General features: G+C 47.6%; 1 protein-coding gene across 2 annotated transcripts; it reads right to left on the bottom strand.

The window, feature by feature from the left end:
• Positions 1 to 10,853: 10,853 nt before the first annotated feature.
• On the bottom strand, positions 10,854 to 69,377 carry LOC115636997 (alpha-2-macroglobulin-like). Of its 2 annotated transcripts, none has more exons than XM_030537800.1 (36): positions 69,245 to 69,377; positions 65,245 to 65,428; positions 63,185 to 63,341; positions 62,830 to 62,882; positions 57,731 to 57,751; positions 56,436 to 56,604; positions 54,677 to 54,761; positions 53,519 to 53,642; positions 52,453 to 52,567; positions 52,163 to 52,272; positions 51,538 to 51,699; positions 50,931 to 51,158; positions 50,487 to 50,550; positions 49,370 to 49,512; positions 48,762 to 48,911; positions 48,106 to 48,276; positions 47,046 to 47,154; positions 45,351 to 45,486; positions 44,368 to 44,596; positions 43,100 to 43,226; positions 42,362 to 42,483; positions 36,930 to 36,981; positions 36,241 to 36,324; positions 35,583 to 35,759; positions 33,538 to 33,622; positions 32,151 to 32,307; positions 31,733 to 31,807; positions 29,698 to 29,863; positions 25,942 to 26,165; positions 24,712 to 24,930; positions 24,282 to 24,409; positions 16,243 to 16,333; positions 12,957 to 13,025; positions 12,405 to 12,507; positions 11,425 to 11,466; positions 10,854 to 10,963 (listed from the first exon to the last, which is right to left on the bottom strand). In XM_030537800.1, the coding sequence occupies exons 1-36, from the start codon at positions 69,331 to 69,333 to the stop codon at positions 10,938 to 10,940; spliced, it is 4,446 nt and encodes a 1,481-aa protein (XP_030393660.1). In that variant the 5' UTR covers positions 69,334 to 69,377; the 3' UTR covers positions 10,854 to 10,937. The 2 variants fall into 2 exon arrangements, with proteins under 2 accessions (XP_030393660.1, XP_030393667.1); XM_030537807.1 differs by having other exon boundaries at positions 47,052 to 47,154.
• Between the last annotated feature and the right edge of the window lie 1,765 nt (positions 69,378 to 71,142).

The raw sequence follows: 71,142 nt of genomic DNA, 5'->3' as shown, positions 1-71,142 counted from the left end.
GAGAATGCAAAGTCAGACTAGTAAATCTAATGCACACAGATCTCCGCCTGACTTCTTCCTCCCACCAATTCCCTGGTGAGTACAGACTCAATTTCCCTGAAGTTCCCCACTAAAGAAAAACTCCAACAGGTCTTAAAAGAAAGCTTTATATAAAAAAGAAAGAAAAATACATACAAATGGTCTCTCTGTATTAAGGTGACAAATACAGGGTCAATTGCTTAACAGAAATATGAATAAACAGCCTTGTTCAAAAAGAATACAATTTAAAGCACTCCAGCAACTATAGACATGTAAATACGAAAGAAAAAAAAACATATAACTCACTGTTTGATCTCTTTGTACTTACAACTTGGAAACATAAGATTAGAAAGCAGGACATAGAAAAATCCTCCTCATAGCTGAGAGAGATTCAGGCAGATGACAAAGAACTCAGACACAAACTTTCCTCCACCCAGACTTGAAAAAATCCGGTTTCCTGATTGGTCCTCTGGTCAGGTGCTTCAGGTTACTTTTTTTTCAGGTGAAAGAGACATTACCCTTAGCTATCTGTTTATGACACCCTCTTTCCAAATCCTTTTGTTGCTCTGCGCATCCTTCTAACACTTCCTATAACAGTTGCCAGTGGAGAACGCAGCTTCTCCAAGCTGAAGTTAATAAAAACATATCTATGCTCCACAGTGACACAGGAAAGGCCGGTCACCCTTGCAGCCATCTCAATAGAGCATGAGCTGGCCCAGACTGTGGACCTACAGGAAGCAGTTCAAATCTTTGCAACCAAGAAGGCACCGAAACAGGGCTCTGGCTTTTTTGCTGCCCCAAGCAAAAAAACAAACAAACAAAAAAAAACCTGCGGGACTGCTGGAGCGGCAAAGCGCACACACACACACACACACACACACACACACACACACACACACACACACACACACACACACACACACACACACACAAAACCTGTGGGGCGGCCGGAGTGGCAAAGCAGGAAAAAAACCAACAACCTGCCGGGTGGCAGGAGCCAGGGAGCAGGGGGACTCCCTGTGCTGCAGACGTGCAGCAGAGTGTGCACCCAGTCTAGTTGGGGGCAGGGAAGGAATGGGGAGGAGAGAGAGAGAGAAGGGGGACGGCCAGGGCTTCAGTGGGGCACTCGCCACGCAGCCCCGATTGCTGTGCTGCCTGCTGGGAGGACTCCGCTGCACTCTGATTGACGGGGAGGGAAGGACAAGGGCTGCCATGCCTAGTTTGCTGCAGGGCGCTCCCCTCCTCCACACCGCCACCCTCTACAGGGCCGCCAGAGCAGGGAACCAAAAAAAAAAAAAAAAAAAAAGGACCGCCGGAATGCCACCCCTTGGAATCTGCTGCCCCAAGCACGAGCTTCCTCAGCTGGTGCCTGGAGCTAGCCCTGCACAGAAAGCACAATTTTGATTATTCAAACAGATAAAAATGTCAGTGTTTACTGCGCAGACAAGAAAAGTTACATTTGCCCTTCAGGTGCTTGAAAGTTAAGTGTTACTTAAAATTTTTTAACAAGTCATTTTAAGTTGTTGGTTCTTCTTTATTGGAGTAGGTAGCAGAACAGTATCATGAGAGGAATAGAACAGGAAGAAGGCAGAATTGAAACCTTTCAAAGTTTTGGCCCAAGTGAGGAGGCATGGAGGTGTCATTTGAGCTCCCCGCCTCAGGTGCCAAAATATTGTGGCCCGGCCCTGACTGGTAATCCCAAAAGGTAATCTTCAAAAGCAAAAATCTCCCAAAAGGTGTGATAAATGTAGCTCCTTTCACTTTGGGGAAGAAGTCATTCAGTGTTGGTTCAGCATTATCTCCTAAGACTATTTATAACAGATCTTTCAAAGTCCATAGACTTCTTCCACCTTTCTCACTAGGCCCATCATGGCTGCCATGCTGTGGCTGAGAAGGCTTTTGGTCCTTTGATTACATACACTCTGAATGCATAGCTTTTGTCTTTGTAAATTGTTCCTGTGGTGAACTGCCCTATGCAGCTCAAAATACCTTCAGGACTGTGTTAGGTGACTTCAGCACTGGGAGGGGTTGAAGGTGAGTGTAAATCCCTCCTGAGACAACTCTGACATTAGTTCCTGAGTCAATCTGAAAGTCAATAGTCTTGCCATGACCGTTCAGTTTCACTCTATCAGCAGGCTTTGGATAGATCCCAGAAACAATGACTCTTCATTGTCTAATTTGGTGCAGCAAACAGCTACAAAAAGGCCATATTTCATGCATTATTAAACCATGTTCCTCTGACTGGACATGTATTTTGAGATATGACTTTTTCCACATCTTGTGCATGTATTCTGGAATTTGCCCCTGTTAGCCTAAGAGTTCTTTCTCCTTGTTTCAGGGATCTTATGATGATAATGACTTTTGACATTCAGCTGTCTGTTTACAGTTTGTAAGCTAGTTCCAGGTTTGTCAAGTTTTTCAAGTTTCGCTAGATTTTGCTGTTTCACCAGTTAAGACTGTTTTGCTATTTGAATAGCTGTGGCTAAAGTTAAATCTTGTTTCAATTGTAGATGCTGTGGAAGGTGTATATCTGTTATCCTAATAACTAGCCTGATATTTTCATGTTTTGCATTCCCCAAAATCACAGTTTTCAGCCAATGTATGTAGCGCTCTTATAAAACATTCAGCATTTCCCCTGATTCTTGAATTCTCTGGTGAAAACATGATATGTCATAAACCAGGTTTCTCTGAGGTATAAAGAGTGCATCAGAGATAGCCAGAACCCTTTTATAGTCATCTTTGTGAGTGTCTTCAGTAAAATCAAAGGATTTAGAAATATGCTCTGCCTTCTTCCCCAAAGCACTAATTAAAAAAAGATACCTGTATTTCGCCAGTTTCTTTGTGGAGCTTGGTGGCAATGTGAAATCTTGCATAATATTGTTTCCAGTCTATCCATTTTAAGGTTTGCCAGAGCTGAATTTCTCTGGGGCATTGAAGAGTGACATGTTGATGAGTTCCTGCAATTGCTCTTGATTTGTTCCTTCTGTTTGCACTCTTTGTTGTTTTCCTTTTGTCTGTTAGTTTACTCCTGACATCATGTCAGGTACTTCTGTATTAGGCCTGGTCTACGCTATGAGTTTATTTCGAATTCAGCAGCGTTAAACCGAATTAACGCTGCACCCGTCCACACAACGAAGCCCTTTATTTTGATATAAAGGGTTCACAATATCGATATCAGTACTCCTCCCTGATGAGGGGAGTAGTGCTGAAATCGGTATTGCCATTTCGGATTAGGGTTAGTGTGGCCGCAATTTGATGGTATTGGCCTCTGGGACCTATCCTACTGTGCACCATTGTGACCACTCTGCACAGCAATCTGAACTCAGATGCACTGGCCAGGTAGACTGGAAAAGCCCTGCAAACTTTTGAATTTCATTTCCTGTTTGCCAAGCATGGAGAGCTCACCAGCACAGGTGACCATGCAGTGCCAGAATCAAAGAAGAGCTCCAGCATGGACCATACGGGAGTTACTGAATCTGATCTCTGTATGGGGAGATGAATCTGTTCTATCAGAACTCCATTCCAATAGACAAAAAACCAAAACATTTGAAAAAATCTCCAAGGCTATGATGGACAGAGGCTACAACAGGGACTCAACACAGTGCTGCATGAAACTTAAGGAGCTGAGACAAGCGTACCAGAAAGCCAAAGAATGAAATGGACACTCATGGAGGGAGGGGCGACTGACAACTGTAGCTATCTCACAGTTCCCACACTCTCTGAAAACCATTTGAATTCTTGGCTGAGCTCCCAAAGCCTGAAGGGTCAAAAACATTGTCGCGGGTGGTTCAGGGTATATGTCGTCGCCCCACCCCCATCCTCCCTGTGAAAGCAAATGGAAAAAAATCCTTTCTCACCTTTTTTCAATGTCACTGTATGTCTACTGGATGCTGCTGGCAGATGTGGTGCTGCAGCGCTACACAGCAACATCCTCTTCCCTTCCCTTCCCTTCCCTTCCGGACAGTAGATGATGCAGTATGACTGATACCCGTCATCATTGTCCTGTGAATGCTCCTGGCTGGCCTCAGTGAGGTCGGCAGGGGGAGCCTGGGAAAAAATGGGAATGACTTCCGGTCATTCTCTCCTTTAAGTTTTGTCTCCTGGAGATTCACTCCTGCCTGGAATATCATAGCAACTGGAGGCTGCCCTCCCCTCCCCCCTTTGATCTCTGCTTGCAGAGGCAATAAAGTCACTGTTGTTTCAAATTCATGCATTCTTTATTACTTCATCACACAAATGCCGGGATAACTGCCATTGTAGCCCAGGAGGGGTAGAGGAGGAGGGAAGCAACAGGTGGCATTGTTGCAGGGGCATCCCCTAGAATGGCATGCAGCTCATCATTTCTGCGGGATGTCTGGGGCTCTGACCCAGAGCGGCCGTTTGCCTCTCTGGTTCTTTAGTAGGCTTGCCTGATATTCTGGGCAGGACTGACTCTCCCTTTAGACAAAACGTAAAGAAGGGAATGATGTGGGAAGTTATTTCCATTTTTGTCCATGTGCCCCCGGCCGACATCACTGAGGCTGGCCAGGAGCACCCATGACAGCAGCAGATGGTACAGTATAACTGGCAACTGTCATTGTCAACTTGCAAAGCAGCAGACAGTACAGTAGGGCTGGTAACTGTCTCTACTAACTTGCAAAAGCAAGGGGATACTGCTCTGTAGCGCTGCAGTACTGCATCTGTTAGCAACATCCAGTAGACATACGGTAACAGTGAAAAAAGGCTGAATGGGCTTCATGGTTGCCGAGCTATGGCGTCCGCCCGGGCCATCTAGGGAAATGGGTGCAAAATGATTGTCTGCTGTTGCTTTCATGGAGGGAGGATTGAGTGACGACATTTACCCAGAATCACCTGCGATACTGTTTTTGCCCCAGCATGCATTGGGATCTCAACCCAGAATTCCAGTGGGTGGGGGAGACTGCGGGAACTATGGGATAGCTACCCATAGTGCAACGCTCCAGAAATCGATGCCAGCCTAGGCACATGGATGCACACCGCTGAATTAATGTGTTTAGTGTGGCCGCATGCACTCGACTTTATACAATCTGTTTCCAAAAACTGGAATAACTGTAAAATCAGAATAATCCTGTATTGTAGACATACCCTCAGATATGGACTGGCTACAGAGCTTGCTTATACACACCAGATGTGTTCTACATAAGATCCTTTAAAGCTCTGCCGGGTATGGATGAGGTTCATTGAAATAAGCTATGTTACACACAGTGCAACTTAGTGGCTGAACAGTATAATATAGTTTAACCTTCCATTACAAGACCCTACCTAGTCCAGGACCTAGAACAGGACCTGGCCCAAGGATAGGCAGAAGAACTCGTGACCATCTTGCTTGGCAGGCTTTGCACTCCTTGTGTGTCCAGCAGCCCAATATTGACTTTGAAGACTTTAAGGAAAAGGTTCTGGCTGCAGTTGGGTCACAAACACCTGAGAACCAGGGCCAGACTGTCTCTACGGTGACCAGACGTCTCAATTTTATCCGGACTGTCCCGATATTTGCTTCTTTGTCCCGCGTCCTGACCGGACAAACAAGCAATTTTGCCCTCCGCTCCAGCGCACAGGCGGAGCCCAGACAGGCTCTCGCCCCCCTCAACCCCAGCCCCTCCTCTCCCCATTGGATCCCTCCCCAAATCCCTGCCCTGGCCTCGCCTCTTTCCCAAGAATGCTGCATTCCTTCTCCCTCCTAGGCTTGCGTTAATTAGCTGTATGGTGCTGCAAGCCTGGAGGAAGGGGGTGACCCCCGGCACTCACCCTGCGAACTGCTCCAGTCCAGCTTCTCCAGGAAGGTGAGCATGTCTCGGCAGAGATCCTGCAGCGGCTCCCTCCGCCTGAGTCCCCGGTAGAAGGCGAGGCAGGCCTGGGAGTCCTGCGCCATGCCCATGGCTCACAGAGCGGCCCAGCCCAGGCAGGGAGGGCAGCTGGAAAGTGAGCCAGGCTGCCCCGGGGATCTAGCGCAGCGCGTGGGCTTGGCAGCTCCGGGCCGGGGCGCTCTCAGCTGTTGTGGCCACCATAGAGTCGGGTGGAGATGGGGCTGTGCTGCCTGGTGGTGGCAGCAGGGGAGTGGGGGGCTCTAGCTTTTTTATTTTTTCTCCGCCACCGGCTTTCCCCTCCCCTCCTCCACCCTGATATTTCATCTTTGTCATCTGCTCACCCTGTCATCCACATTCTGAGCCAGGGTTACCCATACCTGGCACTCAGGCCCAGCCAAGGGTGGACTGAAGATTCCCAGCCAGCATAGAGAGACCCACAATATCATTTCTCAAGACACAGGCTGGCAGCAAATGACCCATCTTTCCTGAGTGTGACCAAGCATCCTGGCCTCCACACACCATTCTATTAAAATGGTTGGTTTAGTTGCCATCACCTTAGCTTGGGGGTTGCATGAAATTCAAACTCTAAGGGTTGGAGCCTTTTGTACAGTATTGCATAAAGATCGTCAACATCTGTGGCTTGTGTAAGAGACGTCCCTATTTCCAAAATCTAGAGCAACTATCTGGAGTTAAGTTCACATTCACCAATTGTTACTCCATTGTCCCAGCTTCTAGCTCAGTTGCCCCATTTGGCAGCGCTGTACTACAGTCATTTTCTATATAGGGACTCCAATCACCCATCTTCTTAGGGGGCAATGGCTAACTGCTCACCTGCAGGGGCTCTGTGTGGCCAAATGAAGAAGAGAAGGCAGTTACTAACCTTTCTGTAACTGTTATACTTCAAGATGTGTTGCACGTGTCAATTCCATTTTAATTATGTGCATGCCCATGCACAGTCACTGGAAATTTTTCCCTCAGTGGTACCCATTGAGTAGAATCTAATGCCCTCTGGTGAGATGCAGTCATGGCGTGTATAAGGGAACCAGCTGACCCCTCACCCTCTAAGTTCTTTCTTGCTGGCTAACTCCGACAGATGGGCAAGAGGATGAATCGTGGAATGGATATGTGCAACAAATCTTGAAGAACAACAGTTACAGAAAGGTTAGTAATAATTTTTTCTTCTTCAAGTGCTTGCACAAGTCCATTCCATGTTAGGTGACCCCCAAGCAGTACTCTAGGAGGTGGGCTCAGAGTTCATGGACAAGAAGATTCCAACACTGCTCTACCAAACCTGGCATCACCCCTAGCTTGCTGGGTGATGGCATAATGGGAAGAAAAATATGCACTAATGACCAGGTTGGCGCTCTGCAAATGTCCTGGATTGGGATGTGGGTTAGGAACATTGCTGAGGAAACTTGTGTTTTCATAGAATGGGTGGTCAGGATGGCAGGTGACAAGGGCAATGAGTTGCATGGGCCTGTGGTGCCTGGGCTCCAGCAACATTCAGGGCCTGGGGACCTGGCTCCATCAATGTTTGGGGCCAGATCTCTTCCCCGGCCCCGCACGCCTCCCCCAAGTGTCCCATGGGCCCCACTTGTTGCCTCCACTTGCCTCCCCTAGGCCCAGAGCATGTCCCTGCCTCTCCCCCTCAGCTCCACACTGACTCTAACTCCACTCTGCTAGCTCCGGGCATCAACTGCTGCCGCAGGGTCCTAGTGCCCTCCATTCACTGGTGCCAGGGCAGGCTGCCCTTACCCTGCCCTTCTACCTCAGACCCTTCCCTTTTCCAGTGGGACCTTCCACCAGTACAGGGACCCCCCCTGCCCATAGTCACTGCTCCTGCCCCATGTGGGGCAAAAGGCAGCCTCATCCCTCACCCTAGTGAGGCTACAGTGAGGGGCAGCAGCAGGGGAGGAGGTGCACATGTGATGGCAGCCCCCCTCCAGCACCCACCACAAGGGAGGTGAGAGGGCTTCCTGGACCTGCAAGGGGCTCTAGGAGCATGTGCAGTGACAGTGGTGGGGGTGAGTGCTGCCAGGGGAAGGAGGGAGCCCTCCCCCAGAACTCACTTCTGCCAGCTGGAAGAGGGCTGAGGTGTGTCCTCCTCTCTGGCCTCAGCCCCGAGGCAGCCTGCCTGCACCCCAAACTCATTCCCAGCCCTGCCCCACCCCAGAGCCCACACCCCCAGCCAAAGCCTTCATCCCCCCTCACCTCAACCCTCTGCCCTAATCCTGAGTCTCTCCAACACCCCAAACTCCTCATCCCCAGCCCCAGACGGAGCCCTCATCTCTCGGCACCCTAACCCTCTTCCCCAGCCCTAAGCCCCCTCCTGCAACATGACCCCCCCAGCCCCACACCCCAGCCCTCATCCCAGTCCTCTGCCCTAGCCCTGAACTCCCTCTCAAACTCCTCATCCTTAACCACCACACAGCCCTCACCCTGCACCCCTTCCCTCCGCACCTGCCTCCAACCCCCAAACTCCTTTCCAGAGCCTGCACCCCTCACCTGCTTCTACACCACCATTCCCATCCCAGAGCCTGCACTCCTTATCCCCTCCTGCACACACCTCCCCAGCCCAGAGCCTGCACCCCAACTCCCTCCCAGAGACTGCCACCAGCCCTCCGCATTCCCTCCTAGAGCCTGCATCCAAACTCCCCCTCAGAGCCTGCACCCCTCACCTCCTCTTGCACCCCCACTCCCTGTCGCAGCCCGGAGTCTGCACCCAGCATCCAAATGCCATCCCAGAGCCCGCACCCCAGATCCCCTTCCCCACCCAAACTTCCTCCCAGAGCCCAACTTCTCACCCCTTTTGCACCCAGACTCCCTCCCAGAGCCTGCACCTCTCCTGCACCCCAATCCCCTGCCCCAGCCCAGGGCCTGCACCCCAGATCTCCTCCCCCACTCAAACTCCCTCCTAGAGCCTTAGGCATGTGGGTGGGGGCGGAGTTTGGGTAGGTGGTGTTTGGGTGGGGACGGGTGGGATCTAGCCGCCACCAAAATTTCTACAAACCTGCCACCCCTGACAGGTGATGGGATGGCCACTTGCTCATAGTACATGCCAATGCAGGAAGTGATCCAAGATGAAATTATCTGAGCCGAAATGGGTGGACCTTTCATCCTGTCTACTACTGCCACAAGAGAGGCATGGATTTACAGAATGGTTTGATCATTTCTACATAGAAAGCTAGTGCACACCTAAAATCCAGTGTATGGAGACACTGCTCTTCCCTATTCTTGTGTGGCTTCAGGAAGAAAACTGGCAGGAAAATAACCTGGTTACTATGAAACTGTGAAATCACCTTCGGGAGAATGCAGTGTGGGGGCAAAGTTGTACCTTGTCCTTAAACAGCATTGTATGTGGTGGTTCTGAAGTAAGGGGCTTGATCTCTTGATCTCTGAGACCCTCCTCTCCAAGGTAGGCTACCAAAAAGATGACCTTCCAGGAAAGGCATGACAGAAGGCATGATGCAAGTGGCTCAAAAGGAGGGCCAGTAAGTCTTGTCAGGACCAGGTTTAAGTCCCATGGGGGGAATGGCTTCCCGGATCTGTGGGTATAGCTTTTCTAAGCCCTTGAGGAAGCAAATGGACATTTTGTGCAAAAATACTGACCGACCAGCTACCAGATGGTGAAAAGTTGAGATGGCTGCTAGGTGTACTTTAGTAGATGAAATAGCTAGGCCTTGCTCTTTTAGATGAAGTAGATACATTTGTGGTTCCCAGCCAATGGGAGCTTCAGAGTCAGCGCTCAGGGTAGGGGCAAGATGCACAGCCCCCATGGCTGCCCCGTGCCTAGGAGCCAGTGGGATGTGCCAGTCACTTCTGGAAGCCACGGGGAGCCAGGGCCAGTAGGAGCCTGCCTTCGCCCCACGGCACCACTGACCGGAGTTTTAGCGGCCTATTAAAATCTCTGGGATTAGTTTCAGAAGCCACCGGGAGATCGATTCCAATTCCAGGAGACTCACGGCCAATTCGGGAGGGTTGGCAACCCTAGCCTGTGGGGGAACCTCCCTATGGCCAGGGCCCATAGGCACAGGTCCCACAGACCATAGGTGATCCACCACTGTAGTGCAGACAGGCCCGTTAGGGCATGAATAATGGGGCCCCCACAGCAGGAGACAAAGACATAAAATAAGGTGAAAAGCTGGAGAACTAGATGCAAGGATTTCTTTGTGCAGAGAAAGGGCTGAATAAAGTGACCTATGAAGGTATTTTGAAATACCTAAATACACATAGTTTGGCTAAATAATGAATAACTAGAAGGCACAATAATTCACTACATGCATTTAAAGGGAAATTCTTTAGGGGACTTGGACAGGTAAAATTATTAGTAAATGGGCTGAAACCGAGAAAAGGGAGTGTTTCAGGAAACATTTTCTAACTGTGAAGGGACTCTCAGACTGTGGAGTAGCTTCCCGAAGGGAAGGAGGTTGGAAGTCCCATTAGCTGAGGCACTTACAACTAGTATTATATAAATCCCTGGAACATGCCATTCAATTCTAGGACAAAGCACTTGTCACAATGTTACACGCTGTGGCCAGTTGGCACTGCATGGAAGCAGCAGGGATGCTTACAGACTGGTATTCCAAATCCCCAAGTCTCGATCACTTCATCCAAAGGAGACCCTATTACATGTTAGCTGTATCAGGCCCCAGCACACAACTGAGTATTTCTGTTTCCAATCTGTAGCAGGCAGGGAGCATCTACAGTCCCACAGTTCATGTTCACAAGTAAGGAACAATCCCGCACTAGTTGCTAGCTGGAAAAGGTGAGGGCTATTGGACACAATGGTGCTTAGCAGATCCTCTCCCACAGACCCTTTCCCCTATTCTGGCTGTGCAGGGCAGAGCCCTAGCTGGATGGGACACACTTTGGCCTGAGAAGTCCTGGGTGAAGCTGTGATCTGGGGCTGAACGGGGATAAGGGGATTGGGAACAGAGAGGCCAGGAGCCACTGGTCAGGTTGGTGAATTCATTTATTTGTAATGTTTATTTCCCAATTCTTGCTGCTGTTTTCTCTCTGTTGCTCCATCCATCTACCTCAGCCTGCGCAGGGGCTAAGCAGGTGGGACGCGGGAGGCTTGGAACACGACTCCATCCCTCACACATTGCTCTGCTCAGCTCCCACTGTGAGGGGGAAAGGAGCGGGAATGGGAGGGGTTTAGAAAAGAAAATTGCCACTCCTCCCCTAAGCCTGGGCACACATCCAGGGCTGGGCACGGCTCCTCCTTTAGGGAGCACAGCCCTGCCAGGGCCCCAGGCAGGAGATTCCATGGCCCTGACTTCTTCCCACTAGGGACAGGACCTTGCCACATCTGCCTCCACACAGAGCATCTCATAACACTGGGGAATCGCAGCCCAGTTGGGATTCACCTGGGGTCACAGGATACTCGGTGCCATAGACATGCTGAGGCTCAGCTCGGACATTTGCTTTGGGAGTGAGGTGCTGATCTGAGGAGCATGTTCTCTCCCTGGCCCTTTGTTCCAATGGGACCCAGCACAGAATGGAGTTGAGTTCTCGCAGTGGGGAGTAGGTATGGGGGTGCTGTGAGCAGGACGAGGGGAGGAAATGGCTCTTCATACGCTACCTTTGATGCAGGGGGCGCTGTACTCAGCGATGGCAAATTCATCTGGAAGACACAAAGGAAGGGAGATGTGATCAGGGCTGTGTAAGACCCAATGAGGACTCCTCACACTTTCACCAGGCCCTATGGCAGAGAGCTGGCACTGCATCAGAGATCTCAAGCAGGAGAGGAGGGAGCCCTGTCTCCAAGGGCACTGGGGGAAGCTCAGCCAGGATCCATGGGAGGAAGGCAAAGGTTACCTCAAGGCTACAGCACAACAGGTATCTCCAGCAGGTCTGTGCCAGGTGCCCTATGTCCGTTTGCACCTCGTCTGACACACGACCGCTAGGGTTGCCATTGGGCTCTGGTTTTGTCACCCGATGTCCTGGCTGGGAAAGTGGAGGAGCAAATGTGCCTCCCCCAGGTCACACCCAGAGCTGAGATCTCAGGGTAGGATCTGAACCCAGGACCCTCCCAGGTCCTTTTGGCCTCTAACCCACCTGGGTTGGCACCTTCCCTCTACCGTGTGGGAGGGGTCTGGGGCTCATGGTGTGAGCATGAGGCCAGTGGAATATGATCCCTCGCCCATAATTCCAGTGTGCCCCACATTCTCATCTGGGAAAAGGGTGACACTGCTGAGATGGGCCTGTTGTGTCCAGGGATGAGATGAGGATGCTGTCTGCATGGGGCAAATCAGTGTCAGGGATGGTGTGGCAGGGCCGTTCGGGTTGGAAGCAGGAGGAGAAGGGAATGGGGTTTGCCCTTGAACCTCCATAGGCAGTCGCTGAGCAGGCAGCGCTGGCGTGAGGTTCCCAGCTCAGCCCGAGGCCTGTCCCTACCCTCAGGAGGCAGCACGAAGGTGGGGAGGTGGATCATCGAGAGAACGAGGCCAAACACAATCCTGAGCCCAGCGAGTCCCCCTGTGGCTCTGATTGTGGCCTCTCCCCTCCCTGTGACAGGCCCACGGGAGCTAACGTTCCCCTCAGCCCTGCCCCCACACACACCTGTCTCGTAGTAATCATAGACTTTCACCAGTGCCGGCTTCAGGCTCTGTATGGGGAAGTCCTGCTCCACCGCGAAGGAGAAGCTCTGAGTCACATTGCTTACCTGGAGTCGGAGGGAAAACAGATGAGACTCAGGAGGCAACTCTGAGGCACCTCACCGTCTCCTTCCCCATCTACCCCGTGTCCCTCCATTGTTCCCCCATCATGATCCTGCAGGCCCAGCATCTGCCCCCCTTGGTTGCAGGGCCTGGCAGGGATTCAGGCTCTGAGGTAGAAGAGAGAAGCCCTGCCATCCCAATCCCCCTCCCCCAGGTACAAGCTGCTCTCTCTGGTTCCCATAGGCTGTGGGGAGAACAGTGTCCCAGCTCTATATGTTGGGAGGAGCAGGAAAAGCTGCACAGAAATGCTGGGGAGCAGCAGCAGCAGCTGCGCAGGAATACATGGGTTTGTTTTCCCTGGCCAACGCCTGAGAGATCCCCACTCAGTGCCTCTATCAAAGGTATGTCAGGGGGTGACTCTCCCTGGCCCATCCCATCCCCTGTGAGTGCTCACCTGCTCCATGTACAGCAGCACGTGATTGGTGCTCAGTTCTGTGTGATGGATGTGGTGATGTCCTTCCAGCTGCCAGCGGCCAAGGGAGAGAAGCAGGATGTCACTGAACCCCCTTCGAATCACCCCAGAACCCTAAGGAATGGGATGCTGAAGCAATCCCAGAGCTGTTAGCAATTATCTTTGAGATCTCCTGAGGACGGGTGATTTCCCAGGGGATTGGAGGCAGGGAAACAGAGTATCTATCTTTAAAAATGGGAACAAAGCAGACCCAGGAATTCATAGACCAGTCAGACTAACATTCATACCAGGAAAGATAGCCAAAGAAATTATTAAACAGTCAACTTGTAAAGCCCTAAAATGGAACAGGATTACAAGATAAATCCAGCATGGATTTGTCAAGAACAAATCATGCCAAACCAACCTCACTTTCTTCTCTGAGAGGGTTACTGGACTAGTGGATAGTGGGGGCAGGGAGGGATAGGAAAGCAGTAGTCACCAAATATCTTGATTTTAATAAGGCTTCTGACACAGTCCCACCTGACATTCTCATAAGGAAATCAGAGAAACGTGTCCTAAAAGAAATTATTATAAGCTGGATGCGCAAGTGGTTGAAAGACTGTACTCAAAGGGCAGTCATCCACGGTTTGCTGTTAGACTGCTAAGATGCATCTAGTAGGGTCCTGCAGTGGTCAGTCCTGGGTCTGGTACTACTCAACATGATCGTTAATCACTTGGATAATAGAGTGGAGAGCATGCCTCTAAAATCTGTGCATGATACTAGCTGAGAGGGGCTGTAAGCACTTTGGACAGGATTAGAATTTAAAACCATCTTGCCAAATTAGAGAATTGGTCCAAAAACAAGAAGATGAAATTCAGTGAAGACAAGTACAACATACTACACTTGAGAAGGAAAAATGAAATGCACAACTACAAAATGAGGAATAAATGGCTGGGGGTAGTTCTGCTGAAAAGTGTTTGTGGGTTAGAGAGGATCTCAAATTTAATATAAGTCAGCAATGTGATGCAGTTGTGAAAAAGGCTAATATCATTCTGGGGTACATTAACAGTCATGTCATATGTAAGAGATGGTATGTAATTATACCACCCTACTTGGCATTGGTAAGGCCTCAGCTGGAATACTGTGTCCACTTCTGGGCACAACACTTCAGCAAAGGTGTGGATAAATTAGAGGGAGAACAGCAACAAAAATGATAAAAAATGTAGAAGACCTGACCTATGTGGAAAGAGAAAAACTCTGGGCATGTCTAGTCTTGAGAGAAGAAGGCCGAAGAAGGACCTGATAACATATTTGAATACTTTAAAGGGTTGTTATAAAGAGGATGGTGATCAATTGCTCTCCATGTCCACTGAAGGTATGACAAGAAATAATGGGCTTAATCTGCAGCAACGGAGAGTTAGAAAATTTGTCCTAAATCTAACCTAACTGTAATGACAATTAAGCTCTGGCACAGGCTTCTAGGGGAGGCTGTGATTTCCCATTACTGGACATTTTTAAGGACAGGTTAGACAGACACCTATCAGGGTTGAGCTAGGTTTACATGGTCCTGCTTCCTCACAGGCAGCTGAAACTTCCTCATAGGATGACCTCTTGTGCTCCCTCCCATTCCTACAATAGAGTCCTGCATGGGACTATTTTTTAATCCTGCTCCCACCCGCTCCGGCTATTATGGCAACGGGTCCTGCGGGATCCCAATCCCACTGCAGAGCTCTACACTAGTCCCACACAGGGCTCTAGCCTATAGCTCTGTGGTTCTTTGCTGGTGCCATAGGCACTGACTGTGGGTGCTCTGGGGCTGGAGAACCCATGGAAAAAAAAGTGGGTGCTCAGCACCCAATGGTGGCCCACTGATCAGCTCCTCTCCCTCCCCCTCAGCATCTCCTGCCCATCAGTGGTCAGCTGTTCAGTGGTGTGCAGGAGGCTCTGGGAGGGAGTGAGAGAAACAGGGGCAGGAAGAGGCAGAGCAAGGGCAGGGTGTGCTTGGGGAAGGAGGTGGAATGGGGATGGAAGAGGCAGTGTGGGGGCAGTCCTCGGGGGAAAGGGGCAAGTATAGGCAGGGCCTGGGGCACAGCAGGGGTCAAGTGCCCTCAGGGAAGCCAGCAAGTTGGTGCCTCTGACTGCTGCTTTAAAGGAAGAGGCAAAATCTGTACTATGGCCCCAGGGGCAGTGCGTAATGCAGCTGGGAGAGGCTGAGCCTCCCCAAACCTCTGCTAATGTGCCCAGCCGCAGCCCAGGGGCTGGGCCACAGCAGGGCTCAGAGCTCCTCCAGAGCCAGGGATTGGGGCTGCTTGGCCAGGCCAGCTGGGGTTCCTCGGTCTGTGGTGAGGGGCTCAGGGCTCTTCTGGCCCCAGTGGGTGAGAGTGTGGGGGCATGAGGGTGGGGCCTCAGGCAGAAGGAGCAGGGCAGGGATAGAGCCTTGAGTGGGGGGGGGGGTCCTCGAATGGGGGAGTTCGTGCACCACCTATGTATGGCCCTACCCACCTAGTGGACTGAGATGTGAAGTACCACGGTTTGAGACCTGTGGGGCTAGGCCACAATCAAGGGCAGCATCAGTGCAGTGTCTGACTCATCCCCTGAGGGAAGGGCTGAGGCTGTGGGCACTGCTTCCCCTGTGCTGCTCACAGGCATCATTAGTTTGATGCCATCACACCTCAGGGCCCCTCAAGGGACACCTCCCAATGTCTGAGTCTCCCTGAGGAGATGCAGGGCCAGGGTGGGCTCAGGAGTTGCAGTGTGTGGGGGGTGGGGAGGTGTTAAAGCTGTGGGAGAAGAGAGGGATGCAGGGAGGTGGGGGCTCATCACTCTCTCTCCCAAGCACCCCACAAGCAGAGCCTGACTTCCCCTTACAGGAGCACTGCCCCCTCCAGGGGAGACTGTGAGGTGCCTCCAGACAGGCCTGCTCCCCTCATGTGTAACAATTTATCAGGGAGTTTCTGAGTGGGCGCTCAGGGGAATGGGATGGGATGGGATGGGGAGGGCGTGGGGAATTAAGGGAGGGTCAGAAAGAAGAGATGGGATCAGAGAGACGGAGACAAAGGGGGTGGCCTGATACTGGAGAAGGGACTAAGGAGGGGTCAGGTTGCACCAGTAAAGTGAGGGGTTGGGGTTTGGAACTGACTGGGGCCAGATATCCCTGAAGTGGGGTTGGAATCAAGGGGTCCTAGATGCCCACTGGGTGAGGCTGGGGTTGTGGGGAACTAGACTCCATTGGGTTATGGGGCAGATAACCCTGGGGGGCTGCAACCCATACACAGAACAGACCGTTACCTTCCTCACTGATGACTTCATAGGGATGAATCCTGAAAGCATCTTAACATCAACGATGACCATGTTGGAGACGGGGCGTTTCCCTGTGTAACTGGGAGACCAAGCGGGAAACAAAACAAGGTTTAATACATCTCAGCACGGAGCTGATGCACCTCAATCCTGACCTGCAGCACCTTCCACCCTGCCTGGCTCCTGCTAGTCCAGTCCTGGTCCCTGGCTCCCTGCTCTGCCACTACCTGTCATTCTTGTTCCGCAGTCCAGTGCCGCTGCTATCCCAGTCCTGGGCTCCCACAGAGCTCTGCCAGTGCCCCTCAGTCCTGCCCTTGGAGCAGTGGAAGTTTGTTGAAAGTCCCTGAAACAAGACGGCATCCTTTCCAATAAGGGGTTTAGTTAAATTACTCCCATCATTGGTGGCAGGAGGAGGAGGGAACAATTTAAATCAGGATTTAAAACACTTGTTTCTTTTTAAATTATTGATTTAAAATAGGGTTGAGGGATTGTAGAACCAATGTAAATATTGGTGTTATTGCTACTTTAGATTGCAGTTTGTGATGAACTAAGTTATAAAGACTCATGTTTCTAAATGCCACTACGGCTAGGGGATCCTATTTGAATTTGACAGAACTTTTAGACAGAAAAACAAAATCCTGGAAGTGAAGGTGCTGTTTCTGCAAACTGTTTAGTAGGAACTGTAAGGGACATATAGAACAGGCCTGGTTTGAATGATTAATAAGTAATGATTACTTCCGGCTCTCAAAAATGAGAGAAGCTTTTCACCTCCATTTATCCCAAAATAGGATGCTCTTAGGAATAGTTCACATCAGGTGAGACCCTTTGTCTATGGATTCACACTTCAGCCAAGGTCAGGAGTTGCTCTCCCCAAGAAGAGAAACTAAAATGGCTAATGAGAGTATTGTTAATCGCCTAGAAAAGAATCTCTCATTATTTGCATATGGACAAAACCTCTTTCTCCCTCCTAATCTAGCTAAAAAGAACTCCAAGTTATCAAGAAAGGGTCATTCCCTGCTTTCCTATGCAAAGTGGCCCACTGCACATTGAGTGGATCAAGAGATGGGTGGGGAAGCTGTAAGTTAAACGAACCAGAAGTGTGGCTGTAAGACTGAAGGTCAAACTACCCATTTCCCCAAGAAATCCAAACCACAATCTTTCACCCCAAATTAGAAGCTGAACATTCTTCTTGCTAGTAAATATTAACCTTTTATGATTTTTGTATGTTAAACTCTCGTAATAGTTTTATATACTAACCAAAAGCCTTTTCATTTTGTGTATCTATATAATTATTGCCAAATACATATTGAAACTAACCTAATGGTGAAGGGAAGATGATGGAATTAGGGCAATTGTTTACCCTGTTTTTTACCCCGATTTCACTAATATAGCCCAGACAGCCAGGGAAGGGAACTCCTCAAAACTACTGAAAGTTATCTACAGAAGTATGTTCTCATAAACAAACCTGAGCAATTAATAAGGGATGCTTATGATCCCGTTATGTTCTGTGATTGATAAGAGGTATTTGTTGTTACAGATGGGTTCTCTAATGGATGGAATAATGGCCCATTGAACATGTTTTTAATTCATTAAGAACTTTCAGTTGTTACAGCTGTTAGTAATAATGGCTGGATAAGAAATTCCTTTTTACTCAGTCAGGTAAATGGAGGCCCATAAATGAAATTCCATCAGTAACTAGGAAAACAGAACATATGGCAAAAATAATCATGGGAAAGTACTTTTCCCTCCAAAAAGAAGTTTCTTTATCTCATATTGTATAAAAGAAAAGAGGGTTGGAAAGTTAATTTGGGAATGAACACTCTCAGCATTTCACAAGGTACAGAAGAAGGGAATATATGTGAAAGAAAACAGTCAAATATAGTAAAAATCTTTAATGAAACAAACTGTACCATAGAATCCCTGTGGATATAAATTCCATGTTTGAATAATAAGAGTATAGCAGTAGGAATATGCTACTGACCACCTGACTTGAATAGAGACCGTGAGTTACAAGAGTGAAATGCCTGCAATTTTTTAAAAACACCATAATAGAGGCTCAAATTATATGTATATCCCAAATAAAAAAAAGTAAGAGGACCAAAAAAGTGCCATTGTGGCTAAACAACAGAGTGAAAGAGGTTGTTAGAGAATAAAAGAACATCTTTTAAAAACTGGAAATCAAATTGACAGAGGAAAATAGAAAAGAACAAACTATGGCAAATCAAACGTAGAAGTAAAATTGGGGAGGCCAAAAAAGAATCTGAAGAGCAACTAGCAAAAGGCCTAAAAACTAAGAGCAATTTTTTAAAGTACATCAGAAGCAGGAAACCTGACAAACATCAGTGGGGCCACTGGACAATCAAGGTAAAGGAGCATTCAAGGAAAAAAAGGATTCATAGATTCATAGACTCTAGGACTGGAAGGGACCTTGAGAGGTCATCGAGTCCAGTCCCCTGCTCTCATGGCAGGACCAAATACTGTCTAGATCATCCCCGATGGACATTTATCTAACCTACGCTTAAATAGCTCCAGAGATGGAGATTCCACAACCTCCATAGGCAATTTATTCCAATGTTTAACCACACTGACAGTTAGGAACTTTTTCCTAATGTCCAACCTAAACCGCCCTTGCTGCAGTTTAAGCACATTGCTTCTTGTTTTATCCTTAGAGGCTAAGGTGAACAAGTTTTCTCCCTCCTCCTGATGACACTCTTTTAGATACCCGACAACTGCTATCATGTCCCCCTCTCAGTCTTCTCTTTTCCAAACTAAACAAACCCAATTCTTTCAGCCTTCTTTCATAGGTCATGTCCTCAAGACCTTTAATCATTCTTGTTGCTCTTCTCTGGACCCTCTCCAATTTCTCCACATCTTTCTTGAAATGCGGTACCCAGAACTGGACACAATATTCTAGCTGAGGCCTAACCAATGAAGAGTAGAGCAGAAGAATGACTTCTCGTGTCTTGCTCACAACACCCCTGTTAATGCATCCCAGAATCATGTTTGCTTTTTTTGCAACAGCATCACACTGATGACTCATATTTAGCTTGTGGTCCACTATAACCCCTAGATCCCTTTCTGCCGTACTCCTTCCTAGACAGTCTCTTCCCATTCTGTATGTGTGAAACTGATTGTTCCTTTCTAAGTGGAGCACTTTGCATTTGTCTTTATTAAACTTCTTCCGGTTTACCTCAGACCATTTCTCCAATTTGTCCAGATCATTTTGAATTATGACCCTGTCCTCCAAAGCAGTTGCAATCCCTCCCAGTTTGGTATCATTTGCAAACTTAATAACATGCATCCGACGAAGTGGGTTTTCACTCACAAAAGCTCATGCTGCAAAACGTCTGTTAGTCTATAAGGTGCCACAGGACTCTTTGCTGCTTTTACAAACTTAATAAGCGTACTTTCTATGCCAACATGAGTTGTTGATGAAGATATTGAACAGAGCTGGTCCCAAAACAGACCCCTGTGGAATCCCACTTGTTATACCTTTCCAGCAGGATTGAAAGCCTTTAATAACTACTCTGAGTACGGTTATCCAGCCAGTTACGCACCCATCTTATAGTAGCCCCATCTAAATTGTATTTGCCTAGTTTATCAATAAGAATATCATGTGAGACCGTATCAAATGCCTTACTAAAGTCTAGGTATACCACATCCACCGCTTCTCCCTTATCCACAAGACTTGTTATCCTATCAAAGAAAGCTATCAGATTGGTTTGACATGATTTATTCTTTACAAATCCATGCTGGCTATTCCCTATCACCTTACCACCTTCCAAGTGTTTGCGGATGATTTCCTTAATTACTTGCTCTATTATCTTCCCTGGCACAGAAGTTAAACTAACTACTCTATAGTTTCCTGGGTTGTTTTTATTTCCCTTTTTAAAGATGGGCACTATATTTGCCCTTTTCCAGTCTTCTGGAATCTCTCCTGTCTCCCATTATTTTCCAAAGATAATAGCTAGAGGCTCAGATACCGCCTCTATTAGCTCCTTGAGTATTCTAGGATGCGTTTCATCAGGCCCGGGTGACTTGCAGGCATCTAACTTTTCTAAGTGATTTTTTACTTGTTCTTTTTTTATTTTATCTTCTAAACCTACCCCCTTCCCATAAGCATTCACTATGTTAGGCATTCCTTCAGACTTCTCAGTGAAGACTGAAACAAAGAAGTCATTAAGCATCTCTGCCATTTCCAAGTTTCCTGTTACTGCTTCTCCCTCCTCTCCAGGAGCAGCGCCAGGGTTTTTGGCACCCTAGGCGCAGGGCTGGCTCTAGCCATTTTGCCGCCCCAAGCACGGCGGCATGCCGCAGGGGGTGCTCTGCCGCTCGCCAGTCCTGCAGCTCCGGTGGACCTCCCGCAGGCGTTCCTGCGGAGGGTCTGCTGGTCCTGTGGCTTCAGTGGACCGGCTGCAGGCGTCCCTCCGGAGGGTCCGCTGGTCCCGCGGCTTCGGTAGACCTGCCACAGGCATGCCTGCGGATGCTTCACTGGAGCCACGGGACCAGCGGACCTTCTGCAGGCAAGCTTGTAGGAGGTCCACCGAAGCAGCCTGCTGCCCTCCCGGCAAAATGCCATCCCCCCAAATCCTGGCGCCCTAGGCGACCACCTAGGTTGCCTAAATGGAAGCGCTGGCCCTGCTCCTCACTGAGCAGTCAACCTTCCCTGTCCTTGGTCTTCCTCTTGCTTCTAATGTATTAATAAAAAGTTTTCTTGTTTCCCTTTATTCCCAAAGACATTGTGGAGAAGCTGAATGAATTATTTGCATTGGTCTTGACTGCAGAGGATGTGAGGGAGATTCTTACACTTGTGCAATTCTTCCTGGGTGACAAATCTGAGGAACTGTCTCAGTCTGAGAATTTAATGGAGGAGGCTTTGGAATAAATAGGTAGATTAAGCAGTAAATAATCACCAGAACCAGATGGTATTCACTGAAGAGTTCTGAAGGAACTCAAATAGGACATTGCAGAACTACTAACTGTGATATGTAATCTATTGTTTAAACCAGCCTCTGTACCAGATGACTGGCGGATAGCTAAAGTAATGCCAATTTTTAAAAAAGGCTCCATTGGCGATCCTGGCAATTATAGACTGGTAAAATTAATTTCAGTATCAGGTAAACTATAGTAAAGAACAGACTTATCAAAAATAGATGAACATGATTTGTTGGGGAAGAGTCAATGTGGCTTTTGTAAAGGGAAATCATGCCTCACCAATCCATTAGAATTCTTTGAGAGGGGTCAACAAGCACATGGACAAGGGTGATTCAGTGGATATAGTGTTCTTGGACTTTCAGAAAGCCTTTGACAAGGTCCCTCACCAAAAGCTCTTAAGCAACTTAAGGTGTCATGGGATAAGACTGAGGCTCTCTCATGGATCAGTAACTGGTTAAAGGACAAGAAACAAAAGGCAGGAATAAATGATCAGTTTTCAGAATGGAGAGAGGTAAATAGCAGTGTCCCACAGGGATTTGTCCTGGGACCTGTGCTGTTCAATATATTCACGAATGATTTGGAAAAAAGGGGTAAACAGTGAGGTGGCAAGCTTTTCAGATAATACAAAATTATTCAGGATAGTTAAGTCCAAGGCTGACTGCCAGGAGTTACAAAGGGATCTCACAAAACTGGGAGACTGGGCAAAAAAAATGGCAGATAGAAATTCAGTGTTGATAAATGCAAAGTAATGCACATTGGAAGACATGATCCCAACTAACATATAAAATGATGGAGTCTAAATTAGCAGTTACCACTCATGAAAAAGATCTTGGAGACACTGAAAAAAAATCTGTTCAGTGTGTAGCAGCCTTCAGAAAAGCTAACAGAATGTTAGGGAACAGAATGTTAGGAATGGGATAGATATTAAGACAGAAAACATAATGCCACTGTATAAATCCATTTTATGCCACATCTTAAATACTGCATGCAGTTCTGGTTGCCCAATCTCAAAGAAGATATATTAGAAAAAATACAGAGAAAGGCCACAAAAATGATTTAAGTGTATGGAACGGCTTCCGTATGAGAAAAGATTAGAAAGACTGGAAGTGTTCAGCTTAGAAAAGAGATGACTAATGGGGAGATATAACTGAGGTCTATAAAATCATAAATGATGTGGGGAAAGTGAATAAGGAAGTGTTATTTAGCCCTTCACATAACAAAAGAACCAGGAATTACCCAATGAATTGAATGGGCAGCAAACTTTAAACAAACAAAAGGAAGTACTTCTTCAAACAATGCGCAGTCAATCTGTGGAACTCGTTACCAGGTGATGTTGAGAAGACCAAAATATAACAGGGTTCAAAAAAGAATTAGGTAAGTTCATGGAGGATAGGGCCATCAGTGGCTATTAGCCAAGATGGTCAATGACACAACCTCATGCTCTTGGGTGTTCCTAAATCTGACCACCAGAAGTTGGGCCTGGACAAAAGGGGTGGATCATTCAAAAATTGCCCTGTTCTGTTCATTCCCTCTGAAGCATCTGGTACCAGCCAGTGTTGTAAAACAGGATATGGGGCAAGATGGACCTTCTTTCTGTATTCTGTACACAGCTGTATTAATCTTTGGTTAAATAATCTCATTTGAGCTTGTTATTTGACAATCTTGAATCATTATTAAATTCAAACTTGCAACATTCTATACATTGAAAATGTCTCTTGTTCTAATACATAATGTGAAATGCTTATGTACAATACAAGAATGTGTGGAGCATGTCCTCCAAATTGGGAAGCTTATAAGGGATTTTTTGTTGGTTTTCATTGTAAATAATTGCTGTGGTCTAACAGTAATAGGAATTATCTGGCACAAGGAAGAAGAAATGTTAGAAGATATAAAGTAGGGTATAACCTGGGAAAGTGACAGAAATTGCTTAAAAGCAGGGATCCTAATTGACAGTAGGGGCTAAAAATGAAATACAGTCCTTGAAATGAATCAAACTTAAACGGCCTCCAATAAGAAAAGAATTGAAGAAATTTGTTATACACAAATGCCATGTACTGGATACTAATGGAAGCAGCAAGCAAACTGAAAGAACAGGAATAAGAGGATGCCCCTTACCCTCTTAGGAGCCCTGAAAATAGGATATATAAACTGTATTTTTTGTAAAAAATTCTCCCTTAGTGGCATAAAATCTCTGTCAGTTCAGATCCAAACTGGTTCCGTGTTAGCACTAGGAAGTTATTATTTCAATACACTAGCTAAGTCATTGTGAGCTTTTTGATACTCACTTTCAAAAATAGGAGCTTAAAGTTAGGTCTGGTCTACACTACAGACCTACACCTATGTCACTCTAGGGTGTGAAAAATCACAACCCAAGTGATGTAGTTATACGGATCTAACCCCCCCCCCCATGTGGACAAAGCCAGTTAGTGAGAAAGTTTCCCGTCAACATAGCTAGTGCCTCTCGGGGAGGTGGAATAACTACGCCGATGGGAGAGCTCTCTGCTGTCAGTGTAGAGTGAGTTCATTCAAGTGCTACAGCGGTGTTTTAAGTGTAGACTTGTCCTTAGGCTCCGAAGCCCATCTTTTAGTGTCTAAGGGTGGGTATTGTAAAACCACTGAAATGATTTAGGAGCACAAGTCTGATTGAACTCGGCCTGTAAATCCTGGTGAAGGAGAATGGCCGGGTCAAAGCATTCAGCTCCTGTGACTGGGGTAGTTCACTCTGTAGGAAGGTGGTGGTCGTTGCAGGTACAGGACGGGTTACTGTCTGGGCAGTTTTATGTCTGAGTTTGTGTTGCTCTCACACTAAGGATGTTACTAAGATGCTGACTTGTCTTTTTCAGCCTCAGGGAAACAAGCTCAGAACAATCACTCTAACAATTTAGCAGGAGAAAGTAAAGAGCCAGCAACACAGAAATACAAAATCTGATTGACATTGAAAAGAGCAATTGCAATTAAGAAAATATCATGGGATTTAATTTTTGGAAAAATATTGATTTGTATCAACTTTTCTGGGGGCTCCTCTCACCACTGAAATGACTTGTCCCCTGCCCTAGGGCTGCTCTGGGAGGTCTGGCCCTGTGAGGGGGAGTTACCTGATGTTTATGGCGATGTTAAAGGTCCTTTGAGCCTTGGCGCTGTCACATATCTCAGGGACTGTGTGCACCTCCAGCGCGAATGGTGCATCGTCCAGCTTGGGGAACACATTGTACCTCAGGCTGGTCTGAAAGAGAATACACGGTTCTCTGTGTGTCTTCATCCGTCCATCTCCTCAATCTCCTTCTCTCTGCTCAGTTTCATTCTTTCCTTTATCTCTTCTCTCTCTCTCCCCGTTCCCCAAATCTCTCTGTCAACTCTCTCTCCTCCTCACACCTCTTTCCTATTTTCTCCTCCTCTCTCCCATCTCTTCTTCTCTTTTCCTTCCCTCCCTCCCCAATCCACCCCATCTTCCCATCTCCAGTGGGAATGAGACGGGCTCCCCTCAGCGGCAGCCTCTCCCTCTCAACCTTCCCCAGAATCCCTCACCTGCACGTAGACACATCCTTCTCCTGTCACCCCTATGCTGTAGTCCCCTGGCACCTCTGGCAGTGCCATACGCTGGAGCAGCAGACGGTTCGTGTGATCCACCTGGAATTGGGACTGGAAGTTCCCTGTGGATTGCAGAGTCACTGTGGATGCTCCTCCGCTCTTGGCATAGGCGGAGACTCCATATTGGGACAGCGCCTGGAGTGCCACCACTGTGTCCTGCCAGACAAGAGAAGGGCCCAGGTGCCCAAGGGGATGAATGAGCTATTTGTATGGACCCAGAGCCTTCACTCCACCTGCTCTTCCTACACAGCAGTGCCTTGATTTTCCCATTTCCACTCCTCACTCCCACAAGCCATTCACTCTATTCCCTTGGGTCCAGATCATCATACATATTTAAGCACCTTTCTCCCACTGAAAGCAGCCAAGTGTCTAAGTACCTTAGGGAACCTAGGCCTCGGTATCTCTGACACTTCACCACAGGCATCTGAGGGAAGATGCCACCACCCTTCCCTGAAGGACCCACCCAAAGGGACAGTTCAGGACCAGGTGAAATGGGAGCTGCCTGTAGCTCAGAGAGGACCCTGGTGAGGCAGCCAGGAGGCTCAATAATGGAGTATGAGAAAGTCTTTCAGCCCTGTGGGCATCAAAGCAACCAAGGTAATGGTGGAGCATGGGGCAAATGATTGGTCCTGTCTAGAGAGGTCACTCCCTGAGGTCCCAGCCTCCAGGCACCAGCATGGTCTGCACCTGCTCAACGGCTGAGGTGGCACCTCCCATTTGGTTGTCACTCAGAATGGTGCTCTCCTCCTTCCCTTTCTGGTTATGTCCGGCAGTGACTGGCTGCTGCTGCGTCTCTGGGGAGGCCTCTGCTCCTGAGCTGAATTGGCCGGCTGGATGGGGTCAGTGCTGGGGGGAGCTAGAGATGGCACTGCACTAACTTGTGAGTGCTCAGGGTGACTCTTCTGTTCTCCATAAACAGCAGCATCACTTGTCCAGTCTTCTAACTCATTAGTCCTTCTGGGCCTGTGGGTATCTGATGCAGCCATACTCCATGCTGTGACTATCCCCTGATCTAAACTTAACTATACAGCCAGGGGGCTGCCACCGCTTCCCTGTCCCCAGGGCAGCCTCCTCCATCCCCCAGGTTGCTTGTCTGTCTCCTGCCCTCTCCTGTCTGCCTCTCCCTCCTGCCCTGGGTGTCTGAGGCTGGGGATGGGAACAGCTCACCTGGGTGGAGGAGAAGCCCCCGTTGGGATTCTGCTGCTTGCTGATCCACTTTGCAATTTGAGTTGCTAATGACAGGTCATCTTGGGATGGTGCTGGCTGCGTGGTGAGGTAAGTGAGGAGCACATAGGCCGTCATCTCCACCTCAGCAGAAGGAGCACGGGGCTGGTAGAATGGGAGCTCGGCTTTCTGCTCCTTCCCGGGCCTCTGCCAGTGAATGGAGCCATCTGCAGCGGGAGAAGGGAGTGGGAGGGCAGGAGAGAAGGATATATAGATGCTTACTTAGTATATGCCATTTCTAAGGGGGTTATTGACCTGCTGCTGCTGCAAGTGGGAGAACAGAGCCTCCCCGTGCTCGTCTGGCATATTGACATGAGACGTGAAAGGATTAAATAGTCCCTCACTTGATGGTCTAGTGGATTTACACAAACCTTCTGGTACGAACACTCAGTGACTAATCAGGCTGCCACCTCTGTGTCTACGTCCCCTTTATCTTATGAAGGGACATCCCAGGAATGGACAGTAGCAGCCTTTATTGGGCTCTTTGATCCAAAAAGTGTGAGGTTGCTAAGTGGCCTCAGGCACTCAAGGCCGAAGGGTTACAGCAGTGACGGTCGCACCCAACTCCAGCAGGGTGAACAGCCCATAAGTCCTTCTCTTACCAGTACAGGCCCAGTTCTTCCTGGGATTTCCTGGGACACCAGGACCTTAATTTGGGGCCCCCTGGAATGATCTGTTTTTTCATTTTATCAGTCCAAAGATCAGGCTTCTCCTCTTTATTTGTCTCTTGCTGTAGGGAGCAGACATCACTCTGTGCTGACCAGGGGCCATCGTTCCCATGGAACGAGTATCCAGAGCGAGGAGCAGTGCTTGGAGTGAGGAACGGAGCAGAGCCAGCTAAGATATGCGCAGAGCTGTGCTATTGCTCAGTGGGAATGGTACCATTTGGTCAGGGTTTCAGGATATGCTCACTCACAGCACTGAGATGTGTCGGGGACCCCACAGATACACCTGTGTCGCTGCAAAGTCAGGCACCGGCAGCTCTGGCCCCAGCTCATGTTTTTAAAAAGTTCCCTTTGTCTTTACATTAATATTTCAGCACCTTAAAAAAGAGCCACCATCAAACTGTTCCCACAGGAACTTGCCCTCGGGAAAGGAGACCCAGGCCCCAACTCTCTCCTCCCTGGTGATGACCCCTATGTCTGGGGAGTTGTAAGGCATCTCCCAGAATCCTGAAATGTGCCCCCTTGATACTTCTCTCCATGTAATGCCCCTTGGACCAAACCATCCTCTGCCTCACCTGCTGCTCCCTGAGCTGCTCTCGGTGCCGGCCCACTCCTGGGCTGCTGTAGCCACCAGAGCCTGGGAGCGGTGGGTGCAGGAAGCTAGATGCCACTGAGAGGCTTCCGCCCCCTGCACCAGGCTTCTTAAAATGGGTGACAGTCCTGGGGGGTGTGGGGACAGGAATCCTCCTGAGGCAAAGCGGAAGAGAAGAGTAGGGACGGCCTGGACCCAAAGATGTGGGGAGAGGGAGAGGGAAGAAGAAACCAGAGGAGAAGGAAAGAAAAATCTTGAGTGAGAGATCCTAGGGAGGAGGGCAGGAAAGGGAGGGGGATAATCTGCACACATGGGTGGGAGGGAGGAGAGAGACACTCAAGGAGGGTGGAAAGGAGAGAAGATGCCTCTAAGACCTGGCCAACACACAGATTTTGTGCCACTACAACTATTTTGGTTAGGGCTGTGAGTTTTCTACTGATACCTGTAGTCTGGGCATGGTCATACCAGCATAAAGATGCCTTGTACCGGTAGGGCTGTACGGGAACAGTTCTATTGGTATGAACACCTTCACACTGCTATAACTGCGTCCACACTGCGGGAGTCGTACCACTTTAATTATACCAGTACAGATACAGAAGAATGACTTTTGTGTGTAGACAAGGCCTGAAGGTCCATCTACCCTGGGGAAATGCTACGTGTTAGAAGAGAAAATGCATTAAGCAGCATGCTGGTAAATATGACTCAGCACCTAGAACAGACAGGGATGCCTGGGCTTATAAATTCATTTGCTGTTTGTAAATTTAGGCTATGGGGTGCCCTCAGGTGAGCCACAGGCGGCTAATGTGATTGAGTTGGCCATGACCAGCTGCCGTTTTTCACCCCACCTAACTCTGTCTAGATCTGCCAGCAGATCAAGGGATATGATCATTCCCCTCTATTCAACATTGGTGAGGCCTCATCTGGAGTACTGTGTCCAGTTTTGGGCCCCACACTACAAGAAGGATGTGGAAAAATTGGGAAGAGTCCAGCAGAGGGCAACAAAAATGATTATAGGGATGGAGCACATGACTTATGAGGAGAGGCTGAGGGAACTGGGATTGTTCAGTCTGCAGAAGAGAAGAATGAGGGGGGATTTGATAGCTGCTTTCAACTACCTGAAAGGGGGTTCCAAAGAGGATGGATCTAGACTGTTCTCAGTGGTACCTGATGTCAGAACAAGGAGTAATGGTCTCAAGTTGCAGTGGGGGAGGTTTAGGTTGGCTATTAGGAAAAACTTTTTCACTAGGAGGGTAGTGAAGCACTGTAATGGGTTACCTATGGAGGTGATGGAATCTCCTTCCTTAGAGGATTTTAAAGTCAGGCTTGACAAAACCCTGTCTGAGATGATTTAGTTGGAAATTGGTCTTGCTTTGAGCAGGGGGGTTAGACTAAATGACCCCCTGAGGTCCCTTCCAACGCTGATATTCTATAATTCTATGATTCTGGGACAAGGTGCTGAGTTGTCTTTAGCAGTATGTCAACTAATGCATTTTCTAACACAGTGAGTTTCCTCACCTGCATGAGGCCTATGAGTGTGGGGCTGAGGCTCTGTGTTTGTGGGGCTGGGGCAGGGGACAGACAACCCAGGTGTCTGATGTGATAGGAAGGGAACTTAGAGTTTGCATGTGCCGGGACCCTGCATAACAAGTCCCATGTTCACTACGGTTGGGGGCAGCCTCTGCATGTGTGTGTGAGAATGGCTTTTGGGTGGGGGAGAAGGAGCCTGTGTGTGTGGGTGGATCCTGGGGCAACCCTGCATGTGCTTGTGCATTAGTTTGTGCCTGAAGCAGGCTGCAGTGTGTGTCTGGGGAGAGAGAGATTTGTGGGGTGTAAGGCAGCAGGACAATATGCCTGTGAATCTGTGGGCTGGGAAGTAGGGAGTATGTGAGAGCTTTTGGTGTGGGAAGCAGGAGGGAGGAGAGAGATTTGGAGACTTGGGGGAAGGAGGAAGAGAGCAGGAGGAAAAGAAAGGAGAGACCAGTTATTTCACAGTATAGAAAAGGGGGAAACGGACTGAAACAAACAGAGGAAAAGCTAACAAGCTCGGAGTAGAGGAAGGAGGCAAATGGAGGGAAGGCAGGGACAAGGGAAAGGGCAAGAGAGATAAATGAAAAGGGAATGTTGACATTTTACCTAATGGGCAGGTTGTATACTGAAGGGTGCAATCAATGACCCAGTTTAAAAGAACAAGGAGTCCTTAAAAGGGCAGGGATACAACATGCTGTGAGGTCAGAAATCTGCCTGGGCTGCCTCTCTCTCAATCTGTTTTTTTCATGTCAAATAACGTTCTCCCACTTGGTGCTGGCCCCTCGTAACACTCCTCTGCTGTGGTTTCCCCTCTGAGCCCCTGTATATGATTCTCAATACATGGTCACCTTACAAGTTGAGGAGGTAGGGCCAGGGGTCTGGGATGCAGGAGAAGGGACCATTGGGAACTCTCACCCTCTTTCACAGCTTCCTTGTCAAGCGAGTCCAGCAGTGCCCTGCGCTTCTCCTCCTTCCCAGCCAAGGCAAAGGCGTAGGCCAGTAGCGCCCTGGTGTACACGTGGTTTCCTCCCTGCTCTGCTGCCGTCTCCAGACAGAACAGAGCATTACGGACCACAGAGTGCTGTGTGAGGAGAGAGACATGGGCTGAGAGGGGGAGGGGAGGTCACCATGGAGGTGAATTCAGTCTGTGAGCTCAACAGGCAGGAAACAATATGCACTTTTTCTATTTTATGAAGTATTTTTTTCCAGACTTTCTGACACATGGGTAACTCTAAACAATAGCTTAGAGCCAGATTCCCCGGGACACTCTCTCACTTTCACCACTGCAGCAATGTGCAGTGGCTGATTTACAGCTGCTTTGCATCACTAGGCTGGCACTAAGCATCCAGAGCGAACCAATGAGTCCAGCCCTTCATATTTGGTGAATGGCGATGGCGTATTGTGGAATCTGGCCCTTTAAATTTGTCCTGTGGTTGGTCCTCACTTAGGAACATTTGAGAAGCAAAGTTTGGAATCAGACGTTTCCGTAATGACATTCCAAGGGATGCCAATGTGCACAGGTGCATACACAGCAGGGCAGTTCATCTGTTTTCATCAATGGCTGAGAATGGAAAGTCCAGCAGACAGTCCCATTTTCAGTGGCTTGAAACTTTTTCAGACTGTTTTGATCTGAACCTTCCTAGTCCTTGGTGTCTGCTAAGAGAGAAGTTCTCTCTGGGAAGCTGGAGGGAATGAGCTCAGCTGGTTTTGAGACAGGAAAGCCTGAAAACAAAATGCCTTGGAGTTTATACTATTTCTAACTGAGAAGGGCTTAATCAGGACATCAACTTTCCTTAGTTAAATACAGGGGATCAGGTTAGTCTAATGACAGTGGATGGGAACTGACTGCCACTTCATCAGGACAATGTTAACAAGCAGTCCATGTTGGGCCACATCCACTTGTCTTGTCTGACCACAGCCAGTAGCACCACACATCTAAGGCCTGGTTTAGACTCAAGTTACAGAACTCATCTTTTCTGGGCACAGCCTGGCACACGTTCATACTCAACTTGTCTACCAAGAAAAATTCTCCACTTTTGGGGGCACACTGACTCCCTTTTCTGGAGCAGCATAAGCCCATGTCAGTGGAGTTGTATCAGCACAGTGAAAGGTGCATGCTCACTGGAAGAACCAGTGTAAGTGGTCCTTCCACTACAGTGCCACAGTGCAACATTCCCTTTAACAGAGATTCTCTGGTAGCACTTTTGAACCAAGGGTCCCAAGATGGGAAGCCCGCCTGGCTTTTACACAGTTAGCACATTCTCCACAGCCACAGCTGTTCCTGCTACTTGCTACCTTTTCCCACTCGCTGCTGAGTGAACATTTCCCACAAGCACAGCGAAAGCTACGCAGCAAAATTTCCACACAAAGCAATGCCGCTGAAAGCGGCACAGAGGACACTGGGATGTCTACCCACAATGCGCCACACTTTTGCCAGTCTGGCCTGATACTAGATGAACATAACACACTGGCACAAGTGGCCCAGTGTGAACTCACTGCACCGATATAGTCTTTTTGGTTGCTCCCTGATAATAAAACTTTTACCAGTGCAGTTTCTGGATGTGGACAGACCTAACTGAAGGAGAACAGAAATCAGCCCTTGATGGGGACCCATTTGGCTACTGCCAACTGCCAAGGGGTTAAGTGTTTTTTACCCAAGTGTTAAATATCTGTAAAACTCTAAGCTGTAGGTGTGTAAGAGAGGATCAAGCAAACACTGCCTGAAAAGTTTTTTAAAAAAGATCATATAAGAGGATAAGAGATGAGACAGAACAAGCATCCTGGACTGGAAGGGAAGCTGCAGGGAAATTCCAGTTCCAGATTTGGACCTCCAGTTAAAGTCTTTTCTGACTAGATTTCCCCCTTTTTAAAGGCTTCTCTCTCGGGATGGGAGGCTGTGACTTAGGGGTCCCCAGCTCTGTTTGTGGCTTGAGGGGTTACAGGTACGTACAGTGATGGGCAGAGGAATCTCCAGCAGCGCGATGGTGATGTAGGCAGAGAGCGTGACCTCATCGTCCACCCCACCCTGCAGGGAACCACAGAGAGAGACATTAACCCATAAACCCCGCCCACTGGCACCTCCTCCCGGGGCGTTCTACATCCCTGTTCTTCCCACACTGTGGTAGCTTCCATGTACCTGCCTCTCTTCTTTCCCCTAGCCATGGTCACTCCATGTACAGTATGGTTCTACCCTGCTCTTGCCTCCCTTGGCAGATTCCATCTGCCACATTTCCAAGCCCCCTGCTCCAGCCCCATGTGCTGCAGTGGCTGTGCAATTCCCATGCGTAGTTGCAGGCTTTCTCCATGTCACTGGAGTCTTGTATGGGTCCCATGAGGCCCATGGGAAGCTGTCTGGGCGGATACGTCACCTTTATGGCATTGTTCAGGAGCGTCCCGGAGCTGCGGAAGCAGCCGTTGTCCTTCTGCTTGCCAGCAAGCCAGGCCAGGGAGTCCTGGATGTGCTTCTCCTCGATGAAGATGTGAGAGCGGGCCTGTGCGAAGGACTTGAGGACGAAGGCCGTCAGCCTGAGACAGAGTGGACAGCAGTGAGAGCTCCCACCCATGCCCTGTGCTCACTAGAGGGGACGGGGTCCTGGGGCATCGCCAGCCTGAATGGAAGCAGCAGAGGCCGGACAGCTGGTGGCCATGGGCCAGGGAACCATTATCTCACTCAGCCACCTACTGACATGCAGCAGAGCCTGGGGGAAAGACTCAGCAGCCGTCTGACAGGGCACAGCAAAACTGCCCACTTTAGGACAGGAAGTGAGCCATCTTCCTGCATCGGTTTTGAACAGCCAGGGCACACTTTAGGGGTAGAAGGTGGTTGTCCAGAGCCCTTGAGAGAACAGCCCGCACAATCTTCAGTGACCAGGAATGGCCAGGACACTGGCTCTGCATTTTATTATAAAAACAGCAGCACAGCGCCCCCTAGCATCAGACTGGGGTCAGCACTCAGAGAGACAATATGCCTTACTGAGCCACCCACCTCGCTCCCTGCAGCACAGCGCCTCCTAGCACCACACTGGGGCAATAGAGTTAATAGTGGCAGAGGGAAGAGCAACCCCTGCAGAGCTGCCCACTGCCACTCCCTGCAGAACCTGTTTGTTTACCCTGCAAGGCATGCACTAAGCATTGAGGGGCTGGGATGGCTCCACCCTCTTACCAGCCTCCTCCTTATCCTGAGAGCAGTGGTGGCTAAACTTTCCTAGCTGAGGATCGAACATATAATTCCAGAAGGGACAAGTATCCACAATCAGGTCTTTGGGATGGATTCTCTGCCCTGTTCTGACCTCTGCACCCTGCTCAGGTAACACAAAGGGAGCTAAAACTACCAGCAAGTCACCAGCCGGGGAATCTTTGGCTGACCCCTTTACACAACCTTCCACATAGCCCCTGGTACAGAGAGTGAGTGGCTGGAGTGTGCTGTGTTCTAGAGACACCTAGCTGATGTATGGTCCTCAGGGGACAGTGGCCAGCTGGAGCAAGTTAGAACAGCCTCTAGGCTTCTCTAACCTGAGCTGAGCAGGGAATCAGGGGGCTGTAAATGGTTATTAAGCCAAAATTGCAGGCCTCTAGCATATGAACTAAAGGAGATCTCCCTTCCCTACCAGCTCTCATAGTTGCCTTATCCCACATCATCAGCTCTACAGCTCCTCCCCTCGCCTCTGCCCCTTCATGATCAGCACCTGTTAACAGTGGGCAAGCTCCAGGTTAAAACAAGAGAAGAGAAAGAATTCAGCAGTACTGAAATCTTACCAGGTGTTCCCTGGTTGCCCATAACGTGGCCCAAATGTGCTGTAGGAGCCATCCTGGTGTTTGTACTTCAGCTGTGTCTGGTAACCTGAAAGGGAGAATAAAGTTGTGTTTCACTGCAATAATGTCCAGCTGTAGATGTCAGCCAGGAAAAGACAATCTTCAGCCCTGTCTACACACGAAGATCCTGTTTTAATTGTACCCTTAGTATTAAAATGCTGTGACTCCCGCAGAGTGTATGTAGTTAGGACAGTATAAAAGTGCTAACACCAATACAGCTTTTTCCCAGATGGGAAGGGGGTAGAACTGCATCCACACTAGGGGTTGTACTGATTCAATTATTTTGGTAAACTATCACCTCCTAACTGAAATAGTTACACTGGTACAAAGCTGGGTTTAGATCAAGCCTTAGACGCAGAAGCAGGTCCGATGTAGAGTACACAAGCCAGGCAGGCCTCCCATTCCTAAAAACAGCCTCAGTGTCTCAGCAGAGTGGCCTTGGTCTTCTGTTAGGCATTAAAAGAAGGTACAAGCAACAGGGTTATGATGTGCATCTAATAGCCACCTATACCAGGTTCAAGGATCCCTTTGCAGCACCTAAAATAAATAAATGGGAAGGCTGTCTCTGAAAGATTGCTAACGCTCATTAAAAACAGGGTAGAGCAGAAATGGAGAATGAGGAATAATTAAAGGTGTGACCCAAGCTGGGGCTCTTCTGAAAAGCGATGATGTGGAAAGGGCCTCTTGTCACTCAGCGGCTCTACTCCAGGTGTGTTCAGAGTCATGGCTACTGGCTTTACTGGCAAAGGTCATGGCCACATTAAGAATAAAGGAGCATTACCATCATTGCCAGCTAACACGTGTTTCAATCCTAACACAGAGAAGGCACTTGTAGTTTCACACATGTTGGCTGGTTGAGTTAACCTTAGCGACGAGCTTACAGTTTACCTTGATCAACAAACATATTAAAACTACAAGTCCTTCCTTCGAGGTTTTTAAGGCCCAGCTTGACAAAGCCCTATCTGGGCTGATTTAGTTGGGGATTGCTCCTGCCATAGGCCCCGACTTCATGGGTGCTCAGGGGCTGGAGTACCCACGGGGAAAAATTGGTGGGTGCTCCTCACCGAGGAGGAATGCAGTGTGCTTGGGGAAGAGGCAGGGCAGGGGTGGGGATTTGGGGAGGAGTTCAATAGGGAAACGGAGGAGGCTGAGTTGGGGCCAGGCCGGGGGCAGGGTGAAGGGGCACCTGTGCTTTGAGCAGGGGGTGGGACTAGATGACCTCCTGAGGTCCATTCCAACCCTGATAGTCTATGATTCTAAGTTGGCTAAATGTGTTACAAATAGATAAATCTCTTCTAGTGACAATAAGGCTTAAACCCAGGTTTTGCTACATTTACTGCTGCCAGGCCTGCAGAATCAACCCAGCTCTTCTTCTCCGCCTTGCATGTCATCAGCAGAAATGCACCCAGTGCAGTGCAGCACCCTGGCTATGTCCACATGGACCCATCTTCTCCCATCGTGCACTTCCAGAGAGTAGAGTTCTCTGTGTTCCTAGATGTCACCCTAGATCTAAGCATGCTACCATGCTATGGCACCCCCTGTTGGGAAGCGATCTATTGTAACACCAACCATTAATGGAGCAACTACTCAGAGTAACTCCTGGGAAAGGGAACCTCTGACCTCTGGGGCGGGGTTGGGGAGAGGGAGTGTCAGAGGCCCTGGTTCAAAGGTAAATGATGAAGGGTCAGTTGTGACGGTGCTGCCAATACTCTAATGGCTAGGAAAGGCCTATACACAGGCCATCTGGGAGCCAAGTCTGGTTTGCTGGGGCAAGAGTGAATTATCACTGGGCTCACACACTGGAGAGCAATGGGATGAAAGGGCTGAGGAGGTACAATGCATTCCCCTCCCCCCAAGAGACAGGTGGTCCCCTCAGTCCGTCCATCCTTCCCAGTGGGAGCATTATCTGAGCAAGGCAGACACAAAAAGCTCCCAGCACAACCTTGGAAGGGAGCAAGTGAAGAAACAAAAGCCCCGTCCCTCCTCACCACTGACTAAGTATCCAGTAGCCTTGGATTTGGTCTCCTCGCTCAGCTGCCCCGTCTTATTCAGATAGTCCAGGACGTAGATGTTGGGGGCAAACAGGACCATGTTCTGCTCCCCACATCCAAAGGGCATCTGGAGAAGCTGCTGAAGGTTCTGCATGGCTGTGCCCAGGATATCGCCTGGGGATGGAGACACAGGGAGTCAGTGTCGCACAGAGCCATCTCGCGGAGGCATAGTGCACCGCAGAGCAAGGATGCTAGTGTGAGACATCCATAACAGGCTTGTGAGATCACAGGCAATAGGAGGGAAAGAGAGACACACACAACACAGAAAAGGAGGAAACAGAGAAATATTCTCTGAGAGAGAAGGGACACATGAAAGGCAAAGTGAAGGGCATGTTGTTGGAAGGACAGATGGGAGCACTAGGCTGGATGAATAGCTAGAGACATGGGCCCAGAGGCAGAGGTGTGGGGAAGGAGAGAGAAAAAGAGGTGAAGTGCCAGCTAGTGACTACAGCAGTGGGCAGCTGGGGGATAAATGGAGGGGCTGTGATGGGTGCACAACGGGGTGAGGAGTGGAATGGGTGAAAAGACCACTAATGTCAGGAAGGGGGAGGGAACGGCAGCAGCACCCACAGCCAAGCTCTTCGGGCTCACTTACCCAGCACTGAGAAATAGGCTCTGGCTGATCCCTGCACCACGTTCTCTGGGAGCTTCAGGGACATTGTCTGTGGCGCTGTCTTTCCTGGGGAAAAGTGACATAGATGGGATTGTAGTAAAATCCCCCCTGTGTAACAGTGACCAGGCCCCAGCACAGGAGCTAGGACACTATCCCTGCTGCTGTCTTTCCCCTGGCACTGCACAGGGGCTCCCTAACTTTAGCAGCTCCATTCCTCCATAGCTTTATAGTGAACTCCCCACCCATCCGCAACTCCCCTCTCAGGCTTGGATCCCCCTCGCCCCCGGCTCAGCCCTCCACATGGAGTGAGGTGCCATCACCTGGTGAGACAAGTGAACTGCAGTCTCCAGCTCTTTCTTTGGTACCTTCCCGTTTGTAATTTCACTCCATGGATTCAGAGAGTGAGAGAAGAGGAAAGCCCCATTAATTCCCATCTAGCCCATCCCCACAGGACCCAGGCCAGGAATGATCCCTAAGACCTAGGCTTCCAGCCCTTCCCTTGGGGTCCATTCCAGCCCTTCAGTGCTAGGAAACATTTCCTCGTTATCCAGCTGGAGGTGTCCCACTTTCTCATTTCCATATTACTGCTTCCAGTTAGCGCTTCCCCTCGGACACTCAGGGTTTCCAGCCTTCCCTTTGCAGAGGCAGGTCAGGAGGGGTGAGGCTCTTACCAGCTGCACAGAGCAGGAAGTTGTAGGTCGTTTCCTTCTCAAGCCCTTCAGGCTTCGGGTTGGGGAGGAAAAGGGAAGGGGAAGGAAAATGAGAGAGGTGAGAACCTGCAGAGACACTGAGCACCTGGTGGCAGAAACATATGGCCAGGGGTGATGGGGAGAGATTAGGAGAAGGGAAAATGCTAAGGTGAAGAAAGAAAGAAAGAAAGAAAGAAAGAAAGAAAGAAAGAAAGAAAGAGCAGAGCATGAATCAGAGAAAGAGGGAGACTAGCAAATTCTCATGTAATAATAATTCTTATGAAGCCAGCAGATAATGGTTGGATATTGGCTACTAACAAGTTATCGCCTCCTCACTCCCAAGGGGAGGATATTGCAGTGCTCTACCATGGGTGATTAGTTGCTGGTAGCACACTGTAAAACCTGGACTTTCCTTGTTACGCAGAGAGAACTTTCAGCTTTACACCATGTGCTGGTGCTGATAATATGCCGTGATGCTAATGAAGTGATGTAGGGGCTCGATCCTGTCAAGTGTTAAACTTTAAGCCTGATTGAGGTCAATGGGACAACTCATGTGCCTAAACTAAAGCAAGCTTTGCTGGGTCAGGCCCAAAGCGCTCAGTGTCCTGAAATGACATATTGTAATGACTGCAGGGCCACCTAGAAATTCACCATTACACACTGTGGCCAATTAGTCCTGTAGGGATAGAACTCAGCTCCTCCTGCTCCAAAGGCCCAGACCCCCAAGGCTTGAGCTAAAGAAGAAGCCCTGTTATTTATTGAAATGACCAGAACAATTCTGACTAAAACTCAGGAACTAAACGTTGTGAAAAAAGAGTGTTTAGTCAAATCAATTTTTGGTTTTGGAACACATCCCTCCCCTGCAAATTTTTATTCTGAAAATAGTCAGTTTCCCCCCTTTTAATAACTGTTTTCCAACATTTGCCAGATGGAAACCGGTAGCCAAGCATGAAAAGGGGCTTTCCCTCACTTTCTCACACTTTTAAAAAACCTTTCCCTTTCTTTCTTCAGTTGAACAAAGTAAAAAGTTTTAAAAAGTGTGTGTGTATGGCAGGGGGGAGGGGAGAGAATCCAAAAGTCGACTCCATCCCTACTAAAACCAAATTTAAGGTGAATATTAATGGTTTTTGCTTTGTTTCAAAATGTCTTTTCAAAAGTAATCTCAGCGACAAATCGGCTGTTGAGTTTAATTTTGAACATTTCACAGGAAATCCAAATTCAGTGATCAAAGATGTTTTAAAGACTCTTTTTTTCTGGTGGAAAATTCACTGGGGAAAAAAATCCTGTTTTCCAACCAGCTCTAACTCTTTGCTAGCCTAGCATACACAGATGAGCATTTCTGATTCCATCCGATAGAGCATTTCTGATTCCATCCGAGTATTCAGTACTTTAAAATAACAGGGCAAGATTAGTACCCCCCCTACATCCCAGCAAAGTGAATATTTTTCAGCTGAAGAGGTTTAGAAATCATTTATTTTGAATTTTGTTGTGAAGAGAGTTTCACAGTTCTTTGGGTCCCTATATGTTGAAAAAGGAGCCAAGTTATAATTCAAATTTCACTTGGCACATGGGAGAACTTTAAAGCAAAAGCCAAAACACATTTACTGTAACATGAGAGAATCACAGAAATGTAGGGCTAGAAGGGACCTTGAGAGGCCATCTAATCCATCCTGCTCAAAACATGGCAGAACCAAGTATATCTAAACTATCCTGGACAGGTGTTTGTCCAAACTGTTCTTAAACCTGCAATAACTGGGAATCCGCAGCCTTCCCAGGTAACCCGGGCCAGTGTTTACCTACTCTTGGGGCAGTTTGGCAGAGGCCCTGGAGGTTTTTCGCCTTCCTCTGCAGTGTGGGGCACGGGTCACTTGCTGGTGGATTCTCTGCAGCTTGAGGTCTTCAAACCACAATTTGAAGACTTCAATAACTCAGACATAGGTTAAGGGTTTGTTATAGAAGTGGATGGGTAGGGTTCTGTGGCCTGCTTTTTGCAAGAGGTCAGACTAGATGATCATATTGGTCCCTTCTGACCCTAAAGTCTATGAGTCTACGAGTCTTACAGTTAGAAAGTTATTCCCAGTATCACACCTAAATCTCTCTTGCTGCAATCTAAGCCAATTATTTCTTGTTTTACCCTTGGTGGACATGGAGAACAACTGATCACCATTTCCTTTATAGCACATATTTGAAGACTGTTATCTTGTTCTCCCCTCAGCCATCTCTTCTCTAGACTAAATATGCATAATTCTTCCAATCTTTCCTCATACATCAGGTTTTTTCATTTTTGTTACTCTCCTTTGGACTCTCTCCAATTTGCTCACGTCTTTCCTAAAGTGTGGCACGCAGAACTGGCCACAGGATTCATTCTTGCCTTGAAGTTTAGAGAGTGGTTTTTTCTGCGTCGATTCAATAATGTGAATTGTATCTTTGCCTTGCTGAAAAAGGTGGGCTGTGTTTCTGTAACTCAGAGATGAGCTGCAGTATTAGGTCATGTGTTACTGCTTACATCACGCTATTTAAAAATGATTAGTGCTTTCCTATAATGGAGAGAGGAGTGGCCATCTTTTATCACGTCATATTGCTCTGATCAGACTATATAACAAGCTATCACTACTTCTCTATTACAGAGAATAGCTATGGAGGTTTATATTAGGAGTTATTGTTAAGTCTCGTTGGGTGTCATTTAAAAAAAATGGAAACAGCCATGGGATCCTCATCACAAAATACTGCAAGAGACAAATTTATAGAAAAATATGTCCTCCAAAAACGGCTCACATTATCTTGAGATTTTTTTTTAATTATGAAGTTAAGTGATTTAAAATAAATAATGATAATTCATAAATAATTCAAAAATGTTTTAGAGGCAGTCACTCTCTGTGACGTTATTGATATAAACTGGGACCATATAGAACATGGTTTGCAACCATGGTCCTGTAGTGGCACCCAATCTTATGTAAAGGGGGTCATATACGGTGTTTAAACCAGGTTATGGATTGATGGCTATGATTATGCTGTCTGTATGTCTGTATCATTTTGTAGTGGAAGTTATGAGTATTGGCTGTATACTGTCTGTATTTCAACTTTGTGCTGTATTTCTGGGAAAAATCCCAGGCAAGTGATTGTTAGCTCTGCCTAGCCTGCTTGATGGCCCATTAAGGACCATCAGCTACACAAGTGACCCATTGAGAGGAGGCAGATACGCCTTGTAACTCAGCAGGGTGTGCAGGAACTTGCCCATATGACTGCAGACTCCATTTTGCTGTAATTTTCCACAGTAAGAACAAAGGAGTGTTCTTACACCTGGAAGAGCCTATATAAGGCTGATGCCTCATCTCCATCTTGTCTTCAATCCTGCTTCCTATCTCTGAAGGGACTTCGCTACAAGAGACTGATGACCCATCCCAGCGGGGGATGTTCTCCAGAGACTTGATTTGAACCTGCAGTTTACTTCATCAGTGCTACAAGCCTGAACTAAGAACTTTGCCTTTGCTGTATGTAATTGATTCCATTTAACCAATTCTAGCTCTCATCTCTATCTTTTTCCTTTTATGAATAAACCTTTAGATTTTAGATTCTAAAGGATTGGCAACAGCGTGATTTGTGGGTAAGATCTGATGTGTATATTGACCTGGGTCTGGGGCTTGGTCCCTTGGGACCGAGAAAACCTTTGTCTTTTACTGGGGTGTTGGTTTTCATAACCATTCATCCCCAGGATGAGTGGCACTGGTGGTGATACTGGGAGACTGGAGTGTCTAAGGAAATTGCTTGTGTGACTTGTGGTTAGTCAGTGGGGTGAAACTGAAGTCATTTTTGTCTGGCTGGTTTGGTTTGCCTTAGAGGTGGAAAAACCCCAGCCTCGGACTGTCACTGCCCTGTTTGAGCAATTGGTCCTGAATTGGCACTCTCAGTTGGGTCCTGCCAGAACCACATCGTCACAGTGGCGTAGTCGGCAGGTCAATATACACATCAGATCTTACCCACAAATCATGCTGTTGCCAGTCCTTTAGAATCTAAAATCAAAAGGTTTATTCAATTACATACAATAATGGCAAAGTTCTTAGTTCAGGCTTGTTTGTTCTTACTGTGGAAAATTACAGCAAAATGGAGTCTGCAGTCATATGGGCAAGTTCCTGCACTCTCTGCTGAGTTACAAGGCATATCTGCCTCCTCTCAATGGGTCAGTTGTGTAGCTGATGGTCCTTAATGGGCCATCAAGCAGGCTAGGCAGAGCTAACACCCACTTGCCTGGGATTTTTCCCAGAAATACAGCACAAAGTTGAAATACAGACAGTATACAGCCAATACTCATAACTTCCACTACAAAATGATACAGACAAACAGATAGCATAATCATAGCCATCAACCCATAATCTGGTCTTAGACACCTTATATGACCCCCTTTACATAAGATTGGGTGCCACTACAGGACCATGGTTGCAAACCATGTTCTATATGGTCCCAGTTTATATCAATAACATCACACTCTCCCATACTCTACTACACTGGTCACATAAGCACAAGGTTCATTACAGGTCCTGGAAGTGACCTATTAGAGAATGGGATAGCAAGATTTACAAGAAAAAAAGTAAATTTTTGGAAAGGCTTTTCTTTACTGTAAAATGAAGATTCAGGTTAACCAAAACATTTCTCATATGTGTGCTACACTCACCAAATTTTTTCAATTAAAAAAACCCCAAATATTTTTCAGTTCAAAATTCCTTTTTTTCATTTTCATTTTAGTTCAATGCTATTTTTTTTAAAAGGGTAAAAAGATTGAAAGAGAAAAATACATTTCATGTCAGGTCAAATCAAATATTTTGTTGGACTTGAAACTACATTTTTTTGACTGTTTTGGTTCACCAAAAAAACCTGAAACATTTCCGTTCGGGTTGACCCAAAATAATTCTTTTTTTTTTTTATGTTTTAGTTTGGCCAGTGGACCAAAAAATTGGTTATTCACACAGCTCTGTTTACCAGGACTATGATCCACATCCACAGCTGGTGTAAATCTGCACAGCTGCATTGAATTTAATGAAACTATGCCAATTTCCATTGCTGAGGGCTTGATTCCATGACTTGTTATGGACAAAACCTAAAAGTCATGGTTTCTGTTCCAAAAGACACATCTGTGACGAACTTATCACCTTTGCTTATTATTTCAATCACACGGTGTAACAAGATACCAGTATTCTTCTGTAAGAAGTTATGCAGTATTACAGTTTATACTGGCTAATATAGTGACTTATTGCTGCTTCTCTTTACAGCGTTAGAGAACGTGTTATTGCTGAGATCATATTAAGTCATTATGGCTTCCCTATAAACCAAGAAGACCTGCAGCATTATATCAGTTGTCACAACACAGCAGTAAGTTATCATGGCTTCTCTATACCACAGGGACTAAACAACCCACCTACCTCCACTAACAGCTGTTTGATCACCGTGTCCTTCCGCCCTTTGTCCGGGATCTCCACTACCTCGTTCCCGCAGGGCAGATCTGTCTTCAGGGCTTCAGCACTCACTGAGAAATTTACATTACCTGAAACAAAGAAGGATAAGTGTTCTGCCAGGCACCGCAGCTACAGGGGTGCCAGTGTCATTTGCATGGTGTTCTGCTTTGCAGCTCCAGAGATTACATGGAAACTTCTCTAAAGACGGCAGAGCTCAAGTCACATTGTGCAGGTTAGCACTTTTGCACAGCTCTGTGGCAGCCTTCAAACTCATCAGCTTCAGTGGCTACATCAAAAGGGGGTTGGGCAAGACGGAGAGGAGGGGAGTGCAGGGGCAGGTCTTCAGATTCTGCTGCCAAGACCCTTGCATGGTGTCAGAGCCATCATCTTCCTTTTCCAGAAACTTCAGACCCAACCAGTATTTATATGGCCCCCATCTCAGTAATCAGATGGGGAAGCTGAGGCACAGGGACACTGATTTGCCCAAGAGCTGGACACTGAGTCCAGGTCTCCTGGGTCCTGTCCAGTGCCTCAGCCATAAGGCCAGCCTCCCTCCTTTCACAGTAGATCAGTCCCTTCCAGAGAGGATGGAGCCATCCTGAATCGGATCCAGAAATTTTGAAGCCACTTGGTCCCTCACACAGAGGTTTTAGAGCCATCCATTGGTCCCTGATCCTGAGATTTTGGAGTTGCCAGGTCCCTTACCCAGAGATTTTGGGGTCGCAGCCCAAGACACTGTTTTCCGTCCGTTCACACAGAGACAATAAGATTCTTCTTCCTTCTCCACAGGGGTAGCCCGGAAGCCATCAGATGAAGCCAGTGAGATGCTGACCTGTCAATTGTACAGAGAGGTGCCATCAGGCAGGCAGAGAGAGGGGTTCAAAAGGTTTGGGAGTAAATGGAGATGGGACAGTGCAGGGGAGGAGAGGGGGCAGAGAGTTTGAGGGTCACAGGGATTTGGTGGGGCAGGGATTGAGGTGGGGAAACCTGAGAGGTACTGTGGTTTGGGGATGTGCAGGAAACTGAAGAGGGGCAGTGAGTTGGGTGCATGGCTCTGAAGAAACAGGTGATTGCAGGGCCTGAGGGATTCGGGACCAGTTGTGGGAATAAAGACAAAGTGGTGACCCTAAATTTACCACCTTGGTATGAGTCTGAGCCCTCTGGTGTCTTGTTAGGGGAGGAGGTGAAGTGCTGGCTGTGGGGGGTGGGAGGCTATCTGGCAGTAGCTGAGAGAGAACAGAATGCGGACCATCAGTGAGTGTAGTGAAGGGAAGGAAAGGGATGGGGAAGCAGATGAGAGGGCCTTCAGGGCCCTTAACACTGTAAAGTTTGTTCCCGCTTCTCTTTATCTAGAATGAAACCCATTTAAATAAAAGCTGAGAGAAAAGTCACCATAACTTTGCAGGGACCCCCTTCCTGAGTCCCCTCCAGTCCCTTGTGCTGGAGCAGAAATATACTGCAGGCTACTGGGGCTAAAGAGTCCGTGCTGTTTCCATGGATGCAACAGGCCAGCGAGTTTCCCAGAGCCTGTAGTGCAGCTGTTGTGTGGCATGAGGCTAAAGGCCAAGCACATGTATTCATTCTGGGAAGCGTGGAGTTTCCACTAGTGTAAGGGGTGATGTACAGTGTTTGGTCACCCCAGGTATCTTGCTTGGAGGTCATGAGATAGGCACAGGATGTCTAAGGCCAGGTGCCTTCAGCCACACAGGAAGTTGTTGTCAGGTATATCTGCAGCTTGCAAACCTTTGTCAGCCAAACAGATTCCTTCTTTCATAACGCCCACTCTGTACCCCTATGGTAACACACAGGAACCAATCAGATTCCTCTTTCCCATCACCCATTTCTTTCCACTGTAAGAAGACACTTTTCTAGGGGCCAATTATTTGCCTCCCCTGGATGGGAAGCCATGTTGCAACTGCCCCATGTGGTCTCCTCCCTGGTCCCTTCTGAGCAAAGCTGGGAGTGTCCCTTACCCTGATGCAGCGGGTCAGGTAGTTGAAGACAGTGGCCCTTAGCATGAAGGCCTCGCCGCGCACCACGGAGTAGGGCAGAGTGAGCTCCACGAAGAAGGGCTGGAAGGCTCTGAGGGACACAGTCGGGGACAAGCCAAAACCAGTGTCACTTGAAGTGCAGAACGCATTGGCTTTCCATTCTGTTATGGTGTCGGGGATGGTCACGGCCAGATCAGCACTTCCGACAGACCTAGTGACAAAACAAGAACAAGGAGATGAGGGGAGCTTTCCTAGCTTTGGGGAAAACAACTGTGTCCTTCACGGCATCCTGAATTACACCCCCACAACCCTTTGTAACTACAGGGTCCCTCAGGAGCACTGGGGGTGTGCATGCTGGTCGGCTATTGTAGGCTCATTGCAGACCACTTCCTCCCATCCCATCCTACATTCAGCTCTGCAGAAGAATCATCCAAGTAACAAGACTGGGGTTGAGATTCCACAGTGAACAACAGAAAATCCCTCAGACACATGGATACAGAAAAGGATGAAATGCATAGCTAATAGCGACTTCTGCACCAAAGCTAGGACCAAATAGAAATTACATCTCCCTCTAACACACACACACACACACACACACACACACACACACACACACACACACACACACACACACACACACACACACACACACATATCCCAGGTGGGCCACATAGTGATGGATCAATTTACAGGGGATTGTCTATTGTGACCCACACAATTAACCGTCTCCCATATACTGAAAGGAGAAGGAGTGGATGTGGTATATTAGTAGAACTAGTTACTTCTTGCCTTTCCTCTGCCTGCCTATCCATCCCTCATGCTTGTCTCTCTCTATTCTATCTACAAAAGGTACTCCATCTATCACAGATGGATATAAGCACATCTCATGGTGTTTGAGCAACTTCTTCTGAATGTCTCTGTAACCCAGTTGACCACACTCATCACATCCCATAATCATCACTTACTTCACTGTAACTAAATCCCAAATCCACGTCTCAGGGAAATACTTCCGGATGGTCTCCACTGGGCCATGATCGATGATGTGAGGCACATGATCGACTGCATCCAAACTGAGTGCATACATCGGCACAGACGTACGTTCTTTTTTAGACATTAGGGGTGCAGGGTATGGTGAGAGGAGAGAGGACATAATATGTTAGACCTTATTCTAAACCATGGCACTTTGTTTCCAGTTAGTGATAGGCCTGATCCTAAACCCAAGATCTATTAACCCTTCCTCACAAACGTCAGTCTTGTTCAGACCCAAACTTAGACCTGTCTCTGCTTGCAACCAGGCATTCTCTTCCGCACGCCACTCCCCCCAGCGTCATCATGTTTTTAGAACCTTTTTCAAAGTCATTGAAAAAACATCTCCATTGCCTTATTGTGATCTCAAACTGTTTGCTTTCTAAAGACTTCTGCACCTCTTACAGGACATATTTATTCCGCCACCTCCAATCCCAGAGTGTATGGGGAGTCCAGATGTGATGACTGTGTTGAAGCAACTCCTAGAGCCCTGCCTATATCCACTTCAATATGGAATTAACCTGTGGAACTCACTACCCCAAGACATTATAGATGCAGTAGCTGAGTCAGATTCACAGGAAAAAAAATTATGTTTGTATATGACTAGGAGTAGCAGCAACACTAGTGACACCAGCTAGGGTTCACATGGTCAGGGATATCAGTTCTCGTGTATCAGGATACAAGCTGATAAGAAGCCATAGACCAGGAAGAAATTTGCCCCACAGTACTGCACAGTGAGGGGTATTACCAAGGTTTTCCACCTTACTCTGAAGCAGCCACCATTGGCCACTGTCTGAAGAGGGATCCTTCACTAAAAAGAAGACAGTGCTGATCCAATATGGTCAGGAGACAGGAGACTGCCATATATAGACCAGTAGTCTGACGTTCTACAGTAGGAATGCGGACATTCGATTAGAGGGTCAGTAATCTGATCTGGTTACTCTTCATTTCCACTAGCTAACTGAGAGCATAATTAACACTAAATTTAGCCATCCAATCTCAGAGTTCTTCACAAGACTAAGTATAATTAGTTCCCTTTTAAAGATAGGAATATTAAGGCACAAAGAAGTGAAATGATTCACTTCCAAGTTCAAGCTGATGAGAGACCTGAGAATGGAGTACAGATTTCCTGATTCCCAATCCTAAACTCTCCCCCTGGGTTCACACTCCCTCCTCATTGAACCTGGCTCTTTTTCTGCTTAGTTTTTTCTCTAGCACTTGCTGGAAGGTGAAAATCTAGAAATGGAAACTGTTCTGTCCCAGGCTGAGAGAGCTGCAACCAAAGTCAGCAAGATTTAGCAGCCATTTTGTGCCAGTGCAGCAAATCTGCATTAGGGGATGCAAGGTGCCACTGCATCAGTGTAGTTACAACAGTGCATATTTCCTTAGCTGGTGAAAGGTTAGCAATCAGGTGGAGCAAACAGGTAGGTGAGCGAGCAGGTGGAAATGGACCAGATTCCTATTTCAGGACTGACGTTAGTGAATTTCAGCCAGAACAGCTGAGAACAGAGTCTGGTTCAATTGGTCTAGTTTCCATGCAGAGGAGAGGGTGAAAGGGAGGGGAGGGTGAAAGTAGGAAAAGCAGCTAACAAGGGGATATAAGTGGGGTAAAACAAAGCAGGCTCTTTTACTACCAATACCAGCTGCCACAGGTATATATGGTCCAGATACACCATACATTCTCTCCATGCAGAGTCTGGGCTTACGGACCTTGGTGCTGGTGAAGACCTTTAAACCCATCTCCTGTAAAAAGATAACCCAGACAGCCATGTGGTAAAGTAAACCATATGTCAGGAGATAAACGTGCCGTCTGGACTGGATTAGGATGTGACAGACCTATCACAGAGCAGGGATGGGTCATTGCAAGAGCAGATACTAAGGCCTGAGAAGTCAATGCCAGTGTGGCTGGCGGGAAGCCAAGGGCGAGGTCTATGTCACTGAAAGGCATCGGACCAGCAGCTGGAGTGTGTCCTCAGAGCAGGTTCATCAGAGGCACAAGCAGTGCAAGCTTCCACTATGCACTCAGCCCCTGCCTCATCCCTGCCCTGGAGGGAGTTCAGGCTCTCTGGCACAGTCCATCCCCTGCCTCTCTGCTGAGACTCCTAACAGTGATTGTCAGGTGTGCTGGGTTTTGGGTGATTTGGGAGCAAGTCCCACTGGGAACAAACCTGAGATCCCGCAGGACACCAAACCCTTACAAGGTGGGGCTGGATAATTACCCTGGGTGCTGGCTCAGAGCAACACTCAGCACATGTGTGCATGTGTGTGCATGTGGGTGTCTAGACAAAATGGAGACTGACACTTAAGAGACCTACATAGACGGGATAGACAGCATGTGGGACAAGACCTCTTTGACAAAATTGCTGCAGAGGCTGAGTTGCCCATTTCTGGGCTCTATTTCTTTACCCCAGTTGTTAGGATGTCTCTTTGTCATGTTTAAATTAGTGATGGGAAACCTCTAGAGTTCAGTGGTTGAGAGAGGCATTCAGACCTCAGTGATGAGGGGTTCCCATCTGGGGTTTTCTGGCCCTGCTTTAGTTATTACCTCGAATGTGCTGGCTAACAAGCACCCAGCTAAGTGCACTCAGACAGCAGCTATGGGCTATGACAGGAGTTTGCTCACCCAAGAACACAGTGAGGAAATCTTCTGAACTAACAGTGATTTCACACACTAAAGGGAGATGTGGCACTCACCTTGAGAATGTTGTAGGCGTCCTCTTCACTGTCAGGAGAAATGGGTCCGTAGATGAATCCATTTAAAATGATGTTGTCGAGTTTCACACAAGGGTTATCGTCTTCTTCCTCCAAATGGTGCTCTCGGTAATTATAACCCCTGATCTCCTTCACGGGGAGCAAATCATACACCTGAGGGGACACGCCTCGATGTCAGTGACCACAGGCCCAATAATAATAAACTGGCGTGCGCCACCCTAGTGATCACAGACAACTTGCAACACTCCCATGCGTGCAATCCCAGTGACCAAGGGTAACCCTACAATAACAAACCCTACAGTAACAGAGCAGAATGTCTGACTCCAAGGCTCAGCCCTGACATTTGAATAATAACCGAGTATGTGCTGACCAGTGCTCATCAGTGGCCCTCCAGTAATAAATCAGTATGTGTGGTTGTGTCCTCACAAGCGGCCCCAGAACTATAAACCACTGGGTGCAGCAATAGTTTTCATGAGGGCATTACATAGATCAAGCAGTGGGCGCAGTCCCTGTGCTGATGAGGGACCCTACAATAACAGACACACTGCTCTGCCCTAGCTCACACGAGTGATTCTTGGCACTTTCCAGACAAAACCAGCTCTTGTGTCTGTTGATCACCGGGCCAGGCTGGCACTTACAGAGCTGGGCGAGAGCTCGGCTTCAGGCTTCATGAGAAGGACGCTCTTGTCCACAGCACGGATGGCGCACAGGGAGCCCGGGGAGGCTCCAACCCGGAGGTGAGTGTCGGAGGCGGGGAGGCCTTCGGCCGGTGAGAAATTCAAGTTGACCTGCAACCCCAGAAAAGGAGTTAGAGGAGCTACTTCTCCAGATACCTTCACACACTTCCCTGAAGCTCAGCCCAGTCCTGCAGCCCCCTGTCCAGCCCCCTGTCCAGCACAGCTCTGCCAATGCCCCTCAGCCCTGCCCTGCAGCCCCCTGTCATCCCAGTGCTGGGCTTCCCACACCGCTCTGCCAATGCCCCTCAGTGCTGGCCAATTCAATTCAAACATGACCAGCAGCGCACCCATATGTCAGTTCTGCTTCCACCCTCCATAATTCTGCCTATGCAAATTACTCCTGATATGCATTCATCTCTCATATTCAATTGCTGATCCATGGTCAGTGCCCCATGGGCTCATGGAGCCACTGAACATTTCCTGAGTCTTCCCTGAAATTTGCCGTTCCAGGTTCCACAGGTGGGCCATTGTCCGTGGGTGAATGCGAGTTATAGAAACAGGATGCTCACCATATTGGCAAAGCAGTTTTCAATCTTGAAATCTTCGGAATTGGCAATAACTTCTCCGCTGGGTAAAGTGGTGTATACAAGTACCTGGGCCAGGGGGGCGATATCAGGCCCCACAGGGAGCCTGAGCTGAAATACCTGGATAACTGGCAAACAGAGAGAGGGGGTGACTAAGCTATAGAGTATCAGCTCCAGGGCCACACATTTCCCTAGGCTCCCTTATTATGGCTGCAATATCAGCCACCCTGAAAAATTCGCTATCCAAGGGTAAGAGTTTTGGTGCATAGTTGAGATCTTTGACTCTTACTGCAGACACCCGGTGTGGGATATTCAGGTGAGATGGGTTTGGTGGATCTCAGCATGTCCCCTAAATCCATATCAGCTAGAGTCTAGCACTGCCATCCGTCAGTGCAGGATGCCCCTGCCCATGCAATAATGAAGGCAAGGAAAGAAGTGCATGTTGTACAGTGGCTCTGTGCGGACGGTTGTGTGCACAGGGCTGCAGAAGGTGTGGGATTCCACACTCCTGTTCCTCAAGGTGGAGTTTGCCCAGCCAGCCTGAATCAGTCAAACTGGGAATCCCTTGAGACTGCCATTAATGAAATGAAATCGGTCAGGGGAACTGTGTGCGTGTCAAAGGGAAAGAGAGACCACGACTAGTGAGACAAGAAGGAAAGAGAGAAAGCAAAGAGGAGAGAAGGTTGCTGTTCTCGGCACCTCCTTCAGACACAGCACTCAGCCTCCCAGGACAGACAGAGAAAGGGGTGAGGAGAGCTCACAATGAGAAAGGGCTGAAATTTTTCAGATTTTTTTTGTTGTTGAAAAATGCAAACCCACATCAACCAAAACATTTCACAGATTTGTGTGAAATTCACCAAATGGTTTTTGTCAGAAAAAAAATCAGCAGCAAAGCAGGTGGTTTTGTTTTGACATTTCCTAAATGAAAGGTTCTGTTTTTCAATTCAAAACAACTCATTTACAATTTCCCTTCAATTCTATTTAAAAAAGATTAAAACAACTCAAAAGTGAAATGGTTCAGTAGTCCCCAAACAATTATTTTTTGAGGTTTCTGTTTCGGCCAGCGAATCGGGAAATCAGTTATTCATACAGCTCTACTCACGTTCTTCATCCCCCACGGGATGCACCTCGGTGCCTGACCTCACAATGCCTCCCTTGGCCATCACCTGCCAGGAAGAAGAAACCCTCCTGTTACAGAGGTCCTGGTGGGAGGTGGGGGATGCTTATGGGGGAACACTGGGGGTGGGGGTGTCTATACGGATGCCTTCCTGTGGGGAAGGAGCAGAAAATCCCACAGAGCCAAACAGAGTCCCAGACCCAGACTGGATTTACTGGGACCTCGACCAAGTCAGAAATTTTCTCTCCCTGCAGAAACCATACACTGGCTGGCCAGTTCTGCATTTCCTTCACTGGCTTTTACATGTAATTGTCAAGGTCAAGTGAACCTGACCTAGGGGGAGTTTGGTGGCCTGGGACAAATATGGGTGTCTGGTCTCCAGTGCTGTGTCATGTGTACGGAGGTAGAGGTCACTAGGTCTGGGCTTACCACATAGTAAAAGACGATTTCCTTCTGCTCCCCCAAGACCTCTGGCTTCAGGATGTAGTGCACCCGGATCATCTCATTGGAGCCACAGCTTAAAGTGTGAGACACAGGCTCGATTTTGAGAAAGCTCTTACTCAGGGAGTAAAAGCGTGTTGCTGTGTGAGCGGCACTACCATACACAGGGGTGAACCAGTGTGTGTCGTAACAGTTCAGTTCAGATTTATGGTTTGCCTGATAAAGAAGAATGTTTTTACATCAGATCAAAAAGTGAGTAACAAGTCTACTAGCATTTCAGAAGGAAAAAGTGGGTAATTCTAAAAACATTTTCTTGGCAGATTTTTCAGTGCACAGTGCATTGATCTGTATTTTCCATGCTCGTGTGGAGAGAGAGAGAACCAGAGGGAGAGTGACAGAGTGTGTGCAAGACACAGAGAGCAAGGGGCAGACAGAAAGAGAGCAAGACAGAGAGGAGGAGACTGAAATTCCCAGCCAACAAACTCCTTGTTTTATCTCCCAATGAGTGGAGAGATCGATAAACTCATGGACATTTCCCCTGAAGCTCAGCCTGTGACATCTCAGATCCCCTAGCTCCCTGGATTCAGCCACTCACATTGATTTGAATGGAGGTGTCTGTGAAGTTGACAGTGTCTATGGAAAACCAGACTCGGCCCTCTTCATTCGTTGTGTAGTTGGCGTCATATTTGTTTCCCCTTATGAAAATCCGGATTGTTTCATTGGCGATTGGAGCATTGGTCCCATCCACCAGCTTCACCTAAAGGAACAAATCCAATCCTTGTTGCTTATACGAGGCAGGGAAAGCAGTCCCCACAGTGCCAATGGCCCTTTGCCCACGTTATTCCCCTGAGGCAGTTCCAGAGGGTGTTTCTTACAGAGCCGACCAAAGGGCAGGTTTGTATGAACGTGCTGGGTGAGTCTGAACCACCTGAGAAGGTGGCACATTCTCACAGAGTGTGTGATTGGGAACACGGGAAGGACTGTGCTGGCTCACACCAATGGACCTCCTTCTCTGTATCCTGTCTCTGACAGTAGCAGGGGGTCAGAGGAAGGTGCTGCAAATCCCACCAATGGCAAGGATACCGCAGCATGTGTAGAGGCAGAGGGAGATGGCTCCTGTGATCCTCCCACATTTTCCCTTTTCCATTTGCAAGTTCTCATTCTCCACAGACAAGCACACTCATGTCAGGTAATTTCCTGGGCTCTCAGAGGTTCCCTACCTGCCCAGAGAAGGGCATCCCTGGTATGTAATGAGAGTCCACCTGCTCAAAGCTGATTTTGCTCATGGTGTTTGTGATCTCACTGGACCCTGTCCCAGTTAACTCCACCCCTGCAAGAAAACACAGCAAAGAGGGGCTTGAACTAATGCATTGACCTGCAACACTTCCAGATGCTCCAGTCTTGCCCCCCACGTTGTCCAGCTCTGCCAGTGCCCTTCAGTGCTGGTTTGAAACACACACTGCTATTGCAGTGTGGCCCCACAGCTCCACCAGAGCAGCATGATGCATACCTGTACCCTCTTCCGTGATCTTGCCTTGCACCTCAATTTTCATCTCATAACCCTTTCGCTTGAGCTGGAATATTTTAGTCTCCACCACATTGGAGACACAGCCTCGAACGTCCGCCTGAGCCAGAGACCAAAGAGGAAATTACCATGGAAAACCCTGTACAATTCAGGTCCGTGTGGAACAGGAACCGATACACCAGCACCTGAGACATTTGCCTGCTGCTTGATTTGCTTTAATCCCATCCTCTTACTGGCTTCACCCAACCTGACTCCCTCTCTTCCCTTCTTCTTCACCAAACCAATCAAGGCATCTCTGGTCCCCAGTGATGTATACAATATGCTGCCTTCTGTGATGCATTTCATCACCAGTTCTCCAGGTTACACACCTGGTTCCCTGACTGTTCAAATCAGATCCCTTAGATCTGCAACTTCCCATCAGTGTGATAAATCCAGTTGTGTCTTTTATCCATCCTTAGAATCCTCTCTCTTTCTCCATGCACATTCTCTGTCTTCCTCCTCTCTTTCTTTCTCTTTCTTTTTCTCCAATTATCTCTGTCTAACTTACTTCTATTTTCTCTCTTACTTTCTTCTCCTTCATATTCTCCGTCTTTCTCTTTATTGCTCTACCCCATTCTCTCTACCTCCTTGCCCTGTCTCTCTTTCTTCTTCCTCTTGAGTTTTCTCTCTCTTCCAGATCCTACAGTTCCCTCTTGCTTTCTCCTCTGCTCTGCTCTGCTCCCCTTCCCATCTCAATCCCGTTCACTGATACAAAAACCTGTCAGGGTCTTCTCTTTCCCAGCTAGAAGAAACATCCATCTAGGGGTGAATCCTGACCTGACTGATGTAAATGGGAGTTTTGCCATTGATTTCAATGGGGCCAGGATTTCACCCAAGGGATTTTTCTTCATAATTTATATCACCCAGCCCTGGCCTCACCTCCTTCTAACCAATACCTCCCTCCTGTGAGACAGAGCCCAGCCCAGCTGAGGTCTAACAATCCCTTTTGACAGACACAGATCATCATCCTCAAGACAGTCACCTCCAGCCTATGCGATGGGCCTGGACTCACCTGTCTGGTGAATTCTTCACACACAGCCTCAGCCTCTCTTCCATAGCAGCGTGAGCTGGACTGGGAGAATCTCCGACACACACGGACATTCACCAGGCCTGGGACAGGGGTCCCATAAGTGTATCTGTAACCAGAGAGGTGTTAAAGAGACACAAGGTGCTTAGACAGGGAGACAGAGTCAGGCAGAAGAGGCCTTTTGGGGCCCTTTATACCATTGCCCCTGAGGACTCAATTGCTGGTTTCCTAATATCTATTCTCTGGAGCTTGGTCTAGCCCTGTTTTCCAATGACTGAAGTGACAGGGCTCCAGGCATTTCCCGAGGGAGATTATTCCATTACCCAGCAGGCCTGCCCCATTAGGAAATGTTGCCTGATATTCCGGCTCTTTTGCTCCTTAATCAGTTGAGTTTCCCTTCTCCCAGCTCCCTCCCATTTGGCCAAACCTTTCAGGTATGGAAGAGCCTAGACCTGCAGACAATGTTCCAGGTGCAGTCTCCTCAGAGCTGTGAGGACCAGAGCTGAACACTGTCTTCCAGGGTGGGTCGCACTAATGCTGTATAGAGAGGGATTATCATCTCCCGTCACTGCTACACGACACCTCGGGAGCACTGTTTTCAGCTCTGAGCACCTCTTTACCCAAAGGCCATTGACAAATTGGAGGGAGTTCAGAGAAGAGCAAGAAATATGAGCAGGGAGCTGGAGGGAGGGATTCATGAGGATGGGAGGAAGAGTTAAGTCTGGAGAATATGGTTACCGTATGTCTAAGAAGGGATGTAATTTCTGCCTACAAGGGTCTGAAGGAGGCATCACGAAGGGGGGCTGGGATTATTTAAGGAGGCACTTGGGGGTCTGATTAGGAAGGATGGAATGATGTTAAGAAAGGGGAAATTTGGGTTGAATAATGGAGAAAAACATTCTGAGAGGGAGCTGTACAGGGCTGAGGCATTGTTTCCTGGGGCATGGGGGGGAGCCCCATTTCTTGGGATGTTTAAAGCTTGGGCTGGTACAGACTAGACAGTAGGAACAATCCTGGCCAGGGCCCCTGGGGAGGGAGAGAAAGTAACCCCAGGGACCTTCTCTAGATCTGGTTTCTGGAGTAGCAGTGGGAAGGCAACGGTGGACGAGCACAAAGTACAGTGACTCAAACCCCGCGACTCACAGACCACAGACGGCCACTTTCAGCTCCTCGTCCTGGATGGTGATTTTCTTGGACAGCTTCACCGACACCTCGAACTTGGGCAGCACTGAGTGGGAGAGACAGGCTAGAATTGAGCAGAGTGGTGGGAACATGTGTACATCACTGTCGCTTCCCCACTGAGTGACAGACACAGCCTCTCCCCCTCCTAATCCCAACGCATGGCGCCAGATCCTCAGCTTGCTATAAATCACCACAGCTCCCTGGCCGTCAGTGCAGCTGTGCCAGCTTACACCAGCTGAGGATCTGGCCAGGGACTATGGAACTGAAGAGGAAGACATCGTAACCCCTGCTCCTCTCCCCTTTGCTCCCTTTGCCCAACCCCAACCTCTGGGCCATCGTTGCTTTAGAGGCTGTATGCTATGCTACGCAAGTGATACCTAGTGAGGGCCCGACTCCCCAGTGCACCATCATCACTCACCAGATTTAAAGGGCCACATTCACTGTATGCTCTGGCTCCTGTGCTGCTCCAGTGAAGTAAAGCAGCCATAAGTTCGGTTACTTTGCATCCCTGGAGTGGTACAAAGCAGACAGACTGCACCAGTGAATCTGGCCGCGAAAGTTCAGCCATTTTAAACTTATCCTTGCATGAAAAGAGTCGGATAAAACCTGTTTCATAACACAGTAAAAGCAAATATTTTTTCCTACTGGCTGAGCTCACAGACTGCATTCGCCTCCTGGCTGGGCACTAGAATGTCAAGTTTCAGCCCCAAAGTGAATTTTCTCAGAAGTTCTGAACTAACTGAATGAGGGGGTTATAATGGGAGAGAGACACTGGCGGGGTGGAAAGAGAAGCAGAAGATTCTGGGAAGTTTCAGAGTGCCCTGTTGGACAGCAGCGAGAGGACTAGTGGAGCCACTTTTACTAACTCGATCAGAATGAGCTCATTCTTAGGCTTGCTGAGAGCAAGCTCTTGGAATGCTTGTAAGTGGCTGGAGCACTTCTGTGGGATGGTTCACAAGTGGTCAGGGTGGGGGCTGGAGTGGTACATATCCCTAGACTAGACAGAGCTGTAATTTGTTTCTCCTTGGGTGATTAGTGGCAACCCTATAATTAAAGTTATCTGAGAATCTACCACCCCTGCTGGCCTCATTTTCCTTTCCTCATGAACCTTCTGAATGTTTGTCCTTTGGGGCTGATGTTTTCCAGGCTTGGTCTCCAGCCAAGTGTCTTTATTTATTTATTTTGAATGTTTGAAGATGTTCTGGGCATCAGGAGCCACGAGGACAAAGGAGTGAAGACCAGAGTGGGAGAAAGGAGAGGTGAGTTAAGCCAGTTTCATTGGCAAATCACAGGTGGAGCAAACTGTGCCACTGAAATGCAGCATTTACATAGTTTGTTCTGCATCCGTATCATATACTGCACACAACTGGTAGGAAAGACCCTACACAAAAATAAAGCTGCATTGTACTGAGGCTGGAATCACAGCCCAAATCCAGTAGGCCCAAGGGACAGGCCTTTGTATTCACACCCAGATACTCTCAGGCTTACAGTGAACAGTGACCCTGACAGTTCAAGTGCTGAGGAGAAAGCTACACACCACTGGATGGGGGCTCAGATCTTGAACCCTTAAAAGCATCCAGTGTATTCCTGGCCCATTCCTCAGACCACTCTTCACTGAGCTACACCCCAGACAATCTTGAACTGGATTTTTGTGCCTGGAATGGATGAAGCTCCTGCTTCCAACACCCCCAGCCCCAGCACGAGTAGGACTCTTCCTTACCATATTCCTCCACCATAAAGGGGTGTTCGAGATTGGTCCCCGACTCCTTCTGCACCACCACGTTGTAGGTGCCTTGGATGGGCTCGGAGGTGAGGGGGAAGGAGAGCTGGGTGAGGCCCATGTTTAACTCCACCTCTCTCCACTGGTACACGCGGTTCTTCTGCGGGTCCTAGAGGTGAGGAGAGCACAAGGTCATAAGACAGGATGACTCTTAACCTTTCATTTACAGGCAGGGTGTCTACACAGCATGAGGCTGGAGAGCAGAGCAGTTGCAGTCCAATGTTCAGCAGAGATACAGGATATATGCGATCATCTCCCTCTCCTATAGATGAGGTTAGGGCACCTGGTGGCCAGCTCTGTACTTTCCCAATAGTCTGTAAGGATTAAGCAGTCAAGTCCTGTGCAATCAGCATGTGAAATAGCCAGATACTAGCACCGAATCTATTCCAGCATCTGTCCACCTGATCAACATGCCCATATCCGCATGGAGTGGGCAAGGAGGTTGAGAAAGAGCCAGGCTAAAAGACCAATGCACAGACGTCAGGATGCAATGAGTTTCTCTGCGCCTGTGAGCTTGAATGTTATATTTGCAGTTTGAGAACTGGTAACTGCTCTGGCTGAGGACTGAAATACTCAAGTTACCTCTGGGGCTGAGAAAACCCTCCCCATGCAGGTATGCGGAAGGCAATGGGCTATGGAAATGCTCATCTGGTCTTAAATATGTTGTTTGGGCTGCTACTCCTCTTCAGGCAGCCAGTATATCTTTGACCAGTATAGCTTATCCCTGTACGGGAAGGGGAATGAGCGGTGCCAATATAAGGCACCTCTATGCTGGTATAACCATGCCCATGCTAGCGACTGCACCTGTATAACTACTTTGATCTAAAATCTGACCCCTGACTGACACAGTTAAACTGGAATGAAATTTGCGTGCAGACCAGGGCTCACTTTCACAAAAGACCCTTTTCAGGCTCCTTTAAACAACCTAAAGAAGCAGAAAAGGCCATGGGCCCATTTTCCCCCTTTCCAAGTCATATTCCAATGTTGCGCTGCAGCTGAGATGCCAGAGACCCAGCCTCCAGGGTGAGTGGGGTGCATGCAGGACTCTATTTCCTGTTCACACAGGCTCACCCTTACTTCCTTGCTCTGAGACCCGTAGTGGCTGCACTACCCATTCACAATGAACACCACACTACACCCTCCCTCTGCTGTGGAGCACAGGAGTCTGCCCATCCCTGAAACAGCCCTAGCTTTCTGCCAGCGGTTGTGAGAGTAAAAATCAATGGGCCACTTACCTTGATGAAGACCAATGGAAACTGTGGGGAAAACGGGGAGAAGCAGAGTTAGAAATACAGGTCAGACCTGCACTGAGCTCATTTACCCTGTTCAGGGGACTTCTGCATCTCTTCCCTGCATTTCCCTTTGCCCCTTGCTCGCTGTTACTCAATGAGAAACTCCAGCGGGGCCTTCTAATGTTTTAGAGCCTGAACTGGTCAGTTTAACACAGCTGTGAAAATAAACACTTTGTTTTGCATTTAGAGGATTCAGGGTAAAAATTTCAAAATCATCTAAGTGACTCAGGAGCCTTTTAAAATGACTTAGGCACTTTAGGCCATTGATTTCAATGGGAATCAGGCACTTACATACCTCTGAGGTTCTGTGGCTTAGGAGCCAAAGAGCCACTGACTTTCAGTGAGACTTTGTAAAGGAGGCAGATTTTTTTAGGTGCCCAACAATGCAGACAGGCACTGAGTGGAGTTTCCAAGTGCTGAGGTATCTAGTTCCCCACTGCAGCCAATGGGAGTTAGTCTCCTAACCTGCCTATATGCTTTTTAAAATCCCACTAGGCACCTACCTGCAGCTTTAGGCATCTAAATCCCTTAGGCAATATGGCCCAAGGTGCCCAAGTCACTTCTGAAAATGGGACTTGGGTTTCTAAGTCACTGAGGCACTTTGGAAATGTGCCCCTAAGAGTGTAGCCATTTGGAAAGTTGCTGGTTTCCAGGGCTTTCATGTGGCAACTCAATTCTCTATGTCCTGCTCTGCAGCATCAGGTGGGGCCTGCTGCTGGGATGTCTCCTCAGGGACCCCTGCCCCTGCAAACTCACAGTGAGGTTATGGAGGGGGGTCAGCTAGATCACAGTGTATGATATGCAGGAAGGTGGGACAGAGCCAGGTATAGGGGTCTTGAGGTGCAGTCACATGGCTTCCCACAAGACAGAAGTGATCTCCTCAGGGCCTGACTCATTGCTAGCCCACCCTGGTGCTGTTACTCACACCAGTACAAAGTGGGGCACACCGCGACCAGCCTCATTTGGCAACATTTTATGCCCATTTTGCTTTGGTGTTAACGATGCCCATCAAATGGAGAAGCCCAGTGCTTAATTTGTCCCAGGGCTGAGCCCCAGCACCTCTGAGCTTGGCAGTGCATAGCACCGGCACCTCTGGGCTTTCTGAGTCAGTTATGAAAGTAAAAAAAATTGCTTGAGCCCCAGCATCTAATTGCTTGAGCCTCTTTCATTACAAATTCATAACTCATCTCTTTCATTACAAATTAAGCTCTGGAGAATCCAGTTATTACTCGGCATGTGGAAACCAGCTACTTCTTCTTTGATAGATATTCTTTGCAATTCTGTTCAAAGCACTAACTTCTCTGGTAGTGTTTTACTTTTCCTTGCGATCAGATGAAGTGATCAGACTCTCCCTATTACACTAGCCTGCTCCTTTATGTTCAGAATAATGATCTGCCTCTGCAGATTCATCTGCCCTGCTGTTCATTCCCTCTGTCCTGAAATTCTGTTTCCCGTATTCAGAGGGCCCGTAAGGATGCCACAAACAAAGGTTTATGATTTTTAAGATGTAACAGAAGATAGAGGGAGGTTCTTAGCTCCACCAACTGTGGGCAATTTATCATGTAGTCCTCCCTCAGCCTTTTCTTCTCTAAACATTGTCCAATTCTTTCAACCTTTCCTCATAGATCAGGTTTTTGAAAACTCTTATACATTCTGTTGATCCCTTTGGAGTCTTTCCAGTTTATTCACCTCTGGCAACAAGACCCTAACAGGACATTTTTCACTCCCTGGTCCAGGGCAAGACGAATCTCCTTCCCAAGTATGAGGAGAGGAAAACACTGAGAAGATTTTTCAACTTCCCCTCTGAAACTCTGGAGATCAGATGGTTAACATCTCTGGACAAAACCAGAAGATATTATTGGATAAGTTTAATATGATACTTGTAAATGGAAGAAGTGAGGGCACATTTCACATAAGTTTAATTGACTGCTGGGAGTGGTATTGATAATATTATTATCCTTGTATAATTCATCCTTGTAGGGATTTCTCTGTAATTACAATGATGTGCTCTTTCTAGTGAGATTTTTATTACCCATGGTGAGGATGCCTTAAATTAAATGTGGCTACAAAAACTAAAGCGCAGCCATTCCTGACAAATTATCTAGGAGATTGGAAGACTCTGATGTTAGATTTCTCAGAGACATCATTACTGTCCTTGAATTCCTTTCAAATTTGTGAATCATATGAGTTGCTGGGAAAGTCCTTGCAACCACTCGTCTCTGAACAAATTGATTTTTCTTTTATCTATTCTAAAAATGCTTTCAAAGATAAGCACACTTGGCTTGATGCAGACTGTGTGAAGGAAAAGACAGCTCTAGCCTATCTAGCTAATAGGGTAAGATGCAATCCATCTCCTAATTTACTTCATAATTTAGTAGCTACCAGAAGACAATATAAAGGCTTATTATATCAGAAAAAACAAGAATATCTTAGATCCTTGCGGAAGGGTTTTGAAGCAGCAGCTAAGGCTAAAAATTCTTACACATTTTAGAAGATGGTGGCCACGGGTTCTGGTAGATATACTCTGAATGATGAACCCCATATTAATCATGAAGCTTGGATAGTACATTTTGGCCAGGTCTTTAATGATTCCCTCAACCAGTTTTTAAATCTAATTCTACCATAGCTGAGGCAATGAGGAATCCTCTCTTTGATTTACCACTCTGGCTTTCAGTACAGCACAGTGAAATCCACTCATTAATTTTAGCCCAACAATAGAAAAAACCCTCTAGGAGAAGATTTTCTCTCTGATGAAGTTTCTCAGGATAATCCTAATTGGTGGTCCCTAGATTTGGCTAAATTATTTACTGTCCTGAATCATATCGGATGCATTCTGTCTGGCTCACGATTATAGTTCCTATTTTTAAAAAATGGGCTAGAAAGACGTCCGGGATAGCTCAGTGGTTTGAGCATTAGCCTATTAGACATAGGCTTAGTGAGTTTGATCCTTGAGGGGGTGACTTGGGGATTGGTCTTGCTTTGAGCAGGGGGTTGGCCTAGATGGTCTCTTGAAGTCCCTTCCAACCCTAATAATCTATGATTCTATGTAGACTTATTGGTCTGTTAAATGTGGTAGGGAAGATTTAATGCAGAATTTTACTCTCTAAACTTGAAATATGGGCTTTAGAGGGTAATTTACTACACAAAGAGCAGTCCATCTTTAGGTCTGGTAGAGTGGATAATTATTTTATCCTATATGATTTATAAATATGCTGTGGTTAATGGTAGTAGTTTATATGCTACTTTCATAGATCTAAAGATGGCATTTGATTTTATTAACCAAGAAAAACTTTGGGCAAAATTAAGAAGGATGAGAATCGATCTAAAACTTTTGCATACTTTGGAGGCTCTACCCCAGTGCACTATGGTCAGGCTAAGAACTAAAGCCAATGGGGAATGTACTGTTTCCCCTACTTCTAGGGGAGTATGCCAGGGTTGCTTTCCAGTGCTTCTTCTTTTTAATGCATATGTTAATGAAGTGATGATGTTGTAAAGGAAGATAATTTCTCTCCCCTGGAAATTAAGAGTAGATCCATTCCAGTGTTGTTATATGCTGATGGCATGGTTGTTTTATTGCAGCATCCAAGAGGCCTTCGATGGTTATTATCTTGTTTTTTCTCTTATTATAACTTTCAAGACCTAGTTCTCAATTATAAGCCCAAAGTCATGATTTTTGGGAAGAACAAAACAAGTCTTTGCTTTTACTTATTTAGGGATAAAGTTTCATCATTTAGGCCACTGGTTTCCTTATCATGAAGACTTAAAACAAAAGGCCCTTAGCTCTGGTGAAGGGGTGCTTGGTCTACCTGCCCATATGCTGGGAACAGAGCTGCCCCAGTGCTAAGAATCTTTAATGCAAAAATAATGTTGTAGATGATCTATGAGGCTGAAGTTTGATTTAGGGGCTAAGTTTCGGCCTTAGAGATCATTTAAAATAATTTTACTCCTCCTTTGTTTTTACATGCTGAGGTGAATGGTTTTACTGTACATCATAGAGCTTGTATTGCTTTTCTTAAATTTTGGTCTAAGATCTGTACTCTTCCAGATTACAGATTGCCCCATTTTTGCCTTCAGGAGATGGAGGAACAACCTGTGCACTCCAATTTATTATAAATAGGCTGGATTTTTCTATTACCTATTGTCAATATCTTTTAATCAGTGTAATCAACTACTCAAACATAGAGTGACAAATATTACCCAGCAAGAAGATCTGGCTATGATTCATGGTTCAAAGTTTGTGTTTTGGTTTTCTACTTTGAAGATGGCTCATGTTTTTGAACAGTATTTGACTGAATTATGAAATCCTCATTTATATAAGGTATATACTCAATTAAGATTCCAAACCATGGAAATTGCTGTCCTTACAGGTGGATATGGAAAAATTTCTTCACATGGAGCAATGGAAGATCTACCTCATTATCTTTTGGACTGGAGATTTTTCCAGCCTCTGAAAACATGCTGGATTTACCTCTTTTATATAAAAAGAATTTTTATCACCATCTCAAAAGGATAATGTTTTTAGTTTTTTCTCAATCCCAGGTAGTAATCAAATCACTGCCAATTTTTGCCCTTCCAGCATTTGCCCAATGAGGAGCATTTTTATTAGGTTCTAATTGACCTTTTAGGGTTCTATATGTTTTATATGATGTTGCTGTTGTAGACTGTTCTATGTTTTTCTTTTTGTATTTGCAAAAGACTTATGTTTAAATTAATCATGATTTAATAAAACTACCAAAAAGTTTTGACATTAGCCAGTTTTACATTATAATAAAGCATGATTCATATTATGACATAAAAGAACATATTCTGTCCTATGTAAACTCTGTCAATGAAGTTGAATGGGGTGTAAATCATGGCAGAATCTGACCCTTATAAAGAAGATGTGGGGAGTCAGAAGGCATCACTTGCTTTACACAGTCACTTTTATGGTGCTAGAAGATGTTAATAGAAATAAATTCCTCAGGAATCACAAAGGACTTTAAAAGGGTCATCATCAGCGCTCACCATGTCAGCCACGGAAACTGGTCAGTGATCAGACCTACCTTCTCCTTCAGGGGATGGAAGTCTTCATCCAGAGAGACGATACGAAACAGAACTGCGGAGGCCATGATTGAGAGAGGAAGAGATTTTCACTGTTAAACTTGCAGCTGCTCACCCAGGGACCATCAGTCATTGAGGCAGATGCTGTGTGCATGCTTGGCCTAGATGCAATGACCCATGGACACATGGCAGGGTTGGATGCATGCACCACACTGCCCAGGTTTATGACTGGTGGGAAGGAAGTGGGAAGGCAGGTTTACTGCCAGCTGTACTAACTTAGTGACGAGTTGTGGGGTTTCTAGGGAGGCAGGGAGGATTTCCTGCTCTGTATATAATTCCCCACCTGATTTCCTGTACCTGTTTGTCCTGGTTTGTAGATGGGTTTGTCTGTCTGGACAAAGACCAGGCTCTCTGAGTTCTTGACCAGCACTGATTTCCGGCTCCTGAACTTCAGTGTCAGCCCCTTCACCAGCACCGTGAGAAACGCTGATGATGAGCTGCTGGACTTTGGAACCTGGAAAACAGCAAAAGAGCCACTTGCCTTAGAGACTCTCCGCTCTGCACTGAGCCATTGGAGCCTGGAGTTGTACATGGAACCAAAACAAAAAGGTCACGATCTACCTACCAGAATCAGGGATTGCGGGGTCTGGGGCTCTGCCAGTCTCACTTCACCATGGTTTTGCCGGACTCTTCTGCTCCATTCCCACTAATGTAACCTCTATGCTGCCAGAATCTTTGCAGTGATGGGGCCTCTACCACCTCCTCCAGAGGAGACTTTGCTGGCCACCCCTGGCCATTCCCTCCCTACCAGGAGACTCTGACTCCTCCACCCCAGGAGTTTGTATCTTAAGAACATCCCCCAATGTCTAAGTCTCAGCTTTTCCTTCTGCCCATCACTCCTTGTGCTGCCTCTTGCCAAGACTGAGGGTCATTTCCCTTCCCTTGTTATGCTCCTGCCTCAAAGGGATTGATGGACTGTGATTGTATCCCCCTAGCTGTGAATCCCAGTGATGGAGGAAAATGGGAAGCTACATTTGAGTAATTACTTCTGTGCTGGGTCCATTTTCTTCTACTGTCCTCCCAGCCAGCCTGGAGAGCTGCAGGGAGAAATCCTAAACTGGTCCCTGGGAGAGGCACAAGATGAGCTCATTAACGTTGTAATAAATGAAGGGGGGATAGCTCCCTTTGATGGACACCCAGCCCACCAGTTAGCTGTAAAATCCCTCTTGGTCTGTTCTCTGCTTACTTTACCTGTAAAGGGTTAACAAGCCCACAGGTAAAAGAAAAAAAAGTGGGCACCTGAACAAAAGAGCCAGTGGGAAGGCTAGAACTTTTTAAAATGGGAAAATAAACTTTCCCTTTGCTTGTGGTTGCTCTCTCTGGGCTGAAGGAACATGGAACAGCAGTGCTATAAGCAGAAATGCTGTGTAAGGTTTGAACCAAGTATGAAAAATTATTTTCCATATCTAGCAGGACTCATTGGGATAGGGAATGTTTAGATAGACATGATCAAGTTATTTCTTTATTTGGGCTTGTGGATCTGCTCTGTGCTAACCCCTGATGCTTTTGTTTGCTTGTAACCTTTAAGCTGAACCCCCAAAAAGCTATTTTGGGTGCTTAATTGTTGGAATTTTTGCTCTTTTAAAATCTAGCAATTTCTTTTTGTTTTAAATAAAATTTTTCTTTTTAAAGAACAGGATTAGATTTTTGATATTTTAAGAGGTTTGTGCATGCTGTTTGATTGACTGGGGGCAACAGCTAATTTCCTTTCTTTTCTTTCTCAGCGTTTCCCTGGAGTTGAGGGGAGGAAGGGCTTAAGGGTACCTCACAGGGAGGAATTCCCAAGTGCTCCATCCAGGGTCCAAGGGTTTTTTGTGCATTTGGGTGGTGGAAGCTTTTACCAAGCCAAGGTCAGAGAGAAGCTGTAACCTTGGGAGTTTAATACAAGCCTGGAGTGGCCTGTATTAATTTTTAGAATCCTTGACAGAGGTGAGGATTCAGCCTTGACAGGTGTCAATGGTCTCGAGGATGTTCTCTAACCTCCATATTCCATGGCTTTCTTTCTGGCCTCACTCAGAGGCTTGTGGATCCCCTTGAGAAATGGGAGACCAGTTCTCAGCTGTAAGGTCAGCACTGTCTCAGAGAGAAAAGCACCCAACAAAGCCAGCCAACCAAAGCCTGTAGCACAGCCTCTCCAAGAATCATGCTGGTCACTGAGCTCAGTACCCACTGAAGATCGCTCCTAATGAGTCATCCACAGCACTGCCAGTAAGAACCATAGTTTTTCTTGAATGTCTCCTAGCTAAGCCTGTCTCTGTTTGTGATTTCTGATGGTATCAGGTCTTTCAAGGGTTGGTCCCAGGCTGTCACTATCTTACAGACTCAGGTAATAAACCCTGTGGGGGTCAGAGACTCACCGTGAATGGGACACACTTGAACACGTCCTTCTCCGACACCACGTCTGCGATCAGGCTCCTGTTCTCCCCTGCGTATTCCAGTGTGGCGCTCAGCGTTACAGACTCGTTCAGGTGGGTCAGCTGGATACAGACCTTTTCAGGAACGTTGGTGTGGATCAGAAAGGGCACTAGCACCATGTACTGCCTGGGAAGGAGAAGGACACAGGTCAGAGAGGCGGGGATGGGGAACGGAGAAGGTACTGATGAAAGGGCATGGGCTAGTGCGACAGCCAAATCCCCGACCATCCGTCCACACTGTAATTTGTACATACAGGATGGTGAATTTCATTTTGCTTTTGTAACATACCAGCCGGTCTGCTCGGTCAGCCAGGAACCTAGGACACCACCTGGAGCAAAGGAGCTGGTTCTGTGCTAACAGCAATTGCTGTCCAAGGGCTGTTTGTTCAGGCTTCCAGCAGGGAGTGGGGATGCCTTGAAAAGTTCCAGGCTGTTAATTGAACTCTGTGTATCCCACAGCCCCCGGCTGCATTATCTGAACAAGGGGAGGGAGCTCAGATGAAATGTTTGTTCTACCTCCATGGAGTCTGGCAGGCAGTTACACAGGAGTGTGGATCAGGGCTTTAATCCAACCTCCTCTCTAGCTGCCTGTGGATCTAGGTGTGTCACCTGCTGCCCTCAGTAATGGAGAGATACAAATGTAGGGGTGGCTGCGAGTGCACTGACATCTGAATCTAGGGAATGGCCATTGTGCTAAAGGGGCAGTGTGGCTTAGTGTACAGGGCTTTGGCCGGAGAACTCATTGCTATTCCTGGGTGTGTCAGTGACATGCCGTGTGCTACTGGGCTTCACAGCTCTGTGCCTCAATTTCTCCATTTCTGATATGGGGATCCTGAAGATGCTGCTTACACCCACCCTCCCCCTTTTCATGTGCCTGGAGAACTTTTGATGAAAAGTGCTCGCTTACAGGTTCAAGTGTTAGTGAGGACTTTACGCAGCTTGCCAGCAGTGGCAACAACAGAGTGATATGGGCTACAGAAGGTTATCTCGCTGGCCATGGCTGCAGCCTGCTGATTTAGAGCAGAGACGCTGGCAGAGCATCACCGCTGGGAGGCTGGACGTGCAGCAGTGTGAAGCTCCCTGGGACACTCAGCTTTCTGCCGGGGGAGCTGTTCATCTTGCTTAGCCAAGATTTCAAAGTGACAGAGTTAGGTAGGAGCAGCCTTAACATGGCTCTGATTAAATTCCACTTCAACCTTTGTTAGGCCTGAGCCAAAGCCCATGGAAGTCAATAGGACTCTTTCCATTCACCTCACTGGGCTTTGGATCAAGCCCTGAGTGATTTTCTCTCTACCTTTAGTCTCAGCCAATAAAGGCTGGGGGCTGATTCTCCCCTGCCTGGCACCTGGTGCAGAGTGAGTGCAAAGGGATCCTGAAACACGCCGTTCTGCTCTGGTAGCATTTGACACCCTCTCTGCCCTGTTGTAAATGGCGATATGAAGAGCAGGACCATGGAAAGCCAGGGCCTACGTTTAGTGCTGTCAAGTGTCCTGCCTGATGTGTGACACTCACCTGTTTGTCCAGCCGCCCTGTCACATGTCCCTGCAGCTCAGCTGGATTCTGACACATCAGAACAGAAACCCCCTTACACTACCATAACCAGACACTGCTCTAGTGCTTAATTTGTGCCAGGGCTGAGCCCCAGCACCTCTAGGCTTGGCAGTTCATTGCCCTGGCATCTCTGGGCTTGTAAAAGAATTGCTTGAGCCCCAGCACCTAATTGCTTGAGCCCCGGCATCTCTTTCATTACAAATGAAGCACTGCGCTGCAGACACTTCTCCCTCTGGATGACAGAAGAAACAACACGTGACAGTCGTGTTGCTTAACATTCTAGTGGAAGGCTTGCTGGTACTACAGTGATTAGCACAGTAAGAGAGCCTCAGTGAATAGCTGAGCTGTAAGCAGGTAGCGGGCAGTTTCCTGCAGTTGCCCCTTTGCTGCTAGAGGCAGCTGTGGCATTTGCTGAGCCAGCAGCCAGGTGCCTCCTCTCTCCCTGCTGGATCAGAGCAAGCAGCCTGGAGGTGATGGCAGAATGTGAGAGATCTGATACTGGCCCCAGGCTTCCGCCCGGTACAAACCCCCAGCCGCTGTGACCCCAACAGCCCAAAGCATCCCAGGAGCTTCAGCAGCCTTACCACTCAGTAACAGTAACCCCAGCCACTCCGCATCTGACACTCTTGGGCACCTGCTACCCCAGCCAAAGCTGCCAGGTTTTGTTCAGTCTCCTGGTGACCACCACCCCTTCCCTCCTCCTCTCCTCCCAACCAGCTTGGGGCAGAGCATGTCAACTATAAACTAAGCATATATGCAAAACAGTCACTAATATGATGATTACTTCATTAAACAGCATAAAATGCCTCATGGAGCAGAATAAAACTTGTGACTGGCATCACATTCTGTTCTTCCCTTGCCCTCTCAGCCTGCATGAACTTTAGCTGTGACAGAGAGAACCAGACTGGATACAAGGTAAGACAGATGGAGAGAAGAGTGGGGCCTTTCCTGTGCAGCAGGATGCAACCGAACACAAAAAGGCAGCTGCTTCTGCAGCACAGAGTGGTCTTCTCTCCATTTAAAGGAGCAGGATGCAGACAACATATCTGACCAGACACAAGCTACATGCTCAGAATGGAATAGAGGTGGGTGAAAAAAGTCTGATGAAACTGTTTTCTGTCAGATGAAACTGTTTTCTGTCAGAGAGTGTAGTTTAATCAAAATGGAACTGGTTTGTGGGAACATGTTGAGTTTAACCAAGGGCCCAATAGAAAAATGATAAAACAAATGGTTTCAACTTTCTCATTTTGATAACATCACAATGTTTCATTTTCCCTTTAATATTATGTTGTAATATAATATTTATATACATTTATATTATAATTATTCAATATTATTGTTAACAAAATGTTGTGACATTATCAAAATGAAACATGTCTATGTTTCTGAATCAAAATTTTCTGGAATTTCCTTCCTCTTAAAATTTAAACTGCATGTTCTGAGTTGGAATGAAAACAAATTTTAAAATGGCAGGTTTTCTGGTGGCATGGCAGTTATGGTTTCCAGCCAGCTATAGATTGTCTCCTTGTTCTGTATATGTATAAAGCCTAGCACAGTGGGGACCCTAATCCATAGCTGGGGTGCATAGGCACTACAAGACACAAAAAAACAATTCTAACAAGGCATTCATTGGGTTAAGCGATCTGACATTGGAGTTAGGGGACTGAATCAGGGCAGCGTAAATTGCACCTGCTCATATACACCAGCGAGGAGGGATGCTATACCAGGAGAAGGGAGTGTGCACTGGAGGGTAAATGCTCTAATCTATGTTGGACTCCATCCACAGGAATTCTCTGTCAGTCGACGCTAGCAAAGAGATATTCTGAGTCTGCCCAGCTCCTGACTGAGCTTGGCTACACCCCCTCTTCAGGCCCCTCAGTGGAGATGAGGTTGCAGCCAAGTTGTTAGTTTGCAGTGCCGCAGGTGGATATTCCAGCAGAGTGTGGCACTGCCAGAGTCTGTGCTGACAGACAGGAATCTAGGTCACAGACTCTAGTTGGGAACAAGCACAGTCTGTGGCTGCCAAGGGAAGCAAACTGTCTTTAAAGAAGAAGAGAAAAGAGAAACACCTTTCTGAGCTCTAGCTCACAGGCAAGGAAACTGGGGCCCATCCACTAAAGGTACCACAAGGCAGATGGCATATTGCCCATGAAGCCACCGGGAGAGCCAAGCTCCTGAAGATGTCTAGGTAGGGATATAGGTAGCGAGAGCTGTGTGGGGAGCCCCAGAATGAAATAGCAGGGGTCTGTAGGGCAGGACTGAGGGGCATTGGCAGAGCTGTGTGGGGAGCCAGGACTGGAATAGCAGGGGGTGGCTAAGCATTGGCAGAGCTGTGAGGGGGATGAAGGAAAGAAAAGAGAAGGCAGCACGAGCCCTTGCATGTGCAGCTTACGGTTCGGTGGTGGGCGAGGTGTCTCCAGGGAGGAGGAAGAGGAGCAGGAGGAAGATGCTGGGGCCACCGGGCAGCCTGTTCTTCCCCATGGTGCAGAGCGAGGATGGTGAGTGAGGCAGACACACAGCCTTGTTCGCTGGCTCCCTGCACCCTGGCTGTCCGCTGGGTCCACCCCTTTATATGTCTCTCTGCAAACAGCCCCCAGGAGGGGCGAGATAAGGGCAGGGGGCCAGGACCGTTTGGGAAATGGGGAGAGGTACGTGAGGAGGAGCCAGAGCCAACAGCTCTGACCCATGGCACAGAGACTGTCCCTGGCCAGACCCTGACAAACGGGGGGGAAGATATTTATTGGAGGTGTTCATGTGATACACCGTCCTGTGTCTGAGCCATTCACCCCAAACCCCTGTTTGTATCACTCCAGCAGCTCTTTGCAGTGGTTGGAGAAGCCCTTTAGCTCATTACAGGGCTAGTCCAGTTTTCTGTGGGGATTGGAACGAACTCCCAAATCCTGCCCAGTGTTTCCAGAGAAAATGTTCCTGTTTGTATGCTGTATTCCACTGCTATGATAGTCAGCTACTTCCAATAATATCCCTCTGGTACAGATCACAGGGATGCCAGTGAGAGACCATTTTGTGTATCATTGCCCCCGCTGCATGGTGAGTGTCAGAGCTGGCCATGGCTGTAAAAGTGCCCTTTGCTGGCTGCAGGAGTGGAGCTGCCTTGTTAGGAGTGCATAGAGCACACTTGCTCATGTCCTCAGAGCTAGCTCTGGGCATATCAGTGTCCTCAGTTGTTTGAGGGAGCAGGATTGCTTCCTTAGCTCCCCAGGAAGCCAGTGCTAGTTGTGAATGGTCTCTTGGGAGCACAGTAAAATTGGCACACTGGGGCTCTAAACAGAGGAAGAAAAGTCTTGTGAGAGAAAGCTGGGAGAAGTGGGTTCATTTCTCAGTCCTGCCACCAATTCACAGTGTGACTTTGGGCACGTCCACATCCCTCTCCGTGCCTTAGTTTACCCATCAGTAAAATGGAGGTAATGATCCTGACCCATCTGGCAGGGATATGTTGGGCTCAACTGACTAATGATTGTCAAGTGGTTTAGGATCTTCTGATGGGAAGTGCTATAGAAAGGCAAAGGAAGAAGCCCTTTGGGGGGCACATGGGAAAAAAGAAATCAGATGTTCTGAAGATTAATCCTTTACCCCATTAGGGAATTAAGATCATTCAGGGAGTGTGGGCAGCCCCTGCCCTGCTTCCACAAAACAGAGATCTGAAATACTGGGGAAACCTTAGCCAGGGGAAGGATGAATCCATTTCAGCTCCCCAGTAGACCTGGGAGAATGAGTAATTTTTCAGTTCCTGACAACTAAAAGTTTACTAAACATTTACTGAAGCAAAAGGTTGAAGAAAATGGTTTTGGCTCAAAAGAAACATTTCATTCACTCTGAAAGAAAACATTTCATTTTTATGTTGTATTTTTTTATGTTTTTGTGTATTTTAAAAATAAATGGAAGGAAATTTTGAAAAGACCAGAAAACAAAACAAACAAAAAAACCCCAAACAAACAAACAAAAAAAACCCCAACCAACCAACCAAAATACCTCCCACCCTATAACATTTTATTGGAAAATTTAAAAAAAAATATTTTCTTTTTTTGTCATTTGGTTTAAGGTTTTCCCACCACAAAAAATAAAATAATTTGCAAAATGTTTTGCTGCTGCCTGAGCTGCATTTTTACTGCCAAAAAAAGAGCCTTTTGTACAAAAAATGTCACTCAGCTGTAATCCCAAACCCACACAGGCCCAGCTTTAGTCACTTCCAGTACAAACAGTTGGAAAAGACAAATGTGGTTAGGTTATGCAATTGGCTGTGGGTGATAACCCAGCCTTCACCCCACTGTG

The sequence above is a fragment of the Gopherus evgoodei genome, chromosome 1 (genome assembly GCF_007399415.2).
Source record: "Gopherus evgoodei ecotype Sinaloan lineage chromosome 1, rGopEvg1_v1.p, whole genome shotgun sequence".
Lineage (NCBI taxonomy): Eukaryota > Metazoa > Chordata > Testudines > Testudinidae > Gopherus > Gopherus evgoodei.
This window is presented reverse-complemented; position numbering and strand designations above follow the sequence as displayed.

Bases quoted from the DNA above. Each gene is read 5' to 3' on its own strand.
- LOC115636997 (XM_030537800.1), bottom strand. From the start codon at position 69,333: ATGGGGAAGAACAGGCTGCCCGGTGGCCCCAGCATCTTCCTCCTGCTC. The intron at 48,277-48,761 runs GTAAGTGCCAGC...GTGTCCCCTCAG, and splicing joins CCGAGCTCTCGCCCAGCTCT to GTGTATGATTTGCTCCCCGT. The intron at 42,484-43,099 runs GTAAGGGACCTG...TCTTTGTTTCAG, and splicing joins TGCGACCCCAAAATCTCTGG to GTAATGTAAATTTCTCAGTG.